The 72,089-nt window shown below is 41.6% G+C and overlaps 1 protein-coding gene and 1 long non-coding RNA gene across 2 annotated transcripts; one reads left to right on the top strand and one right to left on the bottom strand.

Moving 5' to 3' along the window:
• The first annotated feature begins 18,867 nt into the window (after positions 1-18,867).
• Positions 18,868-50,613, top strand: LOC311295384 (hydroperoxide isomerase ALOXE3-like). The gene is made up of 16 exons (XM_084416730.1): positions 18,868-18,902; positions 19,008-19,044; positions 19,192-19,342; positions 20,947-21,151; positions 31,469-31,550; positions 31,672-31,794; positions 33,131-33,231; positions 33,324-33,493; positions 33,606-33,749; positions 34,897-35,100; positions 45,204-45,290; positions 45,626-45,795; positions 46,153-46,274; positions 46,663-46,763; positions 49,850-50,020; positions 50,346-50,613. The coding sequence occupies exons 3-16, from the start codon at positions 19,199-19,201 to the stop codon at positions 50,523-50,525; spliced, it is 2,004 nt and encodes a 667-aa protein (XP_084272856.1). The 5' UTR covers positions 18,868-18,902; positions 19,008-19,044; positions 19,192-19,198; the 3' UTR covers positions 50,526-50,613.
• An 8,704-nt stretch (positions 50,614-59,317) lies between these two features.
• On the bottom strand, positions 59,318-60,757 carry LOC311295823. Its single transcript, XR_014628394.1, has 3 exons — positions 60,649-60,757; positions 59,730-59,792; positions 59,318-59,344 (listed from the first exon to the last, which is right to left on the bottom strand). It is a non-coding gene; the product is annotated as an uncharacterized lncRNA (long non-coding RNA).
• Positions 60,758-72,089: the final 11,332 nt, after the last annotated feature.

Genomic DNA, 72,089 nt, shown 5'->3' with positions numbered 1-72,089 from the left:
ACCAGCTGTAGTTTGTTTATTAAGCGTGCAGGGCAACCACCCAGTAGAGCATTACAGTAATCTAGCCTTGATGTCATGAACGCATGGACTAATTGTTTCGCATTTGTCAATGAGAGCATATGACGTAATTTAGATATATTTTTAAGATGGAAAAATGCGGTTTTACAGATACTAGACACGTGACTTTCAAATGAAAGATTGGTATCAAAGAGCACACCCAGGTTCCTAACCGACGACGAAGACTTGACAGAGCAGCCATCAAGAGTTAGACAGTATTCTAGATTATTACGTGTGGACGTTTTTTGCCCCTCCTTGAACTGCTACCTTAACGTGGTGGAGGGGTTTGAGTACCCGAATGACCCTAGGAGCTATGTTGTCCGGGGCTATATGCCCCTGGTAGGGTCTCCCAAGGCAAACAGGTCCTAGGCGACGGGTCAGACTAAGAGCGGTTCAGAAACCCCTTATGAAGAGATTAAATCAAAGGACCGTGACGTCGCCCGGTATGGCGCAGCCGGGGCCCCACCCTAGAGCCAGGCCTGGGGTTGGGGCCCGTATGCGAGCGCCTGGTGGCCGGGCCTCCCCCCACGGGGTCCGGCCGGGCTCAGCCCGAAGGAGCGACGTGGGGCCGCCTTCCCGTGGGCTCACCAGCTACAGGAGGGACCGTAAGGGGCCGGTGCTTAGAGAATCGGGCGGCAGTCGAAGGCGGGGGCCTCGACAGCCCGATCCCTGGACACGGAAACTAGCTCTAGGGACGTGGAACGTCACCTCGCTGGCGGGGAAGGAGCCCGAGATTGTGCGTGAGGTTGAGAGGTTCCGACTAGCGACAGTCGGGATCACCTCTACGCACAGCTTGGGCTCTGGAACCACACTCCTCGAGAGAGGATGGACTCTTCACCACTCTGGAGTTGCCCATGGTGAGAGGCGGCGGGCTGGTGTGGGTTTGCTTATAGCCCCCCAGCTCAGCTGCCATGTGTTGGAGTTTACCCCGGTGAACGAGAGGGTCGCTTCCCTGCGCCTTCGGGTCGGGGATAGGTCTCTCACTGTCGTTTGTGCCTACGGGCCAAACGGCAGTGCAGAGTACCCGGCCTTCTTGGAGTCTCTGGGAGGGGTGCTGGAAAGTGCTCCGACTGGGGACTCCGTCGTTTTACTGGGGGACTTCAACGCCCACGTGGGCAACGACAGTGACACCTGGAGGGGCGTGATTGGGAGGAACGGCCCCCCTGATCTGAACCCGAGCGGTGTTCAGTTATTGGACTTCTGTGCTAGTTACAGCTTGTCCATAACGAACACCATGTTCAAGCATAAGGGTGTCCATCAGTACACGTGCCACCAGGACACCCTAGGCCATAGGTCGATGATCGACTTTGTGGTCGTTTCATCTGACCTCCGGCCATATGTCTTGGACACTCGGGTGAAGAGAGGGGCGGAGCTGTCAACTGATCACTACCTGGTGGTGAGTTGGATCCGATGGCGGGGGAGGAAGCTGGACAGATTCGGCAGACCCAAGCGTACTGTAAGGGTCTGCTGGGAATGTTTGGCCGAGTCTCCTGTCAGAGAGATCTTCAACTCCCACCTCCGGCAGAGCTTCGACCGGATCCCGAGGGAGGCTGGAGATATTGAGTCCGAGTGGACCATGTTCTCCACCTCCATTGTCGAAGCGGCCGCTCGGAGCTGTGGCCGTAAGGTCTCCGGTGCCTGTCGAGGCGGCAATCCCCGAACCCGGTGGTGGACACCGGAAGTAAGGGACAGCGTACAATAAACATTAACCTCAAGGGGAGAGATGCATAGTACCAGGTTTTAGCTCAAGAGCTAATTTCCACCCGCAGTCCCTGGGCAGGCTGATGTTATAATAAAATATATCATACATACATGTATATACTAAGATTTACATTGACCAATAAGAAAATAAAATAAAAAAATCAAGTCTTCTTATTCACAACTTTCATTTACTATGGTCTACTCTTATAGACCTCCGAACACACACTTACGCACACACAAACACACATACATACATACATTCGGTCACATGTGGGTGCAAATTTGATTTGACAAGAGCCATTCCTTTGCCAGGCGTGAGAACGTATAAAAGTTGGTGCTTCTTATCAACTCTGTGGGCAACATATTCCACTGACGAGCGGCCACACAAGAAAAGGCAGAGTTTCCAAATGCTGTCCTGCGTTTAGGTATCCTGCATTCGCCTCGCACTGTAGATCTAGTGGCTCGAGCTGTTGTTTCAGAGCCCAAAGATATAAACTCTTTTAGTGGGGGAGCAGCTCTGTCATGAAGAATTTTATACATCAAACACACATTTGTGTGGATTTTCAGATTTTCAAAGCTAAGAAATTTATGTTTAACGAGGATACGACAGTGATGGAATCGTCTGCCTTTCTTATCGTGAATCTTTAGAGAACTTTTATATAATGACTCAAGTGGCCTGAGGGCAGATTTACAAGTCTGTGACCAACTTGTCATACAATAAAGAAAATGTGGAACAATCATTGCATTTAAATAGGCTCCTGAGGCCTCAATTGTAAGGGAATTTCGAATGTATCTGAACTGTGCCATATTAAATTTGATTGTATTTGACAACTTTTTTATGTGCTTTTTAAAGCCTAAATTTGGTTCCAATATGACACCTAAATATTTTACTTGCTCCGAATTTGAAATGATTTGTCCATCAATTAAAATCGTAGGGCAATTTTGTATTTTATAATGATTTGTAAAAAACATTGAAACAGTCTTGTCTAGATTTAAGGTGAGGCATGATTTTTTCAGCCACAAAGAAACTTTCCTCATCTCTTTGGTCAGTTTTTGAGCGACTTCTTCCGCAGTTTTACCATGTGCATATAGCACCGTATCATCAGCATACATAATAATTTTACTCTTACACACAGTTGGCAGGTCATTTATGTATAGTGTAAACAGCAGGGGGCCCAGAATGGAACCTTGTGGCACTCCCATGCTGCAAGGTCTTAAGGATGATTTTGTATTGTTGACCGCAACACATTGTTGTCTGTCATTAAGGTAAGATTGAATCCACGCTATTGTGTTTGTGTCAAGAGAAAAATCAGATAGTTTGCTGATGAGAAGCTGGTGGTTAACTGTATCGAAGGCCTTTCTCAAGTCCAGAAAGACCGCCCCTACCACACCTCCACCATCAAGACTGGATTTGATGTCTTCTATTAAGTAGCAGCACGCAGACTCAGTGGAGTATCTTTTCCTAAACCCAAACTGGCAAGGATGTAATGCATTAGTGTGGTCGAGATGCTCCACTAGCTGCTCTGCCACCACCTTCTCAAAGATCTTAGAGATGGCTGGTAAGATACTAATAGGTCGATAGTTTGACACACAGAGCTTGTCTCCTGACTTGAAAATCGGCTTGACTACTGCTTTTTTCAATGCCAAAGGAAAATTATTTTCATTTATAGATTGATTCACCGCTATTGTTAATACAGGAGTTAGAATAATTTTATGTTCTTTTAAAAAGGATGTATCAAGTCCAAATATATCCTTTGCTTTACTATTTTTTAAATTTGCTATTATTTTAAATTTTTTATCTTCATCTATACTCTGCAACCTACAATAAGACGCATTGCCATCCCCCTGATCATTTCGGCAGCAGTTTACTTCAGAGAAAGTCTCCGCCAGGTCTAACACAGAATCCAAGAAATAATCATTGTAATGTTTAGCCAGAATAGAGCCCTCATTTTGAACTATTCCATTAATTTTGAGCTGTAAATGCTCCTGATATATTTTTTCCCTTCCCAATAATTTATCCATGCTCCTCCACAGATTTTTACAATTACCTTTTGCCTCTTTAATTAAGTTCAAAAAAAAATTTGCTTTTGCTTTTCGAAGCAGCATGGTAACTTTATTTCTCAGAGATTTATAAATGTAATGATCAGTGGTTAGTTTAGTTTTAAGAGAAACCTTGAGAGCTTTATCTCTCTGTTTCATTGTGTCCCAAAGGGATTCATTAAACCACGGGAGCCTCTTTTTATTTGATTTTCTATGTTTGAGCTGTGTATATTTATCAATTTTATTCTTTATAGCAGTTATAATATTGTTACATGTATGTACACAGCTTTCTCTATCAATTTTGGAGGCCCAGTCAATTTCATTTAAATCATTTTTAAGGAGCTCTTGATTTCTTTTAGGAATATGAGCAATTTTGCATTGTTTGTTTGATTGTTCTTTATTTATGTATCTTGATTTATTTAGTTTCCTGGCTATTAAAACAAGATTATGATCAGACAGTCCAGTTATTAGATTGTATATTTTAACTACCCTGTCTGGTTTATTTGTAAATATTAAATCTATCAAAGTTTGAGACGTTTTTGTTATTCTAGTAGGCTTTTTGACCAGTTGTGTCATTTGTATTGAGTTTGCAATGTCTTTTAGGTGTTTCCTCTTTCCTTTATCAAGCCAATTTAGGTTGAGGTCGCCCATGAGCAATATTTCCTTTCGTTCATATGTTTTAAGAATTTTTGTTAAACCAGTATAAAAATCGCTTGTTGCATTTGGTGGTCTATATACACAAAGTACAATAAATGACATTTGGGGCGATAGTTTAATTGTAACCCCAACACACTCTATAGTTAGATCTGGAATGTCTATTTGGTGACTGTCAATACTGTCTTTTACGTAAATCAAGACCCCGCCCCCTTTTCCCTTTCCTCTGTCCCTTTTGTAAACTTTATATCCAGGAATCATAAATGCCGATACAGGAGTTGTAGCTGTAATCCAAGTCTCAGAAAGACACAGGTAATGTAGATTTGATCCCAACAGTAGATGTTCCAACTGTTCCGTTTTAGACATTACGCTACGTATGTTAATATGTCCTCCGAATATTCCTTTCGGCTTTTTCAATGGGTTCCATAGGACCGACGCATGGTTTACTGTCTGAAATAGTTTCATCTGGCTTTGTTTTGAAACAACTATAGTCTGCATAGCGTTTAATTTACCACTTTCATTTGCTGGCTTAAGCGCGTGTAGTGCCGGGAGGTTACCTTGTTGTAATATATTGGTCAACGTGGATGTGCGTGGACGGCAACTGTTAGCAATGGTACCCGATAGCATCTGCGCTGTGTTGAAAGCATGCGGGGTGTGGATCAGAGCGGTCTCCGCCACCTGCAGTGGTTGTTGTAGATCCATCGGCCCTGGGTTCACTTGAATATCCCCGCATAAAAGTAGGATGATGCAGAGAAGAGTTGTACGGCCCCGACAGACTGTTGTTTTAGCCATTCTCCGTGCTCTCAGCTTGTATTGCTTATTTGGAGCATTTGCACGCCCATCATCAAGAACTTTAGAGAAGATGACATACTGGCTCCACGAGTCAAGGGGTGTAGCAGGTCTAGGTGTGCCACTTGCTAGTGAAATTGATCGTTCACTGGCAGCTGTCCAACTCCCACACATTTGCATAGTGATGATCGTCATCAGGTAGAGCGATACAATAAGCACATTTAACGCCTTGGCTTTGATTGGCTTTGATGGCCAAGATATCCAAGTTTTGGGAGCAGATATTAGATCGGGCGGTTTTCCAGATGTCTTTAATAAAGGAAGAGCATCAGCACCTGCCAAGCTGCTACCTCCTGCCGCCATCTTGTTCCTCTGGGCACAAGTTCTATAGATAGATAGATAGATAGATAGACCGTTTATTATAAAAGCATACATCTAGCTTACACATTTACCCAAATTATCATACGCCTGTTTAACCGAAGTTAATTTGGGTGTGTTTCTCCATCCCCAACGTCCCTGACGAGAACGTCGGTCTCCTCGGCTGTGAACCGCTCCTGGCATGCGCCTGGCAAATCCGCCGTTATAATAGGAATCCGCTTTAGAACAAGCGCGCCTGCTCTTAAAGGGAATGTGAGATGACGCTCTGATTGGTTTATTTCACGTTACGCCCAAACCACACCTATGAGTAATGAAGCGACTTCAGACCAACACATTCTAGATTTGCGTCAGGCGCAAGAGTCATTTATCCCGCCGGTGTAATAGCAACAGCGCCCAAGACCCGCCCACAAAGTTACTTGCGTTTTGCGCTTGATACTTGCGTTTCAGATCGTTAAAATAGGGCCCTAATAGAGAGATACAACCACAATCAGATGATAAGAGCAAATCATTTGTGACGCTAACGAGAGCAGTCTCAGTACTATGGTACGGTCTAAATCCTGACTGGAAATCCTCACAGATATCATTTCTTTCCAAAAAGGAACACAGTTGTGAGGATACCGCCTTTTCTAATATCTTTGACAGAAAGGGTAGATTCGTGATCGGCCTGTAATTGAATAATTCTGAAGGATCAAGTTGCATTTTTTTAACAAGCGGTTTAATCATAGCCAGCTTAAAAGTTTTTGGTACGTATCCTAGAGACAAAGACGAATTAATGATATCAAGAAGAGGATCAATGACCTCTGGAAGCATCTCTTTCAGTAGCTTAGTCGGTATAGGGTCTAACATACATGTTGTCGATTTAGATGATTTAACGAGTTTAACGAATTCTTTCTCTTCTATAGCACTGAATGAATCAAATTTTTCCTCAGGGAGACTACAATGCACTGCCTGATGCGATACTGTAGTAGACGGTTGCATAGTTATAATTTTGTCCCTGATATTATCAATCTTATAAGTGAAGAAGTTCATAAAGTCATTACTGCTGTGCTGCTTGGAAACTTCTGGGCTTGAAGCTTTATCTTTCGTTAGTTTAGCCAGTTTCAAATAAATACCTAGGGTTTTATTTATTTTCTTCTAATAGGGTTGAAAAATAAGCAGATCTAGCAGCTTTTAAAGCCTCTCTGTACGCAATCGTGCTCTCTTTTCTATGAAATGTAAAAAAAATCTAGTTTTGTTTTCTTCCAGTTTCGCTCCATTTTTCTGCCTGCTCTCTTAAGGGCCCGAGTGTGCTCGTTGTACCACGGCGTTGGACTATTTTCTTTAATCTTCTTTAAGAACAAAGGAGCAACTGTGTTGAAAGTACTGGAAAAGAGAGTCAAAAGTTGTTTGCTTGCCACGACCCATCAGCAGTTCATGGCTAACAGAAACGCAGGCATGTTGTTTTCTGCTCTTATGAAAGGCGATTGTTGTGTAGTGGCTCGAGGGAAATTTTCCACTGCACTGCATGTCGCTTTTTTGAGGAAATGCATTTTAGTCAGGCATGTTATAAGGAAGTCAGTGAGCGCCTGGTTAAATAAACACAGATTATCAAGATTGAATGATCGACAAGGACTTTTGTTAGATGAGATAATGACAGCAGCTAACTGATGCATGAACAGGCTAACAAGGAAATACTGTGTTGTACACATCCTTCACAAGTGTAGGGTTAGGTTGGGCCAGGATGGGTGACTAGTCAACTAGTTGTTCAACAACTTACTTTTCAATTAGCAAGTTTGACTAGTAAGGTCGATTCTTGGAGCTTGAATCTATTTCAATTAGACCATTAAAGCGTGCTAATAGTGTGCTAACGGTTAACGTGGTAAAACTATGAGAATTTTCTTTTTAATTTTAATTCTTATGAAACCTCGAAGCTGCGCTTCTGTACAGATTCAGATTGGCTGAATCCACAGGCTTATAGCAGGCGTTGTAGAGCCCTATCAAATCCATTTGGACTTGATTTTAATGGTTAAATCAAATTTTTGTAATCAAAAAGCATGTCTAATTAATAGAAATCATAAACGCCTCGCACTCAAGAGAACATTTTCATTGTTCATTAATAAATAATATGTTTTCTGAGTCAGTGTCGGCTGCAGAGATGTGTAAACACAAGCATTGACCAGAGTGGCCGCGATCCGCTCCGGTGGCCGTCTCGGAGCTGTGAATGACCAGTTCTCAGGAAAATCTTGTACCATATGGCTGTAATTCTTTTAGCATATAGCTGAATGGTGATGTCATGCTTCTGCTTCTCTCTGATTGACTGTTGATGTGGAAGTAAAAGATCTAATATTTTAAATATTTAAGTATTCTGTCATTTCATTGGTTTCCAATAAACATACTAAATATGCACAGCAACATTTTTGGAATATAAATGCCAGTAAAAGAGCGATACGTCACCTCAAAGGAAAAAAAATACTATTATAGTGTATAAATTCATACTGATAATTCATCCACCACTTTTGCTGTTGCTTTAGATTTACTGTTGGAGCTATATTCCTTACATAATCAATACCCTATACTCAAGTAACACCCAAGAAGTTTTGCTGGTTGCTGGTTACTTTTCAGTAATATCATGAGCTGTCATTAACAATTAATAGCCCATCAACGCGGACTGAAGACACACAGGGCTGAATCCTAAATCTCCCCCTAAACCCTCATTCACTATTCCCTACGTTAGTCCACTAATACTGTTCACTTGAAGAAGTGAATGAAAAGGAGTGAGTGAATTCGGACAGCAGTTGAATGTACATCACCTGTACACTCATTATTGCAGTGCAATGTGGGATTGGAGGAGTGCACTCAATAATGTCCACTATGGTTTCGGACACCACTACAAATGGCTGTCCCCTCAAATAACTCCCTATTTTGAGGGTTAAGGGGCATTTTGGATTCAGCCTGGGGTTTAAATAGACAGATTAACGAGGTAAAGTGTCGAAGGTCAGTGAAGGGTCAAGAGTGATACCTACGTTTTTGACAGTGGCAGATGGAATAATTGATGTAGCTTCAAGGTCAAGTCTGGGAGCATTAGTTATATTTTTTGTTAGAGATGGTGGACCAGTAATTAAGATTTCTGTTTTAGTCAGATTCAAACTGAGAAAATTGCAGTTGAGCCAGGTCTTAAATTCATTAATACATGATGATAGTCTGGTGAATAGAATCCGGTCGGCAAGCCATATGTAGTAGTAGTAGTAGTAGTAGTACATAACTTTATTGTCCCCGTGGGGCAATTGGGTTTGCGGCGCAGTCGCAAGGCACTTAATGACAAAACATCAGACATATGACACAAACAAATACAATACAATGCAATACACTATACACCCCTGCATCTAACCAGGCCAACTGGACATTTAGCTTATTTTGACTGATTTAAGGCTTTTATGGCTTGTGGTACAAAAGAAGATTTGGATCTGTTCTTGGTCATAAGGGGTGGGCAGAAACGACGCCTAGATGGCAATAATTTAAAATGAGATGTGTGTGTGTAATCACATACAGGTGTGTGTAATCACATACAATGTTATTGGCCTTTCTCACCATTCTGTCTTTGTAAATGTGTTCAATGCTCGGTAATGTTATCCCAAGTAACTTGCTGGCAGTAGTAACTGTTTTTCTGATGATCTTTTTCTGAGATTCAGTGGCATTTCCGAACCAACAGATAATACAGCAAGTTAAAACACTTTCAATAAAAGCAGTATAAAACATTTGAAGCATTTTGTTATTGACATTAAAAACAAGCAGTTTCTTTAACAAATTACATTCTTTGCTGTCTTAGTGTGCAAAAGATCAGTCCATGAGTCCCATTTAAGCTTGTTGTCCAGTACAATGCCAAGGTATTTATAGTTTGTAACAACCTGAATAATCTCCCCATTGATAAGTGTTGGTGGGTTGCTGTGACTTTCTAAAATCTATGGACATTTCTTTGCTCTTATTTCAGAAGAAGCCATTTAGCTTGTTTGCCCTTTCCAGTCCCTCACCTCCAGGCAGAATCAGGGAAGGATTCCCTCTGCCCTTGTGGGGGACATTGGTCATGGTCTTGATCCCCTGCCATGCCTCACGGGGTTGATGAAGAATAGGCGTCTTTGACAGTTCCATAACATTGGTCATTGGTTTTCCTGGAGGGACAGTCCACATACTGATAATATGTGCGTAAGCACTTTTTCACAGGACAATTATTAAAATCTCCTAAGATAAACTTAGGGGCATCCGGAGACAGTAGATCGAGCTTGTGGGAGAGATTGAAAATAATGTCCAGTGCCCTGTCAAAATTTGCCTTTGGGTGTATGTATACGACAGTAAAAAATATCTGAGGGGAACTCTCTGGGCAGATAGAAAGGCCGAAGGGAGTCACACAGCAGTTCAATATCAGGAGTGCACAAACTCTCTCTCACCACCACTGTACGACACCACTCGTCCCGGATGAGTAGACAGACCCCGCCTCCACGGGTCTTCCTTGTGATTGTAGGGTCCCGGTCAGTCCTGAACACAGAGAAACCGAGGGGTTCCACCTCGCTGGATGTAATGTTGTTGTCCAACCATGTCTCTGTGATAGCCATGACACAGGCACTACGGTACTCATGCAGGTGGCGGATATTTGCAGTCAGCTCATCGGTTTTTGCTTTTAGGGACTGTGCGTTGACGAGCAGCGTAACGGGCAGAGAGAGTCTCCTTAATCTTCGCCGAGTACCTCCTTTTGATCCGAATGGATTTTGAATGGATTGTCCATTTCTTTGGGTTGGTCCTTAGATAGTTTGGTATGGAGTTTACTAAGGCTGCATGATCCATAGATAAACGATCGCGTATCAGTAGGAGGAATTCTCTACTATATTGGATTTCACCTGCCACGTCTGTGACATGGTCATGATCGAATCCATGGGTGAGACAGTGTTTTAAAGTGACTATAAGCAGTCCGATCTTACACCAATAAGCCAAGTCCATGATTGCTTCTAGTGCAGTGCGGGATTAGGGGGATTAAACAAACAGGTGCCAAACACGAGAGGCAGCATATATATATATATATATATATATATATATATCAAGTGAAGTGAAGTGAAGTCATTTTCATTTATATAGCGCTTTTAACAATGTAGATTGTTCCAAAGCGGCTTTACAGTGATAATAGGAAATTAAAGTAACAGAGATTGTTTTGGCTTCCAGCTAAAGTTAGTTTGATTGATTCACTTCCGTCGCAATGATTAAGGTATGCGCGTTTGAATATATGTGTGCAGGTGTGTAATTCTCTACAAATCAAGCCTTGTCTGGCCTTAAAAATTTTACCCGGTTACAGCTGACCTAATCTATGCAGCCTAACATTGAATTATAAAAGTCTATAATGTGTTATGTGTATGCTATGTCAAAGAGATGTGTTTTTAGTCTAGATTTGAACTGACAGAGTGTGTCTGCTTCCTGGACAATGGTAGGAAGACTGTTCCAGAGTTTTGGTGCTAAATAGGAAAAGGATCTACCGCCAGCAGTTGATTTTGATATTCTAGGTATTATCAACTGGCCGGAATTTTGAGATCGCAATAGACGTGAAGGACTATAATGCGTTAAGAGCTCGCTCAAGTACTGCGGAGCTAAACCATTTAGTGCTTTGTAAGTAATCAGCAATATTTAAAAATGTATACAATGTTTAATAGGGAGCCAATGCAGTGTTGACAGAACTGGGCTAATATGGTCATACTTCCTGGTTCTGGTAAGAACTCGAGCTGCTGCGTTTTGAACTAGCTGTAGTTTGCGTGCAGGGCAACCACCCATAATAGCATTACAATAATCTAGCATTGAGGTATAATAATCTAGCATATTTTTCAAGATGGTGGCTTGTTTGGATACGTGTTCGTTGGTCTGTCTTCCATTGCTTAATCAAAGTGTTATAATAATATTTTTGTCTGGTGTGTGTGGCCAGACAACATTTAATTTTTTTAAATTAATTTTAATATTATTTTTTTTATATATATTTTTTGTGTTGCTGCACGACTTGGTGGATATCTGGGACTGGTGTGTCTTTTGGTGTTGAGGATACTACCGAAAGCAGCGACAGTGATCGTGAGGTAACTGCGCTTTATCAGCGGCCTCAATGGCATGATCTGTATTAGTGATGCGCGGGTCGTCTCATAACCCGCGGGCCCCGCGGGTAGCCCGCGGGTCGGGTTGGGGCGGGTCAAAAAATTGTCACTTTATTTGCGGGGCGGGTTGGGGCGGGTCATTAAACAAAATAAAATAAAAATCCATATGTTGCATGCAATGTCCAGCCTATATTAAATATTTGGGAATATCAATCTAATCATATTTTAGTACGTTATTTGATAAGGCCGTAGCAATGCAACTTGCGTGATTTCCCCAAACCTTTGGCGTCACGTGACACAGCTCGCGCACAGCAGCTCGCGCCAAGCAGCTCCCGCCGCCAGCCACAACAACAAAGACGGAGAAATAAAAGTGAAGATGGAAGATGAGGTGCGGGAGAAATTGAGGTCGGGATTTTACATAATTAAAAAAAAAAAGGTGAATGATGAATTAGATGAATACAAACGCTGCTTTGTAAATATTGAAAATGTTTAAATCATTATCTTATTAATATGACCTGATTTATGGTTCATATTCAGAATCGTCTGTTATTGCCAGTTTACAGGGCGATGTTTCCAAGCACTTTCAGGCTGAAATAAAGGCTGTTTTCATTTACATTACAATGCCTAGTTTGTCTATTTAATGGTCGCGGGTGCGGGGCGGGTTGTAAAAATAGATACAGTGGTGCGGGGCGGGCTGAGGCGGGCCAAATAATTTCATAAAAGCGGGACCCGCGGGTTGGAAAAAAAGCCGACCCGCGCATCACTAATCTGTATGCCAGGACTGCACTGGGATTGTTTTATGATCATGGCCCGATGCTTCGGCTATCCTGGAGAGACATTTCTAGTGAATTGTTATTCTCTTCTGGAGATGTACCGCGTGGACTACGCTGCTTGTGGTCGCACAGGAACGGGAGATTCTCAGCCCATGCGACGCCTACCTTTTGTAAAGATCTGACGACGGAAGGCCCAGCAAGGAGATCGTGGTTAGTTCTCATCATGCTTCTATTATCGGGTAATGTTCACCCCAACCCGGGTCCAACGTTAGCCCAACTTCAAACGCCTGACAAATTCAAATCATCAAATGGATTACGTTTTTTTCATCTGAATGTACGCAGCCTGATTAATAAAATGGACTCTTTTAAGAGTTTGGGCTGACACGACTTGTGCAGACATAATGGTCTTTACTGAGACATGGCTAAAAGCATCAGTCACAAATGATATGATTAATATCAATGCATATAATGTCTTCAGATTTGGTCGTGCAAAAAAAGGAGAGGGAGTTTCAATAAATGTGAAATCTAATTTAAACTGTTCCTGTATACAGTCACTCAGCAAACTAAATGGCTTTGAACTTTTAGCGGTCAAACTAAATCTTTCTGGTTCCGATATTGTTGTGGCTGGATGTTATCGCCCACCTTCAACATCTTCAAGTGAGGTATGTATTTTACTTGCAGGTTTCTTTTTATGATTGGACTAAATATGAATTGATTATACGTGCCGATTTTAACTGGGACTGGCTGTCGTCATCCTCTGATCCTTTTAAAGAGATTTGTGACTCTCTTTGCTTGGTACAGTTGATTAACTCAAAAACCAGGATGAATCAAAAGGATGTGGACAGATCTACTGTATTGGACTTCATTTTAACTAACTCTTCCCACAGATATTCAGCATTTTGAGTCTTTTGCAATGACATTAGTGATCACTGTGCAGTTGTCTGTGTGAGAAATTGTAAAACTCAGAGCGTTATATATATAAAAGATTTTGTAAGCATTTTAATGAACAAGCTTTCCTACGCAATCTCTACAATAGTGATTTGGGTGTTGTTTCATGTATGCCAGATGTTACTCTGGCTTGGGATTATTTCAAATCAACATTCTTATCCATATGCGATATCCTAGAGACAGCTAGCAGACGGTCGGTTTAGCCAGTCTGTCTGCTTCCTGACCTGAGCCCCAGATTGTCATGTTTGAGCTCTAAGACTATGAGCCATATTACTAGAGAGAAGAGCAGCATCATCCCAGGAGGGATGAATACCATCTCTTTTCAACAGGTCAGGTCTGCCCCAAAAACTTTTCCAATTGTCTATGAATTCTATATTATTTTGCGGGCACCCTGGTCCACCCTGGTCCACCTGAACTGTCGGATCCGCCCTGGCCCCCTGAACTGCTGAGGCCACCCTGGAGGCTTCGTAGCCTGCCAGGTCTGCCCACGCCATGCCATGTCTCATGTCCTGTCCCCCTGCACAGGCCTGGCCCACCATCCCTCCCCCAAGACCTCCTCTTCTCCACCACCCTCCTGGAATTATGTTTTATTTTGGTTTTGTTGGGCGTCGGAAGCCGCCCTTAGAGGGGTTTGCTTTGGGTTTGTTCATGTCATGTTTCTGTGTCTTGACATGTGATTCCCTGTTAGTCATGTGATCCTGCCACGTGTTCCCTTGTCTGATGTGTCATGTTGTCATTGGTTTATTGTTTCATTGTTCACAGGTGTCCCTTGTCTTGTCATTAGTCTGGTATGTATTTTAACCCTCATTTTTTGCCATGTTGTCTTGTATTTTGTTTGTTTGTTTGTTTGCGTGCATGCGTGCGTAACCGCTGTTGGTGAGTCTTGTGTTACTGCCTTTCTGCTTTGCAAAGTAATTTTGATTAAATGCAATATATTTTCTCATATGTATTTTCACATTATTTCATCTGACTCCATAAATGAAAAGGTTTTAATGATATCTGTGCATCATTAAATGTGAGCGAATGTTTGACTATTCCTTTTAACTCTTTACTGCAAATAACGAGTCCGTTAGAATAAAATCAAATGTTTACAATTTATTAAGTTAGGTAAATGTATCATGCCAATTACATAATAATTTCAAAGATAATCAATACAAACCATCAAATGCTCTGGAATAAAGAGAAGAGATGCGAACCCGACATTAGGAAATACATGATGCTGAGAGTCCCGGCGGCTCTCAGCCTCATGGGCTAATCTGAGGTACAGAATCGCGCCGAACCCTGTGCTGCATTTCATTATAAAGACAGAACCTCTTTCACATGGAAACATCTGCTAACAATGGGAATTTGCATTCAGAGGTTACACCTTTTGGGGGTATGAGACCGTTTGTCTAGAGACCATCTTCCTTTGTGTGCCAGTTATCTCTAAACTCTTAAAAACCTTATTACCTTTTGTTTTACTTATTTGGAAATGAGACATTTGTACCAGTCGCACTGAGACATTTCAAATGATTCCAAACATGTGTAATACTGTATAATAATTATTCACATTAAACCATTTATATTCTTGAGTTTTTGGTGATCTCAGCATGATCGAGAAGGAGTGGGGATGAGGGGAAGAAATGTAGATTAGGATGACTCGGAGGTGGATAGTGCACAAGGGTGAGTTCGAATGTTCATTTCCTATGTTCTCTCAGAGAGTAGCTCTCTCTTCCAGTTCTTCCAGTTTTTCCAGTCGTACAGAATAAACTGCACTTGGGTTCTACAAACTTGCCTCCAGTGGATCCCTACGTTACAGTCTGTCAAATCACCTTTATTTATTTAGCGCTTTTTACAGTACATATTGTTTCAAAGCAGCTTTACAGAGATAACAGGAAAATAACGCTACAAAGTTTGTTTCTGCTGTACAGAAGATCTATAAGAAAGACAGATCTGTCAATTACAATTGGTAATCATTCATCACCTTAAGTTCCTCTGTCATGTGGGCTCCCCCAAGGCAGTGCTATTTTATTTACCTTTGGGGTCTATCTTTAGGAAATTATGAGGTCACATACCACTATTATGCTGATGACACTCAATTGTATGTCCCATTACATCCACTTAATAAGTTCTGTGCCAACATTGTTAAGTGTCTCGATGATAAAATGCTTGATGGCTAAGAATTTTCTTCACTGATATTAGAGCAAAACTGATGGGGTTTTTTTCTGTGTGAATTTTTTGACTGCGAGTTGATTTTTGCAAAACAAGTTAGTGTTGTGGTGGAAACTAGTTTCTACTAAAGATTAATAGCTAAAATGAAACCTATGCTCTCATTTAGAGATTTGGAGACAGTCATCCATGCTTTTATACCAGAGTGGACTGTTGTAATGTGTATTTAGGACTCTCTCAGTCATAGGTGAATCGATTGCAGCTGGGTCAAAATGCCGCTGCTTTTATTTTTATGCATCGTGAAATAAATATTTCTATGTTCTGTATCACTGTGTTTTGTTTGTTTCCTTTTTCTGTTTAGAAGATAACTGAGCCCTTAAATCTCCTTTATAAATACTTTGCAAGGCATACATAGTCCTCACTTTAGATGAGCTCACAAAAATAGTTAACTGACCACTACTAAATGCTTTATAACTACCTGAATTACAGTAGAAATACATGTTGATAAAGCATTTATGAACACACTAAGTAACTATTACTATATGTCTGAATAATAAGATGTATGAATGTACATTTAAATAGTTAATTATTATTATTCAATTTCTAAGTGATCTTATGAACCACTGACAACTCCTAAATAACTGATTTGTAAATAATGCAATACTTCATTTAGAAATGATAAATTGATCATTAATAAAGTATGAAAATACAATTATTAAACACATTATAGATATGCTTATAAATCAAGAATAAAGTATGTAAAGCTGTATTTATAAACTGCTTATTAATGTCTATTAATGCTTTATAAATGATAATTTAACTATTTAATAATGCTTAACCAATGAGTAAAAGCATAAAGTTATTATAGAGTGTTACCGTTTGATTTGTACAGCACTTTGGGCTGCACTTTAGGCAGTAGTCAAGTCAAGTGACCTTTATTTATATAGCGCTTTTTACAATACAGGCTGTATCAAAGCAGTTTCACAGTGATAACATGAAAATAATACAACAAAGTTTGTTTCTAGAAGAAAACTGCGTCATCGTCCACCTTAGTTTGTAGTTAGTAGTACTTTATTGTTCAGCCTTAGCTGAAAATTGGTCTTTGGTCTCACCATACAATCACAAAACAATTAACAATACACAATATACATCAAGATTAAAATATTCACATTTCCTTCCTGTTATTCAAAAGACTTATTGCATTTGGTACAAAAGTTTGTTTATGTATTGCTTTGATCGCTTTTGGTGTTCTGTAGCGAAGACGTGATGGCAATAATTCAAAAACATGATTCAAGGAGTGTGTTGTGTCTCTTGCTATAGTCAAAGCTTTTCTCTGAACTGCAATTTGATATACAGTAACTGTGCGACTGATTTTTGCTTAGATCCTATCATTTTTCCTGCTGTAACTCGTCCAAACCACACAGTTATATTATACCCTAAAACACTCTCAATTAAACTTATATAAACTCTTTGCAGAACAACCTGACTTACAGAAAATTCTCTCAATTTCCTTAGCAAGAATAGTCTTTGATTTGCTTTCTTACAAATAAGATTCACATTATCAGAAAAATTCAATTTACAGTCAATCATGGTTCCCAAATACTTAAAAGTCTTCACAATTTCAACTGTTTGATCGCATAACATTATTTCTGTTACAGGCTCTGAATAATTTAAAATCAACTCTTTTGTTTTACTTACATTTATCAATAAAGAACTTGCTTCACACCATTTTTCTAGTATCAAAACCTGCTCCTCGTACACAAAATGTACACAGTCTTTCCATAAAAGTGCCACAAGTGCCATATCATCTGCATATTTGTATAATTTATAATTCTCATGCTGCACTCTTATACCATATGTATAAACCGAAAACAACAGAGGTGACAGGACACATCCTTGGGGTGCCCCCGTGTTTAAAGACATAATATCTGATTTAAACCCCCGAACACAAACTCGCTGTGGTCTATTTGTTAAAAAATTCTTTATCCAATGTACTATTCCTCCATTTACACCTAGAACAAGGAGACGTCCCAAGAGTAAATGTATCTGCATAGTATTAAAGGCAGAGGTATAATCAATAAAAAGAACATGCACATCAGCCTTCGCTTGTTGTAAATGGCTAGCAATTGTTTCAACCATAGTGAGCGTTGCATCCTCTGTCCCTCTTTGCTAATTGTATGCAAATTGCAGTACATCTAGTTGCTCTGATATGTATGGTTTCAGGTGATAACTAATTACTCTTTCCATGCATTTAGCAAGTATTGGTGTAAGAGCCACAGGACGAAAGTCCTCTAGATTTTTTGCTCTCACTTTTTTAGGAAGGGGTCGTATAAATGATAACTTCCATGTATTTGGTACAATCTGTAAGTCTAATAAAAACTGAAATAATTTTGTTAAGGGGTTAGTTAGTTAATTTGACCATATCTTTAAAACTCTGCCCTTAAGGCCATCTGGACCCGGTGCTTTATAGGGCCTAATGCATTTAAGGGACCTTCTGATCTGGTCACCTGTCAACCAAATGGGCGGCCCCACTGGAATCCTATCACTGATTTCTTCAATCTTATTCCAATTGACAACTGCATCATATCTTCCATAAAACAGATTCAAATCATTTTCCCATTTAAAACCATCTGTCCACATAATAATATCATTATTTACATCTCTCGAGTCACTCCCCATCATCTTATTCAAGCCTTGCCAAGCACTCCTTGCATCTTGATTCGCTAACTGATCCTCTACCTTACTTTTAACGTCAATTTTTGCTTTTTGTATCATGGCTCTCAATTCCTTCCTTTTCATTTTAAAACCCTCATGATTATTTTCACGAAATGCCCAATTCTTTTCATTAAGGAGTTTCTTTAAATCTTTAGAGAGCCATGGCTTATTATTTGAGAAGACTTTAACCACTTAAGTAAGGCAGATCAATAATATTGTTGAATATTAAATGTCCCCAACTAAGCAAGCCAAAAGCCAAGGCAACAGTGGCAAGGAACCGAAACTCCATCAGTGACAGAATGGAGAAAAAAACCTTGGGAGAACCCAGACTCAGAAGAAATGTCCTTTATAAAAAACGAAACTAAAATAAGGCAGGTATGAATATGCCTCCCCCCTCATAATTTGTGCTTGCATGATGACAAATCAAGTTGCTCAATATAATTTTGAAGACATTTCCTTATTTATACAAAGGAAAGTATTAATCTTTAGATCGGGTGTCATGACACTGACGAAAATGAATACATTACAAGACAGATATAAAATGCTTGGAATCTTCTTGTTCAGGTCATTTTGAAAGGAACAAGGTCCTTGTTTTGGCAAAAACCTGGTAATGAAACTTTGAAGATCTTTGCAACGGAATGTTCAATTAAAATGTATATAATTTTTGTTGTAATTTCCATGACAAACTGCTCTCTTTTTATAATCAATCTAGTTACAACAGTTGTTGCGATTCTCACAGCAGTAACATTGTGAGTTCTCTTTCAGTAATAGGTGAGACTCTCTCTTTCACTTACTCTTACTCTTTCACTCTCTACATCTCTTGACTTGTTGATATTCTTTTGTGGTCTCATTATGTCTGTATTTTCTCTTAAAAATAATTGTCCATTACTTTGCAGAACAGCCATGGTGATCTACACAGTAAAGGCGTACACAGGAAAGAGGCTCTTGGCCGGCACCACTAGCCTTATCTACATCCAACTACGTGGCACTGAGGCTGAGAGTGAGGAACAGAATCTAAATCCCATTCAGGGGTTTTGGCAAGGATCGGTAAGTGCACCCAATTAAACTAACAGTAGGGAGTTTTGGACTAAAAACGATCAGGTAACGCTACATTTAATGGAAGATAATTGAAAGAGTGAGTATACAAGTTGTATGGAGTAATGCTAAAAAAATTCATTTTTTTATTTACCTTAAAATTATCTTTCTATATGTATGACAGCGTATTAGGGACATTGTAGGTAAATAAAGTTATAACATTGAGCTGGACGGGGGGTGGGGGGTGGCTGGTACTGGGGTAAAATTCTGAGAAAAAAAACTCAGGATGTCAGAATTCCATGAAAAAATAACCCCATTGCTTCACTTTAATAAATTCCACTAGAAACAAACCTTGTTGTATTATTTTAATTTAATACTGTGAAGCTGCTTTGATACAATCTGTATTGTGAAAAGCGCTATACAAATATACTTGCCTTGACTTGACTTGACTTTGCACTCAGACTGAACCTGCTCCTCAGCCCGCGTCACGAGGGCATCATCCAGAGAGCACCCAGGGCCAACAACTTTGACCCAATTCCTCGATGGATGAGGCTGAGGCAAGCTGTTAAAAGGAGAAACAGCCTATAGCCCAATCAATCTATTAACACTGTTTTGCCTTGGATGTTCATGATAATCGCTATCAATTTAATTTAGGCCTAATAGCCAGTCTTGTATTGGCCAGGCACGTTTGACAGCCATATGCTCCATACTAGTTACACTAGTCTTAATATTACGTATAGTTGTAACATCCAGAGAAAAAAAATCGCAATTGAAACTTGAATATTATAAACTCACAAATTTGCGAGAAAAAAACTTAGTAGTGTGAAGGAACCACATCGCTTCACTTTGCAAGGCTGTACCTCATCACACCAGTCCACCATAACCACGTATCTCACATGCACACGTTAGTGAGGAACATATGGCTGTCAAACGTGCTTGGCCAGTAATAAAGACTAGCTATTACATTAAATTCATAACGGGTTATCATGAATATCCAAAGCAATAGATTAACTGGGCAGGCTATAGGCTGTTTCTTCCAATCACAGCTTGCCTCAGCCTCAACCATCGAGAAATAGGTTCTCATTGAACGCTGCCCCTGCATGCTGTCTGGATGATGCCTTTGTGATGCGGGCTGTGGATCAGGTTCAGGTTGAATGCAAAGTCAAGTCAAGTCAAGTCAAGTATATTTGTATAGCGCTTTTCACAATACAGATTGTATCAAAGCAGCTTCACAGTATTAAATTAAAATAATACAACAAGGTTTGTTTCTAGTGGAATTTATTAAATTGAAGCAATGTGGTTATATTACTGGCCAGGAACGTTTCAGTGTTTCATACTAGTTGCACCTCCTCACTAACGTGTGCCTGTGGGATCTTTGTTTACGGGGCCGTCTGGGTGTGATGAGGTAGGCTACATCCTTGCAACATAAAGTGATGTGGTTGCTTGACACTGTTTTTCAGAGTTTTTTTCGTGCAAATTTGTGACTTTATAATCACAGAATATCTGTGTTTTTTAATGGAAATTCTCTGAATTTTAAACCCCCTCCCCAACTGCATATTATTATTATTTTTTACCTACAATGGCCCTAATACGCCATTGTACATCTGTCTGTGCAGGAGCGAGAATTTAAGATACACTGTGAAGCGTCCCTGGGAGATCTCATAGCTGTCAAGCTCCACTCCAAGCCGTTTATGGGTCTTCTTCACAACCAGTGGTTCTGCGATAAGATCTTGATCAATACGCCAGAAGGAGACGAGATTTTGTTTCCGTGCTACTGCTGGCTCGACTGTAACGAGAGGCTCGTTTTAAGACCTGCTAAAGGTAGGCACTCCCATTTCAAGTCATGGCCAAAATTCACATTTACTGGTGTATTGAAAGCTCAATGGTGATGGCAAATATACTGCATGTGTACACACACACACACACACACACACACACACACACTCAATACTTTTTATAATCATTTTGCAGTGGGCTTGCTTAACCCACCCAGCTGCAACCTATATGCAAAACAAGTTTATGTACATGCACAAGCCCCTGAATACAAGATCAATTGGTTGGCAGTGGAAACCCAGGCTTGTGATAATGCCAAGTAGTGGCTGATATATTAACAACTTGGAGGTGAAACGAGTGTTCATATTTAGAGCATCCTATTTCAAAATAATCAATATAATACAATCAATATAATCATATTTTACTATAATCATTTATGTGGGTGATATCTGGGGTGTTAGGGATATCACACAGAGTTATTACAGAACAGTGTTTATACATTTTTATTTTTACTTCCTGCATATTTTTAATGCTTTGTGACAGGTCCACCAGCCAAGGATGCCTATATGTAAGCTATGCTTACACACACACACACATTTTATATACTTTATTTGATTCCACATTACAAGTCAAATTTCATTAGGAATCAATTTTTTTGAATAATCCAACAGATTTAAACAAATCAGCACATTGTTATGGATTATACAGGTCTAAGGGTACAGGAAACATCGCCTTTTCCAAACAAACAAGCTTCCTATAGTTGCTGAGATTGAACCGTACTTTGCCAACTGTTTGGCCTGTTTTAGAAATCCCCCCAATGCAAAGTCCACGGATCGCCAGCCTGTGTACATGACCTAGAACACTAAACACTACACACACACACACACACGCACTCACTCGGATCGCGAGTAACTTTGAGGGCGGGTCTTGGGCGCTGTTGCTATTATACCGGCGGGATAAATGACTCTTGTGACCGACGCAAATCTAAAATGTGTTGGTCTGAAGTAGCTTCATTACTCATAGGTGTGGTTTGGGCGTAACGTGAAATAAACCAATCAGAGCGACATCTCACATTCCCTTTAAGAGCAGGCGCGCTTGTTCCATGGCGGATTGCTATTATAACGGCGGATTTGCCAGGAGCGGTTCACAGCCGAGGAGACCGACGTTCTTGTCAGGGCCGTAAAACACAGAGAAGTGACATTGGGGATGGAGAAACACACACAAATTAGCTTCGGTTAAACAGGCGTATAATAATTTGGGTAAATGTGTAAGCTAGATTTATGCCTATTTTTTCACATCTTCATGGACACCACAATGATTTCGCCACTTTTCCTGGTCTGTGGCGGAATTGTTTTCTAAACATGCAAAATAGCATCAGGGAACGTTTGCGCCGGAACACGCCGCCTCTTTGCGCTGAACCGCCCCCGGGAGCGCAAGTTCATTCCCTAATTTACCGACGTGCGTCTGTGGAGGGAAAATAAGAATGATACATGCGTCGGTGTACAAAGTCAATTGCGCTGGGTGCAAGATAGGGCCCATGGCGTAAATTCAACACCTCAAAAGCTTCACAGTCATTTCCTCTTCATTGGTTACGCTTCATTTCATTTGGTCACATTAAGCACTTTTGATTTATACGCTGTTTAATGTTTGATGATCACGTTATTTTACATTTGAGTGAGCAATCTTCTATCACTTGTTTCAGCTTCTTCTTCTCCTGTGTTTTTTTCCGGAAATTCTGTACTAGAAGATGTGTCATGGGGGCGCCCCTACCGTATAACAGTGAAAACATGGATAGCTGGAAAATTCAGTCAATGATGGGGAAAGAGTAAAGTAGAATTAAATTAAATTCCTGTGTACACTACCAATGGACTAGCCTACACACAAATTCAGATACACAGAATTAGAAACATATCTGTTTTATATCAATATTCTAATCAACACTTTCAAACAATGAAAGTTTCATAAGACTGTAAATGAAAAACGATGTAAAAAAAAATATATTTAATAGGCTACTCGATCAAAAGAGTAAACACAACTACAAGCCAAGTATACTTTGAATACTTAATTATACTTTTAAGCATACTTTTAAGATTGAGTACAAGTACAGGCCAGGAGGAACTCAGGGCCTCTCGGGGAGGCTCACCTGAGGAGAATAATCACACATATCTGAGTGGACACTGGCTCCACTCAGAGATTATAGAACCTGGCGAATGTGTTGGGTGTCGCCCAGCCTGCAGCTCTGTAGATGTCTGTTAGCGAGGCACCATGCGCTAGAGCCCAAGAGGAGGCCACACTCCGGGTGGAGTGGGCCGTCACACCAAGGGGGCATGGTCGACCTTGCTGTTGGTATGCCAAGGCAATGGCGTCCACTATCCAGTGAGACAACCTTTGCTTGGAGAGAGCCTTTCCCTTCAGCTTCCCACCATAACAGACAAAGAGCTGGTCTGAGGTCCTGAACACTGCGTTCTGTCTACATAAGCACGGAGGGCGCGTACTGGACAGAGCAGTGCCAAGGCTGGGTCTGCCTCCTCCAAGGGCAGCGCTTGCAGGTTCACCACCTGGTCTCGAAAGGGAGTGGTGGGAACCTTGGGCACATATCCAGGCCGGGGTCTCAGGACCACGTGAGAGTAGGCCGGCTCGAATTCCAGGCACGCTTCGTCAACCGAAAATGCCTGCAGGTCCCCTACTCTCTTGACGGAGGCCAATGCAACCAGGAGCGCTGTCTTCGTTGACAGGAACTTAAGCTCCACTGATTGCAGAGGCTCGAAGGGAGCACTCTGCAGGGCAGTTCAAACCACTGAGAGGTCCCAAGAGGGTACGAGAGGAGGGCGAGGAGGATTCAGTCTTCAGATTCAGCGAGGAGGTATCAGGTCGTGCTTTCCCATGGACTTGCCTTCAACTGCGTCGTGATGTGCGGCGACAGTGGCAACATACACTTTCAGGGTGGAGGGAGACAGCCTTCACTCCAACTCTTCTTGCAGTAAGAAAAGCACGACACTGATCGGGCATTTTCTGGGGTCTTCTCGGAGAGAAGAGCACCAGGTGACGAAGAGGTTCCACTTCAACACGTAGGCATGTCTCGTGGACGATGCTCTAGCGGAAGTGATGGTAGCCACCACCGCTGGTGGTAGGGTACTCAAACCTACCTCGTCCCGTCCAGGAGCCATACGTGGAGGTTCCAAGATCGGGATGAGGGTGCCATAGGGTGCCCCGTCCTTGAGAAAGGAGGTCCTTCCTCAGAGGGATTGGCCAGGGAGGTGCTGTCGCGAGGAGTACTAGTTCGGAAAACCAGGTTCGGTTGTACCAATGAGGGGCAACCAAAATTACCTTCTCCTTGTCCTCCCTGATCTTGCACAGGGATCTATGCAAGAAGGCTCACTGGGGGAAACGCATACTTGCGAAGGCCCCGCGGCCAGCTGTGCGCCAGTGCGTCCGTGCCGAGCGTGCCCTCGGTCAAGGAGTAAAACAGGTTGCAATGGGACGAGTCGTGGGAGGCAAACAGATCTACCTGTGCGTCCCCGAACTGATCCCAAATCATCTGAACCGACTGGGGATGGAGTCACCATTCTCCAGGGAGAGGCTGAAGCCGTGAGAGCTCATCGACTGCACAGTTCAGGTTTCCCAGGATATAAATGGCTCGAAGCGACCTCAGAGCGACCTTCTGACTCCATAGGAGGAGGTGGCGGGCGAGTTGCGACATACGGCGGGAGCGCAGACCACCTTGTCGGTTGATGTACACTACTGTTGCGGTATTGTCTGATTGGACTAGTATGTGCTGACCCCTGAGCAACGCCCGGAAGCGGTGCAGGGCGAGACGGACTGCGAGCAACTCGAGGCAATTGACATGCCAAAGGCGCTGGGGTCCTGTCCAGGAGCTCGCGGCAGCATGTCCATTGCACATGGCACCCCAGCCCGTGGTGGAGGCATCTGTTGAGACAACAACATGCCTGGAAACTAGTTCTAAGGGCACTCCGGCCCGTAGAAAGCTGAGGTTCGTCCACGGGGTGAAGGTCTGACGGCAGGTCGGAATAACTGGTACTCGGAGCGTGCCGTGTTGCCATTCCCACCTCGGGGCTCGTAATCTGCGCTCACCTGGCGACTGAGTCGATTTCTATACCGAGAAAAGAGATCCTCTGCACGGGGCAAAGTTTGCTCTTCTCCTGGTTGACCCGAAGGCCCAGACGGGCTAGGTGCCGGAGCACTAACTCCCTGTGTTCGCAAACCTGGTCTCGAGGGCGAGCTAGGATCAGCCAGTCGTCGAGATAATTCCGGATGGGAACCCTGTGTTGCCGTAGCAGGAACAATTACTGCCTCGACGACCTTCGTGAAGACGCGAAGAGACAGGGCTAGACCGAATGGGAGAACCGCGTACTGATATGCCCGCCCCTCGAAAGCAAACCGTAGGAACAGTCTGTGTTGAGGAGAAAGGAGACATGAAAGTAGGCGTCCTTCAGGTCGATCGCTGCACACCAATCCTGTGGCCGCACACATTTGAGAATGCGTTTGGCCGTGAGCATCTTGAACGGAAGCCTGTGGAGGGAACGGTTCAAGACGCGCAGGTCCAGGATTGGCCGTAACCTACCGGATTTCTTTGGTACAATGAAGTAGGGGCTGTAGAACCCGGACTTTATTTCGGCTGGAGGGACAATCTCGACCGCACCTTTCGCCAGTAAGGTAGTGACCTCCATACGCATGACAGGGACATTGCCGTCCACCATAGTGTAACGGACTCCCCGGAAGCGGGGAGGAGATTGTGCGAACTGAATCGCTCTAGCCAGGCTCCCAAGAACTGAACCAGCAGGGTCATGGGTACCACAGACATACCCTCGTGGGGCAGCGAAGCGGAATGACCGGCCCGGACATGGACGGCGTAGCGACCCGGTGTGGGGACACGGTCATTGCCGCGTCCTGACAGAGGAGGCCAGGGAAGGACCAGCGTTCCACGGGGGCCTGCTCTGACAGGGGTCTGGCGACAGAGGGGGACGAGAGTGGCGAGGCTCGTGAGCGGCGCACACTGTCATCTGGGACTTCTGGGGGCTCAGGGGAAGGGGCATCAGTTCTTAAAAACAAAATATTCTCCCCGGGGGAAGGAGTGGCCCTGCTACCAGCTCCTGAGAAGAACTGAGCCCTAACTCCAAGCTGCCCGTCTCAGGAGTGCTGCTTAGCCTGCCGTTTTAGCCTACTTCTGGGCAGTTGAAAACTGTTGGGTCACACCGCCGAAGAGCCCAGCCTGGGATATGGGGGAGCTGAGAAAACGAGTTCCCAGACACCCTCACATCAACCTGGCTGAGCCCATTCCTGGACCACACTTGTGGACATCACCTGGCCCAGAGATCACGCAGGTACCAATTTCGCCTGTAGAGCGAGGCCAGTAGTGTGCGGATCGACCAGCCCGGACATGGGAGGCATAGCGTCCCTGCGTGGGGGCGTGGTTGAGTTTCCGTGTTCTGTCAGTGTTGGCCAGGGAAGGACCAGCATTCCACGGCTGCCTGGTTTGTCAGAACTCCCGGGTCAGCACTGCCTCGAAGGCGAAGATGACACACAGCACTGCATGCCTGTGCCACAATAGTGGCAGAGAACATACAGACCATAATCGCCGCGTCAACGAGTGCAGTGAAGGTGGGAAGAAAGGCACTGGGGGCGAGTGCTGGTAGTGCTGCACGCGCCGCGCCCAGGAACCAATCGTCCAGCCTACAGCTCTCGGGGGAGGGCGGCGCCACTCCAACCGACACTTTCAGCTGCCCAGGAAAGCATGACCGTCAGCTCTGGATTTGACTCGACTAACGCTGGCACTCCCGAGGGAGGCAACGCAGTCGAATCTTCATTTCCAGAGGAATCAAGCCCACCTTGTGATGCTGTGAGTGACATGACATCATCTGCCGGAGCCCTGAATGAAAAACTGGGTCCTGAGAGGAACCAGCCACACACGGAAGCCCCACGGTTTGCGATGTGGAGGGGGGCGTGGCCCGAGGAATGACTCGTCGGTTATATGCCACACCATAACTCTCAGATCACCCTGGCCACCAGCCAAAGTATCCCCTCTCGAGGAAGAGATAGATTGTGGTGTGGCAGAGGGGACTCTACCCACACGGAGATCATTGAGTCTCGATCTATAAACATTGCGATGGTCAAGGTCCCGCAATGAAAACATGACTCATTCACGAGCGCTGCCGAGCATGATTAAGCCCAACACGCGAAACAGCGCTCATGACCGTTAGGCAGATGGATCATGCGCCAACATCCATGGCTTGTGGGAGTAAAGAAAACTCTTGGCTCCGAAGCGAAAACATATCTGCATGTTGCCAGCGTACTTCCTTATATACCCATGAGGTAAGGCGGAGTTACGCAATGCAAATTCTGCAGACCCATGGCATTTCTTTGCCAATGGCTCGTTTTATTTCTCAAAGATGAGAGGCTTTCTAAGCGAAACCCCATTCGTCGTCACAACGTAACTCGTAGTGACCACGAAAGGGAACCACAGTGATAAGTTGTATTTTGTAGGAAGAACCTGCAGACATGCTTTGACACAGAAAGTGAGGATCTCATCACTCATGGTGGCACTGCTTCTACAGCTTCTACAGTGGTGTGTGATACAGAGTGGTCCGCGCAGGGCAGCCAACTTTCCCTGGAGTTTCAGAACTCCATATTTTGGGCTCTTTGAATATACAAGAGAGTCTGTCTTGATGTTCTAAGCTGGAGCAGGTGAACAGTGTTGTTATGGCGCAGCCTGGCTTCCACGATGACAGATGGGTCCTCTACAACTGCATCAGAGATCTCTACAGTCAAGTCAAGTCAAGTATATTTGTATAGCGCTTTTCACAATACAGATTGTATCAAAGCAGCTTCACAGTATTAAATTAAAATAATACAACAAGGTTTGTTTCTAGTGGAATTTATTGATAAAATCAAATTAGATATCCCCAGAATATCCCCAACTGAGCAAGCCAAAGGCAACAGTGGCAAGGAACCGAAAAACTCCATCAAGTGACCTAATGGTGTCCTGAAACTCCATCAGGTGACCCAATGGAGAAAAAAAACCTTGGGAGAACCCAGGCTCAGTCGGGGGCCAGTTCTCCTCTGGCGTTTATTAACTAGAGGCCGGATTGTAATTTGAACTGTAAGATTAAAAATATTATATGAATGCCTGGCTGAAGAGATGCGTCTTTAATCTAGTTTTAAACTTGGAGAGCGAGTCTGAGCAACGAACACTATCAGGAAGGCTATTCCAGAGTTTTGGAGCTAAATGTGAAAATGCTCTCCCTCCTTTGGTGGTTCTGGATATCCTAGGTATGACCAAAAGCCTTGAATTAAGTGATCTTAAAGAGCGCGATGGATTATAGGGCGATAGAAGATCCGTTAAATAGACTGGAGCTAAGCCGTTTAGGGCTTTATAAGTAAGTAGCAATACCTTGTAATTAATACGGAACTTTATAGGTAACCAATGCAGTGATGATAAAATCGGTGTTATATGATCATATTTTCTTGATCTAGTAAGCACTCTAGCGGCGGCATTCTGGACTAACTGTAGCTTGTTAATTGAGGATGCAGGACAACCAGCTAATAAAGCATTACAGTAATCTAGTCTCGAGGTCATGAATGCATGAACTAACTTTTCTGCATCAGAAAGAGATAGCATGTCACGTAGCTTAGCAATGTTTCTAAGGTGGAAAAAGGCGGTTTTTGTAACATATGAAATATGATTTTTGAAAGACAGGTTGCAATCGAGTATAACACCCAGGTCTTTTACTGTAGAGGATAAAGTAACAGGACATCCTACTATATTAAAGTTGTATTGCGAGAGGTTTTGTGGGCGTTTTTTTGAACCGATAAGTAGTACCTCTGTTTTGTCTGGATTTAATAAAAGAAAATTTCGCGTCATCCAATCTTTTATATCTTTAACACACTCTGTCAATTTGGATAATTTAGCGTTTTCATCTGGCCGTGATGAAATATATATTTGAGTGTCATCAGCATAACAATGGAAACTAATTCCATGTTTCCTTATAATATTTCCAAGTGGCATCATATATACTGAGAATAATAGAGGGCCTAACACAGATCCCTGCGGCACTCCATAGTTTACTGGAGTTATGATCGATTTTTCTCCATTTAAATAGACAAAATGGTAGCGGTCAGATAAGTATGATCTGAACCAGCTTAATGCTTGTCCTTGAACACCAGTATAATTTTGTAGTCGATCTAAGAGTATTGTGTGATCTATAGTATCGAACGCAGCACTAAGATCAAGTAAAACTAGTATTGAGATACAGCCTTGGTCAGAAGCTAAAAGTAAATCATTTGTGATTTTAACGAGCGCAGTTTCAGTGCTATGGTGCGGCCTGAATCCTGACTGAAACTTTTCATAGATATCATTTTCTTGCAAGAAAGAACACAATTGAGCGGACACCACTTTTTCTAATATTTTAGACATAAATGGAAGATTTGAAATGGGTCTATAATTTGCTAGGTTATTATGATCTAATTGTGGTTTCTTAATGAGAGGTTTTATAACTGCCAGTTTAAATGTTCTTGGAACATGACCTAAAGATAAAGACGAGTTAATAATATTGAGGAGAGGTGAGAATTGAGGAGAATATTGTATAATAATATACAGGTCGGCAGTGAGAGGTCCACTTCAGTTCAGTACCTGTCCTCCAGCATAGGTTGTTTAAGTCTGGCCAGTGTGATGACACACCAAATCCCTGTACCTGTCCATCCAGCTTTCCATTGGTCTTTCTTTTAAAGCCCAGGAAGCTATCTTCCCCAGCACATGCGTGTAGCACCTTCCGTTTTTTAAAATCCAGCAATAAGGATGCCCTGGCCATCTGCCTCACGCTGGCATCATCACAGTTAAGCATGTTGGTGAGGTGGGACTGTCTTGTGGCTGTGTACTCCCACATGCAGTGTGGAACTCCAAGCCCCCCGTCCTGTCTTTTCTGGAAGATAAAACATCTTATGCAATGTGTGTTGAGACAAAGCCATTTCCTAACCACGCTTATGGTTTTGTTGTCCATTTCACGCAATACTTTTTGTGGAATATGGACATTTGCAAAAAGATGTTGAATTTTAGAGAAAGCTATATCTCTTATTGCTTGCACTTTTAGAGTAACAGGAAGAGGTGCTGCATCAATGAGATCCAGTCTGGTCATAAACTGATGTGCCATGTCAGTCCTTGCAGACTCCATTCTCCAGCGATGTTAAACTTGTGACCCAGATAGTTGTAGGTCTCATGTCTAGTGTACACTCTGAGTGGCTGGTCTAAGATGATAAAATCGGGGGGTTGGTCGGCCCTGAATCTATACCAGCGGTTGCCACCGCTCCTCCTCTCATAGAAAACTGCACATTTACTGTGCTTTACTTGTAAGCCAGACCATGTCAGGAATCTGTCAGTGCATGACAACATGTTTTTAATCACGCCTTCATCTCGGGATGCGACGTCCACATCATCAGCATAGCCCTGGACTGGGTTTGGTGACAAGACGTGGGGCGGGGCATGTGCACAGAGCCATTTTAGCCATTGATTTATTGCAATGATAAAGTTTACAGCACTCCATGGACAACCAGTTTTGATTCCTACCTCCAGTGGTATTGGTCTGGTGAGGTCTTTACCACAGATCACTTGTAGGTAGGAATCACAATATATACATTTTATTATATCCACATAGACCTTGGGGAGCTGTATCTCTTCCAATGCATCAATCCTGACTCTATGAGGGAATGTGCCAAAGGCATCTCTGAAGTCAAGGAAGACAATGTACAGGTTAGCAGATTCATGCTTAAAATCGTCAGTGGCAGGTTTTAAGCAAAAAACATGCTCATTCATGCCTTGTTGATCAATGTAAGCTTTTTGTTTGTCAGACAGAATTCCAGTATCAACCAGCCAAGGTAATATTCTTGAAAGCAGGCACTTCATAGAGACTTTGTATACAGATGGCAATAGAGAGATGTCCCTCCATGTTGAGGAGTCTTCTGGTACATTGTCTTTCTTTGGTATTCTATGAATGAGTGCTCCCTTCCATGAACTAGGGTCTTTACCATTAATCAAACAGGTGTTAAATATGCTTTTCAATATGTCAAGTCAAGTCAAGTCAAGTCAAGTATATTTGTATAGCGCTTTTCACAATACAGATTGTATCAAAGCAGCTTCACAGTATTAAATTAAAATAATACAACAAGGTTTGTTTCTAGTGGAATTTATTGATAAAATCAAATTAGATATCCCCAGAATATCCCCAACTGAGCAAGCCAAAGGCAACATGTAACAAAAATATAGGCTACATTTATTTATTTATTTATTTTAAATGTTTTTGTTTGCAAACATTAACAAATTTAGATTGTGAATTAATGTTGGCATTTGCATTTCAGCTTCACTTGTGTTCCAGGACACCAACCCAATAGCCCAAAGACAAAGGATGAGGGAGCTAGAGGAGCAACAAAAGTTATTTAGGTTTGTGGGCAGCACACTAATACAAGTCGGGTGTGACAGCAAAGACTCTGCGTTATATTCAAATAAATTCAGTGAAATTAAATTCCTTCCATTGAAGTACAGCTGAATATTCTACCCCCAGGTGGCGCGTGTACGCTGACGGCACACCACAAGTTATTGATTGTGAAACTGCCCTCGCTCTGCCAGCTGAAGTCCGATTCTCTTTCACAAAGGAAACAGAGTTTTACTCCAGTGCAGCAAAGCAGTAAGTGACCAAGTCATTTTTAACCCTCCTGCAGTGTTCATCTCTTTGTTACACACTGTTCAGTGTTCACGGGTCTGCTGGACTCAATATTGGGTTTTTAAAACAACAGAACGATACGAATTTAGGGAAACAGCTGAACAGGTGTCGACTCTATTTTAATTTCAATTACAAGCAATATGGACAGTAGGCCTATTCATGGTTAATCTTTGCCATATAGGCTTCCTCTTCCAGATCGCAATTATTGGTAGCATCAGCAGGTTCCCATCAGTGTAGTTTCACTCGACATGAAAATGAGGGAGAAGACAGATTCTCGTGCTTAAAATATATCACTGTTGCAACTGTGTCTAAGTGTTGGTGTAGTTTCGCACACTGCAGGCATCTGTTTTTCATCAGATTAACTGTTTTTTTTTTTACCATGTTTCTTTTCTCCTTTTCTCACCTACAATTTACACATTTCTGTTGCATCCGGGTTCCATGGACCCAGGCACCACAGGAGAGATAAGTTATATTGGTGACGTAGAGGCAATGTCCGATTACTTTGGAATATGCTTTATTCAAAAATGAACTGCAATCATTTTTCAAGGATTCGCTAAAAGTAAAAGTATTCTCAGCTAAAAAAAGTAGGCTAACCCAATGTAATGGAAACTTGAGAGATGCATTTAGAGAGTTCATAAGTAGTGAGCTCACGACAGCAAGCTTAAAGGAACACTCCACCGTTTTTTGAAACAGGGTTATTCACCGTCTTTCCTATATTTAGATAGTTGGGTAAACACATTTTTGTCTCAGTGCATGCATTGTTTTAGTTTGGCAGCGCTGCCGCTAGCTTAGCTTAGCACAATGAATAGAATCCTTTGTTGCCAGCTAGCATGTCGTGAGTAAAAGTGATTAAAAAAAAACCCAAAACCCCAAACGAATTACTTCTGTTGGCCTGCGTATTCACAACAAGTACAAATAGCAATGCAGATTAAGACTAGGCGATTTCCTCGGCAGATATTGACTTGGGACTATATTGGGGTGAAGCACAGGCAAGGCACTGCTACTTGGGAGCAGAGATATCACCTCGCCGTGTGCAGGGGAGGGGGATCTGTGGCGTGTGCACGAACTGTGATTGACAGTCAGATCTAACACAACTTTGCGCTGATTGGACCAGAAGTTGTTTTGCAAAACAAATAACAGGCTCCAGGTGGAGGTAGAAGTGCTAGGTTTTTTCTAAAACTGGCTGATTTATGTTGTTCTGTCGGAGCATAGTGTCGGTTTCAGTGAATATGATAAAAAAAATCTTGCCGACTGCAGCTTTAATGTTTGCACTGTGTACCTGTGTATTCTTTGTGTGCAGGTTAGCTGTTCTGAAGCTAACTGGATTAGCTAACAACAGAAAATCATGGGGAAGCATCAGCAAACTAAAAGCAATCCTTTGTGAAAGAGTAAAAACCATTGGTACTCAACTAAATTAACTGTTCAAATTACTGTATTGCAAATAAAGTACTGCCTGTACTGTAGCATATGTTCTGACACAGCATGCTTTGCAGAATACTGTCAGGAGCACTGGGATGAGGACAAGTTCTTTGGCTACCAGTTTCTGAATGGCCTCAATCCCATGATGATCCAGCGCTGCTCAAATCTGCCTGAAAATTTCCCCGTCACAGATGACATGGTCAACGACAGCCTAAGAGGGAGCAGCTTGAAGCAGGAGATGGAGGTACGCTACTTGCAAATGGCAATGATTTGGAATGACTGGGTCTGGTTTGCTTTGGTTTTGTCTCATTTCCTGTGTTTCTTCATTATTTGGTGTGATCTACCCCCATACCCAGAAAGGGAACATCTTCCTGTCTGACTATAAGATGTTGGACGGGCTGGTGGGGAATGTTGTCGATGACAGGCAGCAGTATCTCACGGCTCCCCTGGTCCTGCTGTACTGCAACCCTCATGGCATGATGCTCCCCATCGCCATTCAGGTGCGTATCTTGCATCCGGAGTGCAGAAATCCACAGGTTATGAATAAAACCTCGGCTCTTTGAGGGAGAACACAAGACATCACCCTGTATGGGACATCGCTCCTTGAGCATGTAGAGGGATTAGAATTAGCTTCAGCTGGGAAATGCTCAGGAATGCGTGGGGTTGGAATGCTGTGACCGTGAGTGAATTTCATCTAGTTTTGGACAGGCCTCAGATATTCTGACTGCACATTGGACTTCAGGTAGGCCTTGAACAGTTCATCCTCACTCCGAAATGGAGCCTTAAATCACAACTGACTCTTGGAAAAGATGGGTTTAGCGGACTTTTATCCCATACTTCACACAGCACATTCACACACATCTACACAAGCCCACAAACATCAAACATCCTTCTCTTGAACGCTTTGCTTAAGGACAAAACTTTCAAATGCATTTTGTTTGGTTTGCTTCCCTTATGGACTTTGAACTGAAAATGACTTGATACCTTCCACAAGCATTGTGTCTGAATATTGATCGACATTGTTTAGATCTGTTTAGGTCATTTATCTTTGAAGACTCGTAAATTCTTCTATCTGTTCTGAAAGATGATTGTGATCTAATGATTGTTCATTTGATGATTATGTCATAAGATACATTTTTTTTGTTTTCGTAATTGTTTTTGCACTTTGATATGCTTTGAATAAGCAAGATGTAGGAAAAAAGGAAACGAGTCCCCATTTTGAGTTAAATTAAAAAAGAACGTTTTTCAAATTGTAAAAGTGAGCTTATTTTGGTATTTGTATTGTTCTGTGAAGCGTGATTGGGGTTACAGACCTATCTAGAATCACTACGTCACAAGCGACATCCCAGGGTGACGTCGAAGTGCTTTGACCCAAAAGAGAAGTACCTGGGGACCTAGGCGCAAAATGAGTGGGGGGGATGAATAAATCTTGAAAGATTAGGTAAATAAGATTAGGCAAATAAACAAAGTAAAGTTGATATGTAATGTATAACTGATGAGTAGGCAAACTTGTCTGAATAAATAAACATTAAATAAATCTTTTTTTAAGATGTTAATGTCTTTATATAGTAATTATGACAGATACTGTGGAAAATCGTTCTCATTTTCTTAAAAGAGAGAACCCCCCCCTTTTTTTTATCTGCACAGTTAAGGCAACAGCCCAGCAAAGACAACCCCATCTTCCTCCCAACGGATTCAAAGGCCGACTGGAGACTGGCCAAGATCTTCGTCCGAAACGCAGAGTTTGGCGTTCACGAGGTGGACTTTCACCTGCTAAGGTCTCACCTGCTGGCGGAGGTGTTCACCGTGGCCACGTTACGCAATCTTCCCTCACCACATCCTCTCTACAAGGTATTGAATCTGTCGCGCATGAGTTGGTTTGACGTGTGAACGGTGAGGGCTCATGGCATGTCTGGGGCAAAAAATGGCATGGCATAGCATGTCGGGCTTTTTAGTTGGCAAAACTTAATTAATTTAGTAAAGAAAACGTGTTGGTCAAGTACTGTTAACTCAAAATCATTAGTTGTGTTAACAACAACAAGCTTTAAAGGGTTAGTTCACCCAAAAATGAAACTTCTGTCAGTAATTACTCTCCCTCATGTTGTTCCAAACCCGTAAGACTTTCGTTCATCTTCGGAACACAAATTAAGATATTTTTGATGAAATCTGAGAGCTGGCTCACTCCTCCATAGGCTTCTATGTAATTGAAAATTGCTGGCACAGAAAGTTAGTAAAGACAATGTTTAAAATAGTCCAAGTGACTACAGTGGCTCAACCATAAGTTTATCAAGCGACGAGAATACTTTTTGTGCGCAAAAATAACAAATATAACGACTTTATTCCACTATTCATTTTCTGAACTATCAGTTTTCTGCTAGTGAGTTCACGTAGTGTAACAGCGCAGTGCGTCTGGGTTGTACGTCAGAACGTAGGCTCACTATTGGCCAGCATCACACGCATCACACACATGACCAGCGTCGGCCAATAGAGAGCCTACGTTCTGACGTACAACCCAGAAGCGCTGCGCTGTTATGGGGGTTGGACAACATGGACAACATGAGGGTAAGTAATTACTGAAAGAATTTTCATTTTAACCTTTGAGGGTTAGTTCACACAAAAATGAACATTCTTTCATCATTTACTCGCCCTCATGACGTTCCAAACCCATTAGACTTTGGTTAGACTTTGAAACACAAATTAAGATATTTTTTAATGAAATCTAGGAGATTTCTGTCCCTCCATTGAAAGTCCAGGTAAACAAAACTTAAAAGATTCAAAAAGGTTATAAAAGGCATTGTAAAATGAATCCATTTGATTTTAGCATATTAATGACCTTCTTGGATCTTTTAAGTTTTGGTTGCCTAGACTTTTAAAGAAACCTCTCTGGTTTTCTTTAATTATATCTAAACGTGTGTTTCAAAGACTAACCAAAGTCTTATGGGTTTGGAATAACATGAGTGACAAACGATGACAGAATTTAAATTTTTAGGTGAACTATGCCTTTAACACAATCTCAAACAGCCTTCGCTTACATCAACAGAAGGTTTTTAAGTAAATGTGGTTTTGGTTCTAGAGATTTGTGTCCAAGGGAAAGAAAAACGTAGAATTTAGCACATTAATCAGCCTAAAAATTAGGCACATGGCACCTGGAAAGTTGTCAAGATCATCCATGACTATGGCTCCGTCTAGACTAATGTTGTGCAAGACTCCAAATAGTGCTTGTGGAGGGAGAATCCTGGCTGTCTTCCCTTGTCATGGTCAGAATCCTGATTAAAGAAGTTTTGGGTGTGTCAATCTCAGTCCTAATAAAAACAGGAACAGCAATATTTAAATTCTGGTTACATTACAAATGAAAATCCATATCCAAAATGCATATGCATATGCAGAGTTTGCATGTCTGATCTAAGATGAGAGAGCTGAATGAAGCATATTGAATGTCTATATGTAATGTATGTGAGGGGAATCAAAGTTTTTAATGAAATATACAGAGAAAGTTACCTGTACACATTTGTTAAAAAAAAAAGAAAGAAAAAAAAAAGGGTTCTTTTCAAGAATGAGAGGAAGGCCATGAAGAACTGTGCACGTAGCAGTGATGAAAGTGCTCTGGATAAAAAAAAGTTTAACATGGAATATAAAATTAGCTCAAAAATCTAGTAACAAAATAATTCAGTGACGTCAGCACTCTGATAAATATGTTACAACATAGAATGAAATAAAAAAAACTGAGCTAAAACACTACCAGAATTTTGTTTAAGAAAGAAGCATTGGAAAGCTTACCATATTTAATTTGCGCAAGACACTCAGAAAGTCTCTTTTCAACTGCCACTTTTTTTGTTTCAAGCAGCATTTTGATCAAGCGATGAGGAAAATTCTGGTTTGAGGCTTTTGATTGTGATGCGATTAAACTCTGCATTGATTTGTGAAGAAAAAAAAAAGTGAATTATGCATTGGGCTTTTGGTTAATGTGTTAAGGGATAATTGTTTGGTTTGCATCAACATGTTGGGAATTATTTCATAAATAATGAATGAACACAAACAGTTTGTGTGAAGGCATGGAATTGGACTAGTTCTGGTGCAGCTTCCATATTTTAAACGACATTGCCACAAAAAAAACCACAATACACACATTACTATTGTATGTCTCATTCCATAAAACAAATCCTGCAAATTAAGAAAATAATATTGTAACATTCTGCCTATACAAAGAAAAAATATACACCACAAAATATACATTCTAGACACTCTATGAAAGCGTTGGATAGAATTGCTCACAATGTAAACAAAACAACAAGCTAGATCAACTGACAACCCAGAACTGAAAATCAATATATACAATATATACAAAAATGTATGTAAGTGTGTGTTCCAATCCAATGTTGTGTATGTGTGTGCGTTGAATCGGCCTCACCGGTAAGCCGTTTCAAGCAGTGCGGCTTGGCTGTCATTGACTGTGACTGTTTGACTCTTTGAGGAGATATACTTGCTGGATTATTTCACCTTGGAGATCGCTTCACAGGACAGCGCTGTTGCTCATCTTGTGCACGGACACGGAAATAAAAATAAAAATAAAAATAAAGAAAAAAATAAAATAAAGAAAAAGATGTCATTCCGCCCGTGCGTTTCTGGATGCATTCGTTCCCTGTCTCTCTGTAATGGTCACAATTGTTGCATCACGTGATTGGGCTTACAGCACGCTGAAGCAGCTTTTGTGGACAGTTCATGTTCTCATTGTGGGAATATGACTGTCGTGGTGTTGAGGTCGAGACTCGCCTTCGTCCGCGAAGCGAGAGTGCCCATTACCACGCCCTGCCTTCAGGTGCCACGTGGGGTGGGTGTCAGGAGGATAGTGTTGGATGTCTCACCCGGTAACCATTCACTGGGCTCCTCACTCCTCCCTTCCACCGCAGCCAGTGGAATCCCCCGTGGAGCGTGCTGGTCCATCCGTAATGGGTGGACCGGCCGTTTCAACCAGGGCTCCCCCAGAGGACAGCTTGGTGCGGTTCGAGGACCCGATTATCCGCCTTCTCACGCATCCCCTGCAGTCCAGTGGAGACAGGTAAGTGTTGCACTGCACACTCACATCTCTGTCTTCCACCTCGCTGCCCCACCTCAGGTAAGTTTGTGGTCTCCTGGGCCTGATTTGTAGAGGCGAAAGAGCTTCCCAAACAGTCTGGACCGGCTATGCGATTCATGATCGCCGGCGCCCACTCAAGTTCAGTGATAATATCACATCTAGTGTTGAGCAGTGCTCCTGTCTTGTGCGCGAATGTCGTTGTCCTACTAGTGAAGGACACGATCGTGCCGCTCCCTCCAGCCGATATGAAGGCCAGTTTTTAAGGAACTCGTCCTTCATGTACCTAGTACGAGGTGGGTCCTGACCATCTTGGCCCTGTGTCACTTGAAACGGGCCCTTTTTCGAAAGCGTCCGTCCAAGTTACTACACAGTCAGGCGTCTCGTCCCCAAGTTTGGTCTGCAGCGTTCGACCTGAATGACATGTACTTCAGATCTCTAGCCTTCCACATCACGGGCCATCCTGCGTGTGCGTTCGAGGGTTCGAAGTATCAAGTAAAGAATCCTACCCTTCGAGTGCTCCATAGCCAGTTGGGTCTTCAGGTCAACTGGGAGAGAGTAATCTCACCCAAGGGCTGAGTATCTCTTTTCCAGTAAGGAGATTGACTCGATCCAACATGTCTCCTCAAGAAGACGGCGTGTCTGGTCGGTGCTACACAGAAGTGAGAAAGGGTCCCACTGAAAAAAAATTTCAGAGGCTCCTGGGGCATATGGTAGATGCAGCCACATGGCTTCCTCCATATGGAGACCACTTCAGCACTGGCTTAAGGTTGAGTCCCGAGGTGACCGTGGCAGAGCCGCATGCCCGGTGTGACAACAGATCACCCCGGCCTGCAGCCAAACCCTCAGTCCGTATTCAGTCCTTTGTTTCTCCGGGTCACAGCCCTGAAAAGGGGCCACGTACAAAGGGCATGCTTTAACGGAGGCCTGGGCGACCTCTGACTGCATTGGTATCCATTACCTCGAGTTGTTGCAGTTCACCTCGCTTTGAGCCACGGCTGCTCTTCGAGCTGTTACTGGTCTAAAATACACATAGCGACCTTTGCGCTGAGCTTCCCTTGCATGTCACAACTCGCCCGTCACCTCCTCCTTGGACTTGGAAGCTTCTGAAGTCGCTTCATTCCACTATTTCTTTTGGCCCGCTCAATCGTGTCGCCCACGAGCCCCACGACAGCCTATGGCCAGGGAGAGTGGAGACTCCATCCCCAGCCGTCCAGCTGGGCAGGTCTGTCCCTTGTTCAGACATTAGCTCCGGCTTGCCCTGGGGCCCCGCAGAAATGCGTACCCTAGTGAGCCTTCTAAAAAGTGACTACACGATTCATTATCGCTTGGCGTCCGCTAAAGTTCAGTGATTCTCATCACACTCAGGTGTTGAGCAGAAATGCTCCTGAAGCTCAGTGATCTTCTTCACCCCTGGTGTTGAGCAATGCTCCTGTCTTGTGCACGCAGGTCGCTTGCACATAAAGTGCTAGATCAGGAGTGGAACAGGTCTTGATAGTTGCCCCTTTTTTGGCCCAACCAGACCTAGTTCTCCTCGACAGCCCTTCCTGACTTTCCCCTGAATACATTCTCAGGGACGGGGCATGATGGCACCCACGTTCAGGAAGAGGAAGTGTTGCTTACGCCGAATAGAAGTGGAACCTATTCATCTTCTCTCCGTGAGGAGATCCTGAAAGTGTTCGGTCATTTCAGTGCTCTCTTTCCTGCAAGATGGGTTGGAGTGAGGGCTTTGTCCCCCACCCTCAAAATGATGTTGCCTCTATTTTTTCTTTGACTCACATCATGATGCAGTAGCTGGGAAGCACGTCCTGATCACCAGGTTCCTGAGGGAGCAAGGTAACTAAAAGCCTTGCGCCCCTCTTTATCCTCTTGGGCCTTAACCTGTTAACCGTTGCCAGTGCGCCCGCGCACTGAAGCGTTATTTATTTATTTAATTCAAAATTACTATCAGATTTAATGTTATACCTTGACAAACTATACATAATTAAAAAGATATAATACTCAAGTTTCAGTATTTGACCACTATTGTATTCTGAGAAACTCATAGTGACAGTTATGTCTTAATTTGTGTCAGGAGTTATGAAATGAAAAAATGAGTCGATACCTTTAATATGAATTATGCGCGTCAGCCGCTTTCATTCATAAAAAACTCCGTGCTGTCGTCATGACAGCGATACACAAAACAACGTCCCTCAGGGCTTTAGCTCAAAAATGTGCAGATTTGGAGAAATATTGATAGATTCTCATAGATTTACATCATATTTCTATAGACAGGAATAATATTTATTGAATTTATACCCAAATGCGTCGATGTAATCTTTATGAGCATTTGGTATTCCGATACTGTGTTTTTTAATTCATACCAATAGCCTGAGGGCGCTACATGCACAATAATAGTCCATATATGGAACATGAAGAAGAGCCATGACCATGTGACATTCCAGGACGTCACTGATACACACAAAGCTAACGAGATCGCGCTGTAACATGCAGATACAGATGTTTTGAAGACAATAAACATGATTGCACTGATATTTGAGTTACCTGTGTTTTTCAAGCCATGCCAGGTATTTTCATAATAATAGATTATATTTATAATGTAATGCTAATCTATATAGACTATCATTGTGCAGAACACTATCCAATAGTATATTTTCTGTCTGATTTTTTTTTATCTGAAGCCAAATTAGATCACAGAAGATTATTTAAAATACTCAACGTGCGTTAAAAAGTAAGTTTAGAGCACAAACATGGTTTTAATCTCATAAATTGTCGTGTATTGATGGTGTGCTAAGCTAACATGCTAGCTAGCCCTAGGTGCACCTGCTACCTAGAAGTTATACTTTTATTATTTTTTGAATGCTACCTGAAATGTGTCTTTATTCAAGAAATGCATTTGATACAGTTTAAAATGTGGGGTAAACTTTGAGAAAAGAAATTAGGGACTGAAACCCTATGAATAGCCTGTGAATAGCCAGTCGTTAGTAGCTATAATGCAGACAAAAGAAATGCATATTTCGAGCCATAACCAGGCTGGAGAGGTGTGAATGTGTGCAGGGGGAGACTGAGACTGAATGGGGATCGTCTGCACCACAAAACAATAGAGACAATATACTGGATAGATGGTTAGAAGATGACAATAAACATCAGTAGCATTTTAGCGTCAAATCAAAATAAAGTCATTTGACATGGTCTTGAAAAACATTTAACTAAATACAGAGTTTTGGACTTATTATCTTCAGATTTTAAACATAGAATGTTTAGACATATGGCTTTAGCTGTAGTGCATTTCTAGATTGCTCCAGTGCCAACTTCAATTTTATTTTCATGAGGATGTTTCATAAAAATTAATTTCTAATAATTTTACAAAACTTTGAAGCTATTTATAACAATTTTTGTCATTATGACAATAATTAATTCTACATTTACAATAAACTGCCAGGTGTCAGCTTTCAAATGAGATCATACTTGTGCTTTTAATGCAAAGGGTTCATGAACTGTATCTGTTTCAGTTTGGGTATGTCATTTCTGGGGATTTTTCAAAAGTGGGGTTGCAGCTTAACAGGTTAACTCTGGTGCTACAGCACTGCAGAGACAGCCCCTGAGCCACTGCAGGCAGTGAGTTAAAAATTCTGTTTTTAAAGAAACAGTTCTCCTGCTCACGTGGTCTCTACTAGAGGGTAGGGACTTGCTTGCTTTCGGTCAACGAGTTGTGCCTGGAATTTGGGCCGGCTACCTCTCACTAGCTGAGACCCCGGCCTGGATGTGTGCCCAAGGTTCCTACCTCTCCCTAAAAGGTGGGACCAGGTGGTGAACCTGCAAGCGCTGCCCCAGAGGGGCCAGACCCAGCCCTGGCTTTCTCTGTCCATCCACTTCATTGCAGTTATACGTGCACAGAATGCAAGCCTTAAGGCCCCAGACCAGCTCTTGTCTGATAAGGAAATCAGCTGAAAGGGAAGGCTGTTTCCAAGCGACGTTGGCCCACTGATAAAGGTGGCTGCCTTCATCTTGGTGTTAAATCCCGAGATGCACTTGTCCACTTACGTGGTGAGCTCCTCTGAAGTGAGTGTGTGCTCCCGCCTAGGCGTTGACACAGTGTGCTTCGCTGACAGATAATCTAGAGTTGGGGGCTGGGCGACACCTATGTTCAAACCGCTGCTTCTCGTGGGCTCACATTTCATGAAGCCAGTTTCACTCGAGCCCGGTTCGAAGTGTTGGCTTGCTGCGCCATCCCCCTCCTATGGACTGGATACGTGCGCCATTTTTGCTCCAGTTGAGTTCCCTTTAACCCAGGGTTTCTCAAACTCGGTCCTGGAGGGCCACTGTCCTGCACAGTTTAGCTCCAACCCTGATCAAACACATCTGAGCAAACTAATCAATGTCTTCAGGATCACTAGAAACTCACAGCTAGGTGTGTTTGATCAGGGTTGGAGCTAAACTGTGCAGGACAGTGGCCCTCCAGGACCGAGTTTGAGAAACCCTGCTTTAACCGAACCCTGTCGAGTTCCTCCTTACCTTCTGGCGACGGACGCGGCGGAGCATCCGAAGCCAGGCCTACCACTCGTATGCACTAGTGGAACTTGTGCTAGGCTGGGTCCATATGTTGCGATCCCCACGGTGATCCCATATGTGTATTCTTCCACAATACGACTCCCTACGGCGAGCCCGTGTCTTCCCTTGGCAGAGTCTTCTGCCTTCACTGTCTGGTGAGTAGCTCCCCCTGGTTATAGGCTGGAGCCTCACCAGTGACATTCCATATGTTGTACTGCCCGTCAATTCGCCCAGTCCATATGTGTATTCTCCACATGTTATCTCCTTGTGAGCAGGATGTGGCCTCCGCAGCGTCCCTTCCTTCCATGTACAGGGAACGCTTTCCTAGTGGTCCTGTAGGAACAGCAGTCACTTCCCTGGCCTAAAGCCCTGTCCCTTCTCCGCCTTAATTCGCGGGGGGATCAGAAGGCTTCTGTCTAGTCACTGGAAGATAGCAGTACTAGTGACGCTTTCAATAATCCCCATTTCAGTCGACGTCGACTACGTCTGACGTTCTCGACTGAAAGGGAATGTCCTGGTTGTGTATGCAAACCAACGGAGGACGTAGTCCCTTCGCCACTATTGCTGGACCACCACTGACTCCGGGGGCTGATCGGCTCCTCAGCGAAAAAGCAACTGGTGCGTGCGTCCACTTCCATGTTTATACCCGCGCTGCGGGGCGGAGCATGTAATCACGCACGGCAATGTTGAATTGGCTTAATTAAATAGTAGTACGAAGAAGACAGGCACACTAGGCGTGATCCCCTTTTCAGTCAACGTCGACTACGTCCTCCGTTCCCTCCTTCAGGGAAAGGTTGGTATGTAACAGAAGTGTCTGAAGACTCACTCTCACTTCCAGGAGCCGATTAACCTCCTTAACATTTAAACGATTGTGATCCACTATTTTCTTAGCTTTTTTCCTTTTTCCTCTTTTGCTTGCCTCAAAAAAAATAGATTCATCCTCCGCCACATCCAAATCATCAACACCTGCCTCAGCCACAACAGCAGCAACATTGTTTTCCTGTACTGATTCATCTTTTCCTTCACTATTTAAAACAATATTTACGACCGCCTTTATCACAGTAAGCACTCTGTGTTTCTTTATCTAGGCACGCCCTAATAGTGTGACCTTCCTTCCCACAACCAAAACATTTCATCATACTTGAGGTCGCATAAATCACATAATCAAAGTTATCAACTTTCATAACAAGTTTCAATTCAAATCATGTACACATGTCGTCTAAAAGATTCCACATTCTGTAAGCTAGGAGAGTTGCACCGCATTGGGACTTTTTTAATCTTTGACATGATTTTACCGTGTCTCAACGGCTCTCTTTCCAAAGTTTCATCTTTAATGAACGGCGACACATTTGAAAGCGTTATTCTCTTTGCCAGTTGCACAAGCGGCATCACCGGGGTAAATGTATCATTGATCACAACATCATTTGCTACCACTGAATTCACTTTATCAATACTGTCTAAAAACAACACAACAGCGCTGTTCATTTGAGACACGGATATTATACTCTCACATCCCACCACATCTGCTACCGCTAAACTACACTGTTCCACTGAGCATTGTGTCTCAGCAAGTACTTTAATCCCATAACGTCTACTCAGCTTATCAAAAGCTGACGACGCCGGTACAGCTATGCCGGCCAGCAAAAGCAGGCGGCAGCATACTAAAACTGCTGTTCTAAAAAAAAAAAAACTCTTTATACTACAAACTAAAAAGAAAGAAAAAGAAAAAACATTAACACATAAACAAAAACAACTGATGGAAAAGTTAGAGAAAACTCACACACTCCGTTGGAAACGCACTCACTAAGACGCCAACTCACTCAGCACATGCGCGCAGAGAGAGAGAGAGAGAGAGAGAGAGAGAGAGAGAGAATTAATGTTATAATAATTGCAACTCTTTATGAAAGGGTCTGATCATTATCACAGAAATAATTTGGTTTCATTGTTCCCTTTTACTCATTTGCTAGAATGCCCTTCATTATTTCCCTTTTGGAGAGCAGGACTGACTCATCTATAGCCTGTGGACACAGACTACACAGAACATTAAGTACATGAGGGGTCACTAATATCTTAACTCAAACCCATTCACTTCCTTGTAACAATTCTCTCAAAAAAATGGAATCATTATGTGATTCATGTAAAAATAATTGGAATGGAATTCAGGGAGTCACATACAAAAGCAGGCTTGCAGGTACATGTACACACAAGCAGGTGCAATAACGCACACACTCACAGACAATAAATTAAAATAAATTCTTCATTCATATATTTTTATCTTCAAAGAATGTGAAGGCAGTGAATGCTAATCTCTTACATACTTTTCCTTCTGTAGCTCCTCTTTCCCCATATGCGATACACACTCCAGATCAACATCATGGCCCGGAAGCAACTGATATCCAAGGATGGGGCCATTAGCATGGTATGCATATGTCATGGTTAAAGAGGCACTAAAGGTTCAGTTTTCAATTATAATCTTAATACACTTTTTGTTGAATTAAGTTCACTATCCTATGTACCTGCAAACATATCTTGTAAGATTGGTAAAACTTTTTTTTTTTTTTAACCCATAATGTCTCTTTAATGTTTTCTGTGATGACTGACTTCTTGAACAATCTACTCTTACTAAATGTATTCTTTTTTTATTGAAATTTTGGGGAAATTATTATGGGATTTGTGGTGACAGAACTTCTTATACAGTAGCCTTTGACCTAACTTTATGTCATGTCTTCTCTCCGTTAATGATACCACTCTTAGTATGCAGGAGTAGGTGGAAAGCCATTGGAAAAGTTGCTGAAGCGTGCTACTGCCTCCCTGACCTACAGCGCCCTCTGTCTTCCCGATAACATCTCTGAGAGAGGCCTGGAGACTGTGCCCCAATACTACTACAGAGATGACGGGAAGAGACTGTGGGATATCATCAACAAGTATGACTACCAGTGGAGTTTAGTCTAGTGTTTTATTGATAGGCGTTATGCTTTCTACTCTCTCTCTGTGTGTGTGAGTGTGTGTGTGTGAGAGAGAGAGAGTTACATAATACATCCAGTTTTTAGGGCTGAACTAATACATCCTGTTGCACATTCTGATTCATATTTCAACAAATACAATGTCAATTATACAGGTTCATGGATTTATTATTTAGTGAGCACATGCTGTACACATACTGTGTTATAAATTGCTCTGGATAAATTCCTGCTTAAGAAATAAATGCAAAGCAAATCTACAAAAAAAAGTAAAGCTGTAAATATGTAAACCTGGTCATCTGACTGTGAGTTTGCTTACAGGTTTGTTGCAGCTTTCTTGTCACTCTACTATCAACATGATGAACACGTGCAGAAGGACACAGAGCTGCAGCGTTGGATCAGTGAGATATTCACCAATGGCTTCCTGGGAAGAGATTCCTCAGGTCTGTTATCAGTCCGTTATCAGGGCTGTTGCAGTTGAAGATGCTGCAAGTGTGATTTTTGGTGGGATAAAAATGTGACTAGAGTAGACCAATGCGTATTCATTTCCAACCGAATTGTTGCCATCTCAGAACATTTATTCCAACAAATAACAGTTTCCAACAGTTTCCTTTCTTTCTTTTTTTGTGCTCTTTTGTAAACCCCACTGTAATCCACTCTTTCATGGCAAATAACATGTCAAAAGCCAAAATTAGTTTGGTTTATGGCTCCACTCTCCATTTCAGTGTGTGTGTGTGTGTGTGTGTGTGTGTGTGTGTGCGGGTGCGCGCACATGTACAAACATCCTAAACTGAGTTCCTCACAGAAACAGCCTTTCATTCTTCTTCACAGGAATACCATCATCTTTTCAGACATTGAAAGAGCTTATCAAGTTTGTCACCATGGTGATCTTCACTGCATCAGCCCAACATGCCGCTGTAAACAGTGGACAGGTCAGTTAGTACAAGTCAATTCACTTCCAATCACACAGAGCCATTAAACCTACTCGACCCCCTCGAAAACGAGATGGCTCATCTCAAGGGGTTATTCCTCTTCAATAAATAAATGTCAGTTAAAGCTGCAGTCCGTGATCCTAATCTCATACACTTTTTCTCAAATCCAGCAAATTGCTCCACTATCATCTAGCTGTACGTTCAGTGTCACGTGTTCATGTGTCTTGATTCATGTGTATAGTTCTGTTCCAGTGTTTTGCGGTCTGTGTGTTAAGCCGAGTGCACACTGTGCGATTTTGGCCACGATTTGGCCGTCTGAGACAAATTTTGCTAATCCTAAAAGATTCCTCTAATCCTTGGCTAAAATCTGAAGTCTTCGATCGATAGTTTGATGTTCACCAACAGCCGACTAATGACCGTTGCGATCACATTTTATCTCCGACGAAATTCTGGCAGTATCAGAAGATTTGACTCACATTCCTGCAGTGTGACTTCTACAACCACCGTCAAATCGTCTTCGTTTTTCAAGACGAGCCATGACCAAAATTAACGTTAAAGACTTCTTTGTAGCCACCATTTCAATCCCGCGTGTAATGGAGCTCACTGTGAACTTACGTGTCATTGATTGATGTAAAACTCTGGATGAGTTTTCTTGCGTGCGTCCGTTTTTAACCCGCCTTGACTGTCATACAGTCTGACATTAATGACAACTGAGATCGTACAGTGTGACATGGCTTACAGTGAGGATCATGTTCGTACAGTCATAAATCACAGTGTGAACTTGGCTTTAATTAGCTAAGTCTTCCTCCGTTCCTTGCCTGTTTGTATCCTTGGTTAGAGATTTGATTAGAGTTCAGGTGTGTCTTGTTAATTAGTCTCATTAGTTCCTCTGTTTGTGGTGTACTTAAGCTCTGTTTAGTGCTGACCAGTTGTCAGAGATTCAAGTATTGCACTAACCAGTTTAAAAAAACATGCATTAAATTGTTAGTAAAATTGTATTAATAATGTTGTGAATGACAATGTATTAATATTAATAATTTTATTAGATATTTATGTATTTATTTATTTAATAGTAAGTAAAGTAGGCTATTTTGATCCACACTCAAAAAGTTGTTTGCCAACCGGCATTAAAAATCAGAAGAAGAAGAAGAATAAGACCAGTTGTCAGTTCTTACGTCTTGTTTATGCTGGGTACACACCAAAAGATTTTTTACATCTTATAAGATTTTCAAAATGTGATAGACCACAAACATGAGGACAAAAAATCCTAGATTTAACCGTTTTGCTCCTATAGTGTGTGGTGTGCCATGATGTGACAAAGACAGCACACCACACACAAACAGATTTTCATCCAGAGTCTCGACTGTGAACACAGGAAATCTCGCAATACTTCAGAATAAGGATGGCGGACGATATGCAGGAAAAAATTACGATGATAGTGTTTGGAATGATTTTGTTGTTGGAATTATCAACAAGCTGATCCTCCATCTCTGCTGTCCACATCAATTTCACTTTGTGCTGCGCCATGACTGCGTTTGTTATGCTTCTGTCGTCCATCATCTCGCTCTCTGATTGGATATTGTTTCGTTTCATGTGATAATCTCCAGAGCGTGCGCGTGTTTGTCCTCGGAGTTCCCCCCACACATCAGGATTTCTGATCGTAAATATTAAACATGTTGAATATTTACGATTCGCAATAGGGGCAGCTCCGACGTTCTTCCGATCAGGTTCGGACACTCTTAACACACCTCACACCAAGGGAAAATCTGATAAAATAATCTGTAGAACCATCAAGATAATCGGGACACAGCTAGGATTGCCGGAAGGGGGGAAATCGGCCCAAAATCAGCCCGATTATCTTTTGGTGTGTACCCAGCATTAGTTGGTTGTTCCCATGATTTTGTTTTGTGAAGATTTGAGTATGTCCTTGAAATGAAAGTTTAAGACTCCTGCACTTAGATCTTGTTTCATCTCTACTGCAACCTATAGTGGACATTCAGTGTTCGAAGGGGAGGGGTTTCATTTGAATTTGGCTATTTAGCTCAAATGTCAACAACCTTTCACGAACCCATATTTGCAGACTCTGCTTTAAACTGTTTTCTGTTATTATTATTACCTCAAGATGCGTTAATCCCCTAGTCAAGTCAAGTCACCTTCATTTATATAACGCTTTTAACAATATGGATTGTTTCAAAGCAGCTTTACAGAGATGATAGGAAATGACCGTAACAGATTGTTTAGGCCTTACAGCAGCTCTAGAATAAAGTTATTGTCCAACTAAAGTTAGTTTTAATTGATTGATTCACTTCCGTTGCGAAGATCATTAGTTATTAACTTAGTCCGCTAACACACACTGTTCTAACAGGAAAACCCTTAACGCACTCCAGCCGCCCTTCCGCACAACAACAGTGCCTGATGTCTCGAGAACACACTCCCTGAAATAGGTTCGAAGGTGCAAATGATTATCAGTTATCTCTGCGCAAACCTCAAAAACGCAAACCCGCGGAAACGCAGGCGTCGCGCACATGCGCAATAGGTAAGCGCGTTTGTATATGTATGTGCGGAGGTGTGTAGTCCTTCTTTACAAATCAACCCTCAATAAAATACTTGTCTGGCCTAAAAAATGTATAATACAGACATTTTTTGTCGTGTCTGCGTAGCCACGCGAACCGGAATTATCCCGACAACATTTTATCTGTACTGAGGTAAAGGGGAGGAGTGTGGGGGCGCACAGATACTGCAGAGGGGGCACGGGAGATCGGCACAAAAACAGAAGCCGTTACAACGGCTTTCAAGTGTGTGAATAGCGGTTGGCGCTCTGCCTTTATAAAGCGGCACCAAACACCAATTCCACTGAATCGTTCTTAAGACTGTTGACTTGTCACCAGATTTTTTTTAAGTGTTTAAGGGGGGCATTACTAAAAAAGTTTGAGAACCACTGCCCTAGAACAAGTAGCCCAGGACGACGAGAAAAACCTGTCCATATCCACTTTCCATGGCCTAAGTAATGTGAATTATGCGCTCTTGTTATTCTTTATGAATATTTGACTTATATATCACATTTCTCACAAATTCTTTCGCCCCAGTTTGACTTTGGCGGCTGGATGCCTAACTACCCCACTGCCCTCCGAAAGCCCCCTCCCAAGGAGAAAGGCCAGACCACTGAGGACACGATCCTGGAGACCCTACCTGATGTGGGCACGACGGTGAATGGGATGGCTGTCCTGAAACTCCTGAGCAAGGACTCTGCAGACCATGTGAGTTTTTACATCATTAGGGCACATGTTTAAAGACTGAAATAAATTTTGCTGTGAAAAGGGGAAAAATGTAATGGTGTTCTTGCGTATGCCATCATGTTACTCAGGGTGGCAATGGCTTACTCGCACTGCTTTCATTCCTGTAGTTTGCATTACCTGACTGTTACATTACAAAGGAGATTTAGCAAAAACTGTAAGCATAGTGTTGAAGTGGGCTCTTACAGAGTATTAGTGTGCTGTCATACGCACTGTGTTAAACAATGTTATAAACATGTTTCTTATCAACATGTTATTTACGATTACAATCTTGATACCATGTCTGTAGTACCCTCTGGGACATTTCCCAGAAAACCTGTATGATGAAGAGGTCCCTTGCAAGCTCATTGAAGATTTTCAAAAGGATCTGAGGGAGTTGTCAGATCTCATCGAGAAGCGGAACAAGACGTTGGAGCTTCCCTACACCTATCTGAACCCCAAAAATGTGGACAACAGTGTAGCCATTTGAAAGGATACAGTAGTCCTTCTTAATACATTTGTCTTTCTATTAATAGCTTTGTCAATAAAAATAAAGACCAAAGCAAAAATAAATCAAAGTGAGTCATGGATGTTGCCTTTCAGAGAAAATAAGATAACACTGCTTAATGTGTGCACTCCAAAAAATTTCAAAAAGTCAAAAAATCTTAAAATAAAGCAATAATTCTTGTTTTGATTCTTTTTTCTTTGAAGATAAATTAACTAGCCTAGAACTAAAAGTAAAAGATTATTTAGCTTGTTTTGAGAAAATATAACTTTAATTTTTCTTACTTCCCAGCCAACATGTATATGTGGGCCCCACATGGTTTATGCTTGGGCTACGTGGGTACCAAGTGGGCATGGTCCCAAAATGGGCATCTTATCTGGGGCCCACTTGGGTCAGCTAAGTAGGTCCCACATGGGCAAAAACAGGTGGGCTCCCCATGTGGGTCCTAGTTGGGTCACTAATGGGAAATGAGTGCTTTGGTTCAAAAAGGTGTAAAGTTTTTCTTTCTTCAAAGCAGACCAGGAGACGTTGGGGATCACGTTCAAACAAAGTTATTCTTTATTGAGGACTTTGCGTTGACGTGGCTGCAGGAATCCAACATAATCTAACTAAGGGAACTTTACATGGTATCTTATAGGCATTTTAGGAGGAGGGACTTTTGAAGGTGGAGACAAATTCAAACAAAGCATGTAACAGGTTTAGGTAACACCCTAGGACTGAGGGTCTGGCCAATCCTAATTCATTCAGCATAAGGCTCCAAGAGCCATTTGGGTCCGAAAGCCATTTGCAGAACAAAAGGTGAGATTCTCAGTGAATCATTCGTGTGCTAATCCCATCAGTCTGAGTGAAACTGGGGCTTCAAGAGACATTTACACAACAGGAATTGCAACTTTGCTGAGATCTAAACCTTAAAAGCTAAAATCAGTATTCTTCACCGTGATGTTATGTAAGGAAGCATATCTGAAATAGATTCTTAAATTTGTAACCCTTCAGTACCTTTAAATAGTTTATTAACCCCCTGAGGTCTGCTGGATTTTCTTCACATTGTAGCACTATAAACTTAAATTACTCCATCATTTATGGTCATACAGAAAAAAGAAATATAAAAAAAGCATCTGTGATATTTCTACTTTTGTATGTGTCCACTTACAATCAAATCAAAACATTGTGCTTTTATAAAATAAAGAAAACAAACAGGGTGTGCGTTCTGCCTCTCCGTCGCGGTGAACTTTTTTTTTCTTGAGCACGTCTATAAACTGAAACAAAACTCTTGTCACACATTTATGAGCCATATACCTTTATAAACATTTAAGTGTGTACTTTTAAATGATCGGATTCAAACTGAAAACAAATATTCTCTGTTTAAGTAATTTGTATAAAACCAACAAGATGTCCAGCTTCTCACAAGCTTGCTCATTATATTTAATTTGACCACGCCCACTCGCGCAAAAGAGATTGACATGCAAATCTCCACATGGAACGCGAACGCGCTCATTACCACAAAAACAAAACACCAAAACACTTCATCAGTCTCTGCTTTTCGTCGAGTTTGAAAGACGCGCCGTGAGCTTACATTGGATTTACCTCAGAAGAAGAAGAATGCGATTTCAAGAAAAGAAAGATAAGGTAAGAAATTCTTACATATTAGTTTGTTATTGTTACATAAATTTCACATTGCAGTTGAACTGTTGCTAGATATATGGTGAATATTATAATATTTAGACCCGTGTTTACTGTTACTGTGTTTGTGGATATCTGCTCAAACGTAGATATGTATATGGTAACCATAATGTTTTATATTTGAGCGCGATCGCGTTTGAATGTATCATATTTTGGATTGCGATCGCGTTTGACAAGCAAAACGCACCAAACGGCTTCATGTTTTTACTATTATCTCATTTCATATCATCATAACGAATGGAAACATTTGAAGTAACATGATAATTAATATATTTTTCTCTAGCTTAGTTGTTACTGAAATTTTTTGGAAGATTTATAGGCTGCTATGGTTATTGTTATTATTATTTTATTTTATGCAGCACTGCGCATAGCCTATGCCTACAAGGCACAACAAACCTGGTGTTCATTATATTATATATTGTTGGAAACATTTGTGTGTGTGTGTGTGTTCTGTGAATTTTAAAAAGCAAATTTAACCAGAGAAATCTAAAATTTATTCCCAAAATCGTGCAGGCCTTTCTCTTGATATCAGTATGTTCACTTTTTTTTTTTTTTCAGGGCCCAGAGGCCACTGAGTCCTGCTGACTTCAACATTCAAAGTACATGTCTCTGTACATGAACATGGTAAAGTGAAAATCAAACACCTTGGAAATGAAAGGTATGTACAATGTTTTTAGGAATGGCACAAAGGTCTCTGTCTTTGGATCATTGTTTTCAATGAGTGCTTTTTTGTCATTTGTTGTGTATCTTTGGATTATGTTGTGTTGTAAATAAGGCTGTCAATCGATTAAAACTTTTAATCAATTAATCGCATGATTGTCATGAGTTAACTCGTGATTAATCGCACATTTTTTTATTTGTTCTAAATGTACCTTAAATTTATACTTTTCAAGTTTGTAATACTCTAATCAATGTGGGCATGGATAAATATGGATGCTTTATGCAAATGTATGTTTATTATTGAAACCATAGTCAACATAGAGCATGAAGACGAGACATGTTTCAAAGGTCATAGATGTTTTTCAAAGAACTTGTTCATGTCTATTAGACACATGTAGAAAGAACAAAGAAATACCAGGTTCCCATTACTTCTCTTTCTTTGCACTGAGCAATTAACACAAACATGTTTAGATTTTTGCATGACAGGGCAGCTCTTCTGAAAATGCTAAATGTACATTTATTATTTATTATTAGGCTACATTATAGTTTGTCTCTCTCTGTGCCCATTTTGATGAAGCTAAATTCTCAATAAAACTGTTTTCATTGGTATATTTTACTGTTTCTGTTGTCAAACAACGGAACGAATATGAAATGGTGACTGAAACGCGACCCATTAAGACATAACCAGCTCTCCCTTCCAAGATGTTAATCTGCACAAAAATCCTGATAATCGAGCCGTCGTCTGATTAAATCAAATACACATAAGATAAACACAATATCTGTTTTGCGATTTCGGCTATACTTGCATGTAAAATTACAGAAGCAACATCATATCTGTGTTTAACTGAATTAAAGCGGTGCTCCTCTCTCCAGCGCGAGACGCAGAGAGAGAGCGAGAGAGAGAGAGGCGCAAGCGCGTGCTGGGAGAGCAGTACCGGCGGTACTGGTAGATTCTCAGAAACTAAATAAGGTTTGGGCGCTTTGTTGAAAGGAAAAAAATCGCTAAATGGGTCTGCAATGTCGCTAAGTTGGCAACACTGTGTATCTCCATTTCTCCAACTAGGTTTTGGGCCACGGGTCAAACAGAAAATACGCGCTGCGTTAATCGAGCGTTAAAAAAAAGTGCCGTTAATATGATTTTGCGTTAACGCGTTATTAACGCGTTAACTTTGACAGCCCTAGTTGTAAATAAATCCAAACAATCTAAAAGCCATTCTTTTTTAAATCTCCTCATTCTTTGTGCAAGGTTGCTCAGAATGATAGGGCCTGATAGCTCCTAATAGGGCAGTTAGGGGAGGGTCTTTGTCTTTCTCAGGTGTGAAAAGCTTACATATTAATGAGCTCCCGCATAAAGCTTTGTCACACAAAACACGTCGTAATTTTTTTTAATCATTATATTGTCTTATCTGAATGAGCAGTCAGGGTGATTTTCACATAGTTTTGGAGCAAATATTCTAGGCTACGTCATACAATTTTCAAAAGTCTTGTGAAGAAATAATCAGTATGGGTTTCATGGCCTTATTTCAGTGAGAATTTTTTATTTTATTTTCACAAACCACGCATAAATGTCATTATCTCAAAACTACAAACTTTTACACACATGCTGCTGATATATTATTGTAGCAGAGTTTGTGCTAAATACAGTGTAACCAGACTTTAGCCATGAAAATGTCACAAGTAACAGAAATAAGCACAAATGTCAGAGCATGTCAGAACACCTCCAGGGCCCAGAAAACAGCTCAGACCCCAGAGGGTTAATGTAACACTATTTTGATGGTCCTTTTGAATGTGCTGTTGAGTAGTGTTGATGATGAAACGTGTTGAGTTAGGCTAGCGCTTTTTGTCCCTCTCTGGTATTATAGTGTTTCAAGATGGCGGAAATAAAGATAAGAAATCTTTCGCTTACGAGGATAAGTCAGATCATTGGCAGAGGTCATTTTACACCCATGAGGACATATTTTATGAATACAGACAATGATTTTAGCTATTAAAATACCATTTTTTCACCGAGCGAATCTACACATGAGAGGCCTTCAGAAGTCATAACTTCAGGGGTCAACGGCTTAGGCCCGTTGGTTTAGGTATTTGTAAAAATCAAATACTGTATTACACTTTTCAAAGTTACAATATAAAGACCTGTTGTGTTCTGACACAAGGCCATTAACTTGTTTTTATAAATGTATTTTGCTTATTTCTACAAATATAAAAAGAGAAAAAGTGTTTTAAAATACAACTAAACCATGATAATGTTTAGTTTAGATGTTGATGACTAAGCTTCTGGCATATAGTGCAACCACGCAACAAGAAATCTAATATTGGTGTAATCTTTGCGAGGTCTCACTCACGACACACAACTTTGTAAATAAAATAAAATAAAATATTATGGAAGTCATTATACTGTAATTTAACCATATTTTATTGATTAATATTATGGCTTCATGTTGATTTAAAGTTTTTAATTGTTGTTAACTAATACCTTTATCTTTTAACATCCGGCACAAAATGAAAGAGATGTATTATTTAAAAAAAAAAAAAAAAAAAAAAAAAAAGGAATGTTCACAATCACTATGTGTCAAAAACAGTATGTGTGTAAATAGTTGTGCAAAGTTCCACACCCTATGGACTAACTTTAAAAAACAAAACAAAAATACACATACATAAATATATATAACATACACAAATCATTTCTTAACTAAGCAACTGTTTCTTAAATTATCAGACACTCACCGCACCGATGTTAACATCACCATATATTGTGTTTTCTACCATGATTGTAGTAACTATTGTCCCACCATTCTTCTGGGCAATTGTTAAGTTAACCCTCTGGGGACCAAGCTGTTTTTGGGGTCCTTGAGATGTTCTGACATGCTCTGACATTTGTGCTTTTTTCAGTTATTTATAAACATGTTAATGGCAAAGGTGTAAATTCACTCTATATAGCACAAACAGGGCTACCATAATATGTGAGCAACGTGTATGTAGATGTTTGTATTTTTAAGAGAATAATGTTTATGCGTGGTTATTGGAAAAAATTTAAATGAAAGTTGCTGAATTAAGACCACAAAACACACATTAAATATGTGTCCACAAGACTTTTGACTAATGGATGTTGTCCCTTTCAGTTCTAGCTTCAAAATTATGTGAAAATAGTCTTGCTTTATCGTTCACAAAAAAAAAATACATTGATTTAAATGGTGTAAAACAGGTTTTGCTTGGAAAGCCAATATGCGAGGGGGAGGAGTAGTTTACACCTTAGATTACAATGTCCCACCCACTCTGCATAATGACTCTGCATAATGAGCCATTCATTCAGGTGTGACACTGACTGAGCCACAATGCAAGGACAAAAGATGTATTTAGAAGAAGACTTATATTGACCATTTAAGATTTCGCTTACATCTATCTTGTAAATATGTTTTGCTATTTTATTAAAAATGTTACAATTACAACAATAATTACAATTTCAACAATATTTCAAGTGTACTCTTTCTTTGTAAAAAAGAAAAAGAAAAAAGATTATAGGCCAACATTTTATCATATGTATTCATTAGTTTGAATATAGCAAATATATATATATATATATATATATATATATATATATATATAATATATATATAATATATATAAATATATATATAATATATATAAATAATATAGTTATATATATATATATATATAACGTTAGATATGAGCAGAAATTGCTAAACAAAAGCTTATTTGATGTGGCAGTATATTCTACAGTAGCCTAAAAACTGTACCCAAATCTAGTCAACAAGTGACTGACTGTAACGTTGTTTTTATGAAATATTAGGGCATATAAATGCTAATTTGCAGTTTAATACGTTGCTTATACAAATACATTTTATTTCAACATATTTCAGTCGATTTTTACTCATCTCAGTAGGCTATAGCAAAGCAGTTTATTCTTTCACACACAGACGCGCGATTCATATTTAGGCTAAACAGTCTTTACAAATATGTACCCTTCATTCATCTCACAGAAAGGCGAGTCATATTAAACGATTCATCTTTTTGCGGTTTGCATAGGCCTACACTAACGTTATTCCATAACGTTATTCCACATCAACACTTGAGAAAAGAAAACAGCCTACCTCACTCCTCAGCGGGATCTGCTCCTCATATCAGGAGATATTGCTCCTCATATCAGCACTGTTCTGAGGAAACTTTTCTCCATAAGGTAGGCTATATTATGCCTCACTCGATTGCGACGCACTTTGTTTACAGCTGATGTGGGCGTTTCACAGACTGAAATGGTTCTCAGAATTTGCGTTTGAATAGCACGCGCTCTCCGGGGCGTGGTCAAATTACTTTTGAATGGCTCGTAATGAGCTCGACTGGAGTCGCTCTCTTTTTATACAGATTACAGAAGCTGAGAATATTTGTTTTTTATATAAATTACTTCATTTAAAAGATGCGATCTCAAGCTTTATGCCCGTGGGTCTGTTTGCCTGTTTGACTGAATTTTCGCGGAGTTATAGATCATTTTCGAACGCGTTTCAAATGGGAGTTTACTGACAGAGAGAAGGCAGAAATCACATCATCTTAATTTTTCTTTATTTGTCAAAAAGCAAAACACTTTATTTTTATTGTGAGTATACAGAAAAAAAAATAGAAACTGAACAGGATCGATTGATGTATTACACGAAAATGAAAGATCAAAATTAACAGAGCATTTAGTGTTTATTTTCATTGCTAAAAAAAAAAACCGAGCAAAACGCGCGGGTGTGTTTTTGGTCCCCAGAGGGTTAATGAAACTTAAAGAGGCCATTGTGAAGTAACAAAAAAAAAAAAAAAAAAAAAAAAAGCGTGTAGATGGGAGAACCACTAGATGGGAGAAATTCTTTTGGGAGGACTAACTTGTAGGGTCTTTAACAAAAAAAGCCTGCAAAATCGAGGAGGTCAAAGGGCATGCTTCCTGCTATATAGCTCTCCACAAAGTCTGTTCATGCGGTCACCATAGGCTAATGCTAACATTTGAAACTTCTACATATATTTAAAGGGTAACATGTAAAGGGTTTCACCCTGTGTGTTTCCACACTGATTAAGGATAGTTCGGGAGATACAAGTAAAAATGATCTTATACGATCTTATACTTATCCTTTGAATTAAGATGAGTAAAATTAAATATTCGCTCAAGACAAACTTTACTTATCTGAAATTGTGTGGTGATTTTCCAAATGATACAACTTAGTCTAAATAAGAGCAATGTGGAGTCCTCGGATTTCTTAAAACACAACAACAAAACTTTGACAAAATGGTGTATGGACAAAAGATCTAAGCATACTTTTTGCTTTATTTAAAAAAAATAATAATAATTATAATACACAAGTCTTCTTAGAAGATAAATAGAAGATATGATTTGAATAATACTTTAAAGATTTAATTTAAACAGTCTTTTAATTTTAAAAGATATAATTTAAACTTTTACGGTTATGGTTTTAAATGAGAGAGAGAGAGAGAGACTGTGTTTTTTTATTATATTATATAATTTATTTACTTTTAAAGAATAGAATGTTTTTCAACTTTAGTTAAATTAGCAAGATATTATTTTATAACCATATCATTTATACTTTTAAAGAACAGTATGTTTTCAACTTTAGTTTAATTAGCACGATAATTATTGTAAAGGATAGAATTTTTTTTTTTTTTTGTATGACATTGTTTAATCACAGTGTCTGAACAGCACGTTTCAAATGTCAGAGTTCAAATGTGAAGGCTGGGAGAGGGAATCCCGTGACACACACACACACACACACACACACACACACATAGACGCGTGGCCATCAATGGTATGGACATTGATGTGTTAAGAGCTTATTCAACTCTCTCTAAAAAATGTAAGATGATTTTTATTCTTTTTGTAAGATATATTGTATAAGCATTTCATTATATACTTTTAAAGGATAGAATGTTTTTTAAACATCATCCGACTGCTCAGCCCCGTCACTAAGACACTAACACAGAAAATACGACCGCTGTGTAACAGATAATGATTGTTACAAAGACGTTTATATCAGCGAATACAGACCGCTAAGTCAGCATAGAAAGTGCAAAGCAGGATGGACATAGACTAACCAAAGCGCAATAATTTATTTTAACCTGTCAGACGGCCCGCAAAAATTACCAGCATCAGTGTTTTTAAACAAATGACTGTTGACTTGTATACAAGTGACTTGTATGAACGCCAAGTCAGCATACAAACTGTGAGAGCACAACGTTCATCCTATGAAGTCATCATCCTATGATTTTTTTTATTTTTGACTGAAATAGCTGTCTTAATATCATATTTTATATTGAGTATGTTTTTCAACGTTAGTTAGTGTGATATTTAGGAAACCCCATTCTCACTTTCACTGCTCTGTAATGCGAGGGGGGTCTGAACTCAGCCAGAGAGAACGCGCACATAGACGCAGGCACAGCTTCAGCATGGGGTCACGATACGCCTGTGATGAAATAACACAATCAGACGCTCAAACATTCAAATCTACTCGGCAAAACTGAGGAAATATGTGGAAATCTTACTGAAAAGTGTAAAGCTAAGAACAGATTGTAAAAACAAACACCACATGATCTCATATGCTAGAGCAGGGCTTCCCAAACGAGAGTTTGTGAGTTGATTAAAAGCTAACTATCATTTAAATAAAGAAATGTAGAATGTGTTAAATTAAGGAAATATTAGGTAGGAGAAATATTTTATGTCAAAGGTGTTGAGCTGAGAAAAAAAAAGTTTGGGAACCCCTGTGCTGGAGAACCGAAGAGCCAGGGGTGAAACTGGAGCCTAAAGAGAGTCTTCATGCTGTATAAAGTGATGGGAAAAGCAGAGTGTACCTTCTTGGCCAGCTTCAAGTCCTCAATCAGGTCCTGTTCTCCCTGAGACAGCTCAAAGATGGACTGACAAACACATGACAGGAAAGAAACAACAACAGAAAGAGGAACTTCAGCGAAAGGCATTCTGGTTATTTATCCGTTCATTAATAAAGTCATTTTCATGCTTAATTATGCCTGTTAAAATGTCTTGTGTAACTTTCACTGTTCATTTCATTGTTCTATCGTAATTTATTAAGGTTTTGATCCACTTCAAATGTTGACTACTGTATATCAGGAAAAGCTTTGTTCTTTATTAGTATCTATGCTGTTATGCTATGTTGTTTTAATTTGTTATGTTGCTTGACATTTTATTTTCGTTATTAAACTATTCAATTCAGTTATTAGGCTAATTATATGTTAATTCAATTAAGAAGTACCTGAAGGCTAAATGCAATTGTTTTAAATTAATTTGTTGATATTTATATTAACTTCTATGTAAAGGACTGTGTAACAAGAATTGTGAAATATTGTAGAGTACAGAGAGCCTGTAATGAGGTACATTCAACATTCAAGAGTTTCTTCTTAGACTGAACGTAGACTTATGCCCGGTTTCACAGAAAAGGCTTAAGTCTAGTCCCAGACTAAAATGCATGTTTGAACTGTTTGAACTGAAATCAACTTGCACTAATATACCTTAAAATATGTCTGTGTCATTGTTTTGTCTCAAGATGCACACCAGTAATGTTTTTTTCTCAGGCATGTTTATAAAAGCTACTTAAATGTCCTAATTTAACTAAGGCCTAATCCCTGATTAATCTAAGCCCTGTCTGTGAAACCAGGTCTTAGTCTTTTAGCTCAAATACGATGATAAATACAGTATATCAAAATCCAGCCCTGACCAATCAGAGTAGAGTATAAGTTTGGAGTGTGCTGAGGTCACCTCTTGTCTCTTGATGTCTTTGGAGGACAGCATGTGTCCCAGGCCTAGATCAAACGTCTCGCTCCACAGCTTGCTGTCGCGGCGTTTGGTGACGGCTGGCGGGATCTGCCGTGGGGCCATGATCTCCGGTCTGCAGTCACTGCGGAAACTGATGGAGCGCTGAACCGGGAGGAGAACGGGAAAACTGGGAATTAGGGATGAACGTCAGCTTAGAATAGGGTTTAGAACGACCCAGGGTTTAGAACGACCTGTGGTTTAGAACGACCCAGGGTTTAGAACGACCTGTGGTTTAGAACGACCTGTGGTTTAGAACGGCACAGGGTTTAGAACGACCTGTGGTTTAGAACGGCACAGGGTTTAGAACGACCCAGAGTTTAGAACGACCCAGAGTTTAGAAGGACCTGTGGTTTAGAACGACCTGTGGTTTAGAACGACCCAGAGTTTAGAAGGACCTGTGGTTTAGAACGGCACAGGGTTTAGAACGACCCAGAGTTTAGAAGGACCTGTGGTTTAGAACGACCAGTGGTTTAGAACGACCCAGAGTTTAGAACGACCCAGAGTTTAGAAGGACCTGTGGTTTAGAACGACCAGTGGTTTAGAACGACCCAGGGTTTAGAAGGACCTGTGGTTTAGAACGACCCAGAGTTTAGAAGGACCTGTGGTTTAGAACGACCAGTGGTTTAGAACGACCCAGAGTTTAGAAGGACCTGTGGTTTAGAACGACCCAGAGTTTAGAAGGACCTGTGGTTTAGAACGACCAGTGGTTTAGAACGACCAGTGGTTTAGAACGACCCAGAGTTTAGAACGACCCAGAGTTTAGAAGGACCTGTGGTTTAGAACGACCAGTGGTTTAGAACGACCCAGGGTTTAGAACGACCTGTGGTTTAGAACGGCACAGGGTTTAGAACGACCAGTGGTTTAGAACGACCCAGAGTTTAGAACGACCCAGAGTTTAGAAGGACCTGTGGTTTAGAACGACCAGTGGTTTAGAACGACCCAGAGTTTAGAAGGACCTGTGGTTTAGAACGACCCAGAGTTTAGAAGGACCTGTGGTTTAGAACGACCAGTGGTTTAGAACGACCCAGAGTTTAGAACGACCCAGAGTTTAGAAGGACCTGTGGTTTAGAACGACCAGTGGTTTAGAACGACCCAGGGTTTAGAACGACCTGTGGTTTAGAACGGCACAGGGTTTAGAACGACCTGTGGTTTAGAACGACCCAGAATTTAGAACGACCCAGAGTTTAGAAGGACCTGTGGTTTAGAACGACCTGTGGTTTAGAACGACCCAGGGTTTAGAACGACCTGTGGTTTAGAACGACCTGTGGTTTAGAACGACCCGGGGTTTAGAACTACCTGTGGTTTAGAATGACCCAGGGTTTAGAACGACCCAGAGTTTAGAACGGCACAGGGTTTAGAACGACCCGGGGTTTAGAACGACCTGTGGTTTAGAACGGCACGGGGTTTAGAACGACCCAGGGTTTAGAACGACCTGTGGTTTAGAATGACCCATGTTTTAGAACGACCCAGGGTTTAGAACGACCCAGGGTTTAGAACGACCTGTGGTTTATAACAGCATGGGGTTTAGAACGACCCATGGTTTAGAACGGCACGGGGTTTAGAACGACCCAGGGTTTAGAACGACCTGTGGTTTAGAACGACCTGTGGTTTAGAACGACCCGGGGTTTAGAACTACCCGTGGTTTAGAAGGACCCAGGGTTTAGAACAACCTGTGGTTTAGAACGACCCAGCGTTTAGAATGACCCAGGGTTTAGAACGACCCAGGGTTTAGAACGACCCAGGGTTTAGAACGACCTATGGTTTAGAACGACCTGTGGTTTAGAACAACCTGTGGTTTAGAACAACCCGGGGTTTAGAACTACCTGTGGTTTAGAAGGACCTGTGGTTTAGAACGACCTGTGGTTTAGAACGACCCAGGGTTTAGAATGACCTAGGGTTTAGAACGGCACAGGGTTTAGAAGGACACGGGTTTAGAGCGACCCGGGGTTTAGAATGACCCAGGGTTTAGAATGACCTAGGGTTTAGAACGGCACAGGGTTTAGAAAGACACGGGTTTAGAGCGACCCGGGGTTTAGAACGGCACAGGGTTTAGAATGACCCAGGGTTTAGAATGACCCGGGGTTTAGAACGACCCGGGGTTAAGAACGACCCGGAGAACGACCCGGGGTTTAGAGCGACCCGGGGTTTAGAATGACCCAGGGTTTAGAACGACCTATGGTTTAGAACGACCCAGGGTTTAGAACGACCCAGGGTTAACTAGTTCAAGTTTAAACGGCTCTAGCCGTTCTTTTGAACGGCTCTTTGAAAGGAACGGATCGCCAAGATCCGGATCCCCTCAAAGAGCCATAAATCCCATCACTAGTCAAAAATACCGGGGTACTAGTACCATGGTATTTGTACAGTGGTACTACCATGGTACAAATACCATGGTAAAATTTCTTATGGGCGTTCACGCTCTGTGGAAGGCAGGGTGGACATATAATTACTCGACATATTTTATCTAAGTGATTTCTAAAGTTATACACGTCTGCCGGCTGTGTACGGACGTTGTTTTGTGCCGCTATTTTGTATTGAAGTCTATAGGGACGTCCCGCGTGACGTCACGCCATTTGGAGCAGCCATCTTGATGGAATAGAAAATGCTAAACCGCTAGTGATCATACAGCTCGTCACGAAATATTCATCTATTCTTCTATCATGCCCGAGCGATGCTGTGATACCGATAGCCTGCTAAGCTTGTGTATGCTTTTAATGAAGCTCCGGTGTAGCGTGATGGGAAGTGAATAAGGTAGCAGTAGCAATGACATGTAGTGAGGAGTTAGCTGACGGCCGCTGTGCTAATAATAGATAATGGTCAGTTTTCGTCTAAACCAGTGACCGTGACGCTGAAGTGTGTGAGAACAAATGAATAACATCAGTGCGAACCACGAATATTTATTTATTTGGATTAAATATTGAAATTTTAATCATTCTGTGTCATTTTTCAATGTCAGTCTTTTCATTATTTACATGTTTATGCCCAAAATGCTATAATATTCAAAGTAGTTGACTGTCATTCTCCTCTGCGCTGTGTACGTTATTGATTAAATAGCCAGCCTATTTAACATCGTAACAGGCACCTCGCGAGCATTCATTCAACTATTTTAAAAGACTGGAATAAACACCAGCACACACAAGCAATCTTTTTTATAGTCAATTTAATTAAAAAGTGTAAACCCAACAGGTATGAAATGTCAGAAAGAGAAAAAAAAACAGTTAATGGGAAGACGAGCATAGGACTGCTGCATCTTAGTGGATAAATATATTTAGACTATTTATTATTCAGATTGCACAGTTGTAAAGAAAATATATTTATAGGAACATTTCAGCAGGCTCAAGATAATTAATACAGTGACCATTATATACTATTATATTATTTTAATCAATTCGCAGCCATAAAACATGTGATAATCCGCATTCTCATGTATGTAGGTGCGCTGAAGAATTCCGTCAAAATGGCTGACACGCGGCTAGGGGTCACGTGACTGGGAGATCCCTATAGAGAGCCTAAGTCCCGCCCCTCCGCTTCCGGCTCATGGGACCTTATTTCGGAAAAAATATGTATAATGGCGAGAGACAACTTATCTTTTTATTCCGTCTGAACTGTGCCCTGAACTACACATATGATGTTTGTCAATTTAAGAGATAATTATGAAAGTCAAGAAAGTCGCAGTTTGTCATAAAACAGAAGAGTAACGTTTAGTTTTATGTGAAAATCGCTCAATGAACTACATCTCTCGTCTACCACTATGTACGTCACAAGATCCGTTGCTCGTATGTGTGTATTCTGGCTCAAAACACTCAGGTATGACGGCGTTACGTTACGATTATAATGTAAGACTATAGAAAAAATGACGTTAGCTTCAGTAAAGTTAGCTTCATTCATTGAGAGAAAAGGTATGACGTCCCATATGTGCGCCTTCTGGGTTTGTAGTTAGGGTGACCACCCGTCCCGCGTAGCGCGTGCGCGCACAGCGTTTGAAGCCCAATTCACGCGTCACGCAAATTGAGACCGTGTCACGCATAATCTATGCTTGCTCAAAAAAAAGTTGGTCGCTCTATATACTCGAGCCCCAAGCAGACAAACGAACATTACTTGACATTTCAGCACGCTATTGTTGCCACACAAACCCCTCAGTTGAACTGCTGACTAGGTTGTCAACTTTTTCGTTGTTGTCATGACAGCGCACGCACGCGCATACCAGACACACTGGGAAGGAAGGAACTTTTAGATGCGCGCTTTCCAATTCGAAAAAATCGAGAAAGAGACTGTCTGAGAGGCAACGCCATCATCAATTAAAAAGAGAAGGTGTGAGTACAAGAAACAAGAATGGGGAAATTAATATTTGTGGCTGAAAGGTGTTGGGGGGGATACCGAGAGGGCTTTTTGTGACCTTTGCAAAACGTCCTTCTCAATCGGACATGGAGGGAGGGGAATACGAATTTTTTAATTGTTCCTGTGGTGTTGAGCAACTACAATTCCTGTTAATCCTATACATTTATATTATAATTTATTAATTTATTTAAAGTAAATAAATTGTAATGAAAAATAAATCAAATTAAATAGTAAATCTTAAGTGGAAGTACATCTGTCAATTCATTGAATGTTCAAAATATTAGTCTTTATTTAGAAAAAAAACACACATTGGTTGGCCTATTCATGAGCATACATCAAAAATTACACGTTTAGGAGAATAGGGCATTACTATGCAAGGTGGTGCTAGAAATGGGTAAACCAGTATCAGTGAGTCTGCCAGTGGGGCACCGCCGCGCCAGGCAGTGTCCCACATTGTCCCTCAGAAACATACCCATTGTCCCCCCTTGGGCTTATTAGCAGGTGGTCACCCTATTTGTAGTCTTTGTAATAACGTATTTTCACAGTCTTATACCTCAGCAGTTTTACATCAAGCTGCGACTTTCTTGACTTTAAAATGTATCTTTTAAATTGACAAACATCATATGTGTAAATCAGGGCACGATTCAAACGAGATCAAAATATTTGTTGTCTCTCGCCATAGACTACCATACAATATTTTTCCGAAATAAGGTCCCATGGTGGTCGACCGGAAGGGGAGGGACTTAGGTTTGTTTTGGCGGTTACGAAATTGACAGTTAAGTCAGAGCCATAGAGAGAAATTTCTAGGGATGGCCCGATACCGATACTGGCATCGGGGATCGGGCCGATACTGTCCTCATATACTCGTACTAGTACTCATAAAAATTCGCCGATACCACGTACATTTTGTGAAACGAAACTGGCCGCCGCGAGTGCTTTGTCGAGGTGAACTGAGTCATAGACGCACGAGCTGGTCGAGCACATCCCTTTAAACAGACAACAGTGGAAAGTTTGTTCAGTCCGATGTCAATGGCAACGAAATTAAACGAGGCATGTAGCTTTAGCTTATTATATTAACGTTAACTGACGAGAGAGAGAGGCAGAGAGAGAGACAGAGAGCGAGAAGCGCACTTCTGTTGAATGCTCTTGATTGCTGATCGTTCACTCAGCACATGTTATTTGGATGAAAACTAAATCGTATAAGTAAAGTAAAACATGAACTGTTACCTGACTGAAGTATCACGAGTGGTTCCCTACATTATTACAGGACGTGTGCAGAGGTCAAGAAGTTTCATGAATGCAAACATCCGAAGCGCGCGCCCCTCAAACCATCGTCGCAGCGCGCGAATACTGAATTAAATTGTCTTTCACGTCTTGCGCTTGTACGGACGAATTCACACACAACTATGTAATAACGCCCGTCTTGGTGAGTATCCTATAGTAAACAAAGTCGGTTCTATCTCAAATGAACGTAGCATGTTCAAATGCGGTCCGTGCGCTCGGTCTTAAAGGGGCAGCAGTTTGATAAACCTGCTTCTGTGTTTTAATGTTAATCAAACAAAGGACAAAGAAATTACTCACTGCTCTTGACTAAATATGCTACCCTTTTCAACTTTAGAAAAAATATCCATCTATATATAATTCATACAGTAATGAATATGCTTTTTTCACATTTGATTACTTTATTCAAATTTCTGTACCTGTTAGATCTACCCGAAAAACTCTAAAAACACTGTTTATTTCATTTGTAGCCTTTCTTTGTTCTATTGTATATATTTGTCCTATTTGTAATTCAATTGTTTGTTTTTATTTTGTTACTGACTGCTTACTTGTTTTAAATTCACATTAATTAGGCTGCTAGTTTTTGTTGTAGTATCAAAATTGGATTAAATAATTGATATTTCACTGGTTTTGACAAACATTTGAACCGCTGACCCGATCCTCAGCACTGAGCCCTGCTGAAGCAGCTCTAAATATGTGCTGTGCTATTAAATGAAGATAAAATATGATAGAGCAATAGAATGAACAGTGACAGTAGGCTTACAGAAGCTCATATGCATTTTAGCAGGCTTAATTAAGCATGAAAATAACTGAAAGAAATATATATATTTGATGAACAAATTAAGCCAACTAATATGATTTATAATCTTTTGGTTTATCTACTAATACATTTAAAAATTACAAATGCAGTGAAAATGCAGGTAAAATGCAGGTATCGGTTACGGTCTCGGTATCGGCGAGTACCAAAAATTACAGTATCGGTATCGGACTCGTTCTGCAAAAAGTGGTATCGGGACATCCCTAGAAATTTCTCTCTATGGCTCTGAGTTAAGTATGTTCAGTTGCTAAGCACCCAAAGACACCGCCGCCCACAACACTAGCGTAAACAGAGCAAACTGCTGAAGATCATGTCGGAGCTGGTCGGAACGGAGGATCTGCTCACTTTGCTAGACTCCATCCTGGAGCTCATGTACATAAATGCCTCCCTGTCGGAGCCGTCGAGCCCGCCTCGGGGGCTGGAGAAGAGAGCGCGGGTGCTTCAGGAGAGGGCGCGGGTGCTGCAGGAAAGGCAGCGGGTGCTGGAGGCTCTTCCCACCGCCCTGCCGGAGCCGTCGAGCCCGCCTCGGGGGCTGGAGGAGAGGGCACGGGTGCTTCAGGAGAGGGCGCGGGTGCTGCAGGAAAGGCAGCGGGTGCTGGAGGCTCTTCCCGCCGCCCTGCCGGAGCCGTCGAGCCCGCCTCGGGGGCTGGAGGAGAGAGCGTGGGTGCTTCAGGAGAGGGCGCAGGTGCTGCAGGAAAGGCAGCGGGTGCTGGAGGCTCTTCCCACCGCCCTGCCGGAGCCGTCGAGCCCGCCTCGGGGGCTGGAGGAGAGAGCGTGGGTGCTTCAGGAGAGGGCGCGGGTGCTGCAGGAAAGGCAGCGGGTGCTGGAGGAGAGGGTGCGGGTGCTGGAGGAGAGAGCGCGGGTGCTGCAGGAAAGGCAGCGGGTGCTGGAGGAAAGGCAGCGGGTGCTGGAGGCTCTTCCCACCGCCCTGCCGGAGCCGTCGAGCCCGCCTCGGGTGCTGGAGGAGAGGGTGCGGGTGTTGGAGGAGAGAGAGCGGGTGCTGGAGGAGAGGGAGCGGGCGTAGGAGGCTCTTCACGCCGCCCTGCCGGAGCCGTCGAGCCCGCCTCGGGTGCTGGAGGAGAGGGTGCGGGTGTTGGAGGAGAGAGAGCGGGTGCTGGAGGAGAGGGAGCGGGCGTAGGAGGCTCTTCCCGCCGCCCAGGGGACGTAGGGTTGTTTTCCCCTAAAAAGGGGCGGTTACGAAATTGACAGTTAAGTCAGAGCCATAGAGAGAAATTTCTCTCTATGGCTCTGAGTTAAGTATGTTCAGTTGCTAAGCACCCAAAGACGCCGCCGCCCAAAACACTAGCGTAAACAGAGCAAACTGCTGAAGATCATGTCGGAGCTGGTCGGAACGGAGGATCTGCTCACTTTGCTAGACTCCATCCTGGAGCTCATGAACATAAATGCCTCCCTGCCGGAGCCGTCGAGCCCGCCTCGGGGGCTGGAGGAGAGAGCGCGGGTGCTTCAGGAGAGGGCGCGGGTGCTGCAGGAAAGGCAGCGGGTGCTGGAGGCTCTTCCCGCCGCCCTGCCGGAGCCGTCGAGCCCGCCTCGGGTGCTGGAGGAGAGGGTGCGGGTGTTGGAGGAGAGAGAGCGGGTGCTGGAGGAGAGGCAGAGGGTGCTGGAGGACAGGGAGCGGGTGCTGGAGGAGAGGGAGGGGGCGTAGGAGGCTCTTCCCACCGCCCAGGGACGTAGGGTCAAAGGTAAGAGAAAGGAGGAAACTTACAAAAACTAGTACAGTGAACTAGAAGTGTATGCTTTACAAATCCATGGTGCCTCCACTACACTGTAGGTCTATCACCACAGAACACAGTTAATAACTTGCTGGTAAGTTAACACTTTACAGTTTGTTAGTTAACATTAGTTAAAGGGGTGGTATAATGCCCTTTTCAAAGATGTAAAATAAGTATTTGATGTCCCCAGAGTGTATTTCAACAGAAATATGAAGCAGCACTAATCCTCTCAACATTGATAATCTATCTATAAACTAGATGTACCGCATGGCGGTACAAAATATGACCGCCGCTCAGGCCTGCACTGGCTTTCCACAAAAATAAATGACGTGGAGCAATTTGGCTGTATTACGTGTTTATGTATATACCTAAAAAAAGTAGTAGTATGTGCATGTCTGTCTGTGTGTGTATGTGTGTGTGTTTGTGTGTGCGCATGTGTGTTTGTGTGTGTGTGTCTGTGCATGTGGATTTGTATGTGTGTGTATGGGTGTGTGTCTGTACGTGTGGATGTCAGTGTGTGTGCATGCTTGCGTTTGTTTGTATTCCTGCATGTGTGTGTGTGTGTGTGACAGTATCATCCTAAACCAGCAACCCTTCGCTCAACAGCACCATCTACAGGCCGATGAGTGTACAGTCACTAAATGTGCACATAAATGAATTTATTTTATACCCCCCCATGGATGAAATTCTACAAAACTTAGCAGAGGATACCCCCAGAGGATGTCAAGTTAATCATACACATGAAATATGGTGCAGTTCTGAACATCTCCACTGAAGATAGGGGCGATTAAAGCAGAATAATATTGCATTTTCATTTTTTATGGGAGGGGCGCAAATCACAAATGAGTGATTATGGGCTAGGTTGATGTGGGCCCTTAAGACCAACATACCATAAAAATGTCTTCATCCTCGGTTCCACGGTTCAAGTAGTTATTTAGGAAAAACTGCATTTTTTGGGTTTGGGGGGGCCCAGCGCAGGGGGGGGGGTGGCCCCCGGGGACCAAATGAAATTTTTCCGTAAAAGTCTAGTGGGGCTACATGCCCACCAAATTTCATGTTCCCTGGTGTTTCGGTGTCCCTGGTATCGTTCACGGAAAATTCAGTAGATTGACAAAAAAAAAAAAAAAAAACCTTTGACAATCCCTATATGACCGTTATTATGACTGTCATAATTACAGAAACGTCTGTCTGTGTCTGTCTGTGTGTGTCTGTCTTTGTGTCTGTGTGTGTGTGTGTGTGTGTGTGTGTGTGTGTGTGTGTGTGTGTTATTCGCATATTTCTCAAACCGTTAGTCCGATTGATTTCAAACTCGACAGGTGTCTTGCCACGGGCACAAGTAAGTGCAGTGCCAAGTTTGACGTTGTTTGGATGAGAAATGCAAAAGATATCGTTAAATATATCATTTTTAGAAGGTTGTGGTTTAAAAATAACACTCAAAGGTTGGAAGGGCTGTGTCTACACCTAGCGCTCTCTGAATGGGTGCTCAGTGTCATTTATAGTCCTACACTTCATTACCATCTACAGTGATGACAGAGCCTCTTCATGCAGTCAGTAACGTGTTGTCTTGTGTTCAGGCCCCGGCGAAGAACGCGCCGAAGCAGAAGATCGCCAAGCCCATGAAGGTCAACGCTCCTCGCGTCGGTGGCAAGCGCTAAGCTCATGTTTCACTGTTGTGTGTTAATAAAGGTTTCACCATCAACTCGAGTCCCCTTGGATTGATTTCATTGATGTTCAGTGATAGTGACATTAAAGATACAATATGTACGAATTTTTCGCCACAAGAGGGCGCAGTTCCCAACAATAACAAATGCGAAGCTTGATGACGCTATGAAGGAGAGTGTAATGATGGGAGATGTCGTTTTCTATGCGTTTTCACCATCTAGCGATGTATGGAAATTGAATGAATGAATGAATCATGATCACGGTTGAGGTAATTTATTCGTTTTTTTTGTATTACCTGTACGTCTGATCGCATTATTTTATGTCATCATAATGAATGAACTGCAATGAACGTGAAATGTTATGCTATATTATCCCGTTACAACTTACAGCTATTTGTCAAATGATTTGTTGGGTTAATGCTGTGCAGTTTTACGTTTACGGTAAAGTTGGTCCACCTTTTTGGAAACTGAAACAATCCATTTGCCACGTCATGTTATTTTCTCACAGGTAACTTTATTGATAAAAATGCTAAAGTGACAATGTACAGGAATTTGGTGTAATTCATATCCATTAATATGATCTTTACTGTAACTATTACGTTACTTGTACAAAAAAACCCATAGATTTGCTTACCTGTCTATTAATACACTCAGGGGCGTCGGACTGGGGGTAAAACCAGTACTGATTACCAGGGCCCCAAAGGGAGAGAGGGCCCTTGAAAAGTCTGGAATATATTTTATGTTACCTGGATATTTTCATTTCCTAATAACATTTCATAATGAATGTCAGATGAAATGTAAAGTTAGTGTATTGGCTGAATAACTTTGTTGATTGACTGATTGGTCCCACCCCTTGCTAATGCGCCAAATGGTTTAGTCCATATGCACGCATTTTGTTTATGTTAGTTAGCTGAGCATCTGGAGGAGTGCAAACTTCTGCTGTAGAAATGTCTTTCTCAAAGAAAGCCAAATCAGGCCCCCCAAAATGAAAGGAACGACATTAGAAGAAAAGAAAACTAAATGAGGGAAACAACTGCTAGGCTAACTGACTTATTTTCAAAGAAAGGTGAGCACAATGTAGAACACGAAATCTATTGCTAAACTGTTGGAATATCGTTAGTGCTAAAAAATGAACTGAGACGACCCACTGAAAGAGCAGAACATACACTTTCAGATGATAATTTGGTTATACATGTAATCTGAGGTAAAGGCAACATAAATCAACTGTGCACTAACAATGCTGTTTGCATAAAAAACACCATTATAATAGCCTAAATTGAAACTTGTTTAATTTTAAATTAATAGGCTAGAATATCTAAAGCAATTATATAGCCTACGTTGGGTGTTATATACAAAAAAATATTGTAATATCATTTAGCTTAAACTTAGTAACCACAGTAAAGTAGGCTAGAGAATGTTGGAAGGAGGTTTGAAATGTGTGTGCACACATGCCAAATTATCAGGCTACTCTAAGCATTACAGTTAATAGTTATTATGCTATAAATATCTAGGTCTACAGATTCATGTGTGCAGAGGCCATATTATTATTATTATTATTAT

The sequence above is a fragment of the Rutilus rutilus genome (assembly GCF_951802725.1).
Source record: "Rutilus rutilus genome assembly, chromosome: 8".
Lineage (NCBI taxonomy): Eukaryota > Metazoa > Chordata > Actinopteri > Cypriniformes > Leuciscidae > Rutilus > Rutilus rutilus.
Note: the sequence above shows the minus strand (reverse complement) of the source record. Positions and strands in the feature narration are given on the sequence as shown.

Coding starts and splice junctions, on each gene's coding strand:
- LOC311295384 (XM_084416730.1), top strand. CDS start 19,199: ATGGTGATCTACACAGTAAAGGCGTACACAGGAAAGAGGCTCTTGGCC. Junction 19,343..20,946: donor AGGGGTTTTGGCAAGGATCG/GTAAGTGCACCC, acceptor CTGTCTGTGCAG/GAGCGAGAATTTAAGATACA. Junction 31,795..33,130: donor TACTCCAGTGCAGCAAAGCA/GTAAGTGACCAA, acceptor CTTTGTGTGCAG/GTTAGCTGTTCTGAAGCTAA.